Below are 72,089 nucleotides of genomic sequence, written 5' to 3'. Positions count from 1 at the left end.
AGGCGAGTACGCTTATCGGTCACAATCCCCCCTGCTGCGCTGAACGTCCTTTCGGACAGGACACTGGATGAGGGGCAAGCCAACAGTTCGATTGCAAATTGGGCAAGCTCTGGCCAGAGGTCAAGCCTGCCCACCCAGTAGTCTAGGGGTTCATCACTCCTCAGAGCGTCCACATCGGCCGTTAACCCAATGTAGTCGGACACCTGACGGTCTAGGCGTTCCCTGATGCTGGATCCGGATGACACCTGTCGATGGGTCGGCTGAAAGAATGACCTCATATCCGAAGTCACCAACACATCTTCAAACCGGCCTCTTCTTGCAGGCGCTGTTGGATTGGTACCCGCAAATCCTTCTCTGGGAGTGGGAATTGCTCCTCTGCCAGCGCACGCAAAAGCAGAATGCAGCATTTCTCGAAGCAAGGCCTGGAAGTGCTGCATTCTGACAGCCCTCTGCGACGGCGGTAACATTTCCGCCATTTTGTGTTTGTACCGGGGATCTAAGTACGTTGCCACCCAGTACTGGTCCTTGACCCTCATGCTTTTTATACGGGGGTCCCTATTAAAACACTGGAGCATGAAGGCCCCCATTTGCACTCAAGCGGAAGGTATGTGGTGGTGGTGGTGTTGTTGGTGGTAGTGTCTTTGGGGGTGCACATAGCAGAGAGTGAAGAAGAGGGTGCAGATCGAGAGGATGAGGAGGGTGCAGAAGAATAAGGCTGAGTGAGCCACTCAACCAAGTCTGGTGCGTCCTTTAAAGTAATTGAACGCACCTTCTGCAACTTCCCACTTTGGCTCAAGGCTGTTGCTCCTGCCCTACCCCTACCACCCCTGCGGAAGGGCCTGCCTCTTCCTCTGCCTGTCATTTTTTAAATCACCCTGTGACAAAACTCTTAGTCCCTATACCGCTGAAGGACTGCTGCAGTATAGGGCAGCGGTCAGCAGTAGTGCACGTCAACCCTATGTATTGTGGACCGATAGCGGTCCTTACAGAACAGCAGACTGTACTGCACTCAGGCCTATGTACCGTAGCACCCTATACCAAGTTACCAGTCCTTATAAAAACTTTTGTGGACCAAGCAGGTTGTGTGTTAGTGATTAGCAGACTGTACGTCAGTCCCTATACCAATGAAGGACTGCTGCAGTATAGGGCAGCGGTCAGCAGTAGTGCACGGCAACCCTATGTATTGTGGACCGATAGCGGTCCTTACAGAACAGCAGACTGTACTGCACTCAGGCCTATGTACCGTAGCACCCTATACCAAGTTACCAGTCCTTATAAGAACTTTTGTGGACCAAGCAGGTTGTGTGTTAGTGATTAGCAGACTGTACGTCAGTCCCTATACCAATGAAGGACTGCTGCAGTATAGGGCAGCGGTCAGCAGTAGTGCACGTCAACCCTATGTATTGTGGACCGATAGCGGTCCTTACAGAACAGCAGACTGTACTGCACTCAGGCCTATGTACCGTAGCACCCTATACCAAGTTACCAGTCCTTATAAAAACTTTTGTGGACCAAGCAGGTTGTGTGTTAGTGATTAGCAGACTGTACGTCAGTCCCTATACCAATGAAGGACTGCTGCAGTATAGGGCAGCGGTCAGCAGTAGTGCACGGCAACCCTATGTATTGTGGACCGATAGCGGTCCTTACAGAACAGCAGACTGTACTGCACTCAGGCCTATGTACCGTAGCACCCTATACCAAGTTACCAGTCCTTATAAGAACTTTTGTGGACCAAGCAGGTTGTGTGTTAGTGATTAGCAGACTGTACGTCAGTCCCTATACCAATGAAGGACTGCTGCAGTATAGGGCAGCGGTCAGCAGTAGTGCACGTCAACCCTATGTATTGTGGACCGATAGCGGTCCTTACAGAACAGCAGACTGTACTGCACTCAGGCCTATGTACCGTAGCACCCTATACCAAGTTACCAGTCCTTATAAAAACTTTTGTGGACCAAGCAGGTTGTGTGTTAGTGATTAGCAGACTGTACGTCAGTCCCTATACCAATGAAGGACTGCTGCAGTATAGGGCAGCGGTCAGCAGTAGTGCACGGCAACCCTATGTATTGTGGACCGATAGCGGTCCTTACAGAACAGCAGACTGTAACGCACTCAGGCCTATGTACCGTAGCACCCTATACCAAGTTACCAGTCCTTATAAGAACTTTTGTGGACCAAGCAGGTTGTGTGTTAGTGATTAGCAGACTGTACGTCAGTCCCTATACCAATGAAGGACTGCTGCAGTATAGGGCAGCGGTCAGCAGTAGTGCACGGCAACCCTATGTATTGTGGACCGATAGCGGTCCTTACAGAACAGCAGACTGTACTGCACTCAGGCCTATGTACCGTAGCACCCTATACCAAGTTACCAGTCCTTATAAGAACTTTTGTGGACCAAGCAGGTTGTGTGTTAGTGTTTAGCAGACTGTGCGTCAGTCCCTATACCGCTGAAGGACTGCTGCAGTATAGGGCAGCGGTCAGCAGTAGTGCACGGCAACCCTATGTATTGTGGACCGATAGCGGTCCTTACAGAACAGCAGACTGTAACGCACTCAGGCCTATGTACCGTAGCACCCTATACCAAGTTACCAGTCCTTATAAGAACTTTTGTGGACCAAGCAGGTTGTGTGTTAGTGATTAGCAGACTGTACGTCAGTCCCTATACCAATGAAGGACTGCTGCAGTATAGGGCAGCGGTCAGCAGTAGTGCACGGCAACCCTATGTATTGTGGACCGATAGCGGTCCTTACAGAACAGCAGACTGTAACGCACTCAGGCCTATGTACCGTAGCACCCTATACCAAGTTACCAGTCCTTATAAGAACTTTTGTGGACCAAGCAGGTTGTGTGTTAGTGATTAGCAGACTGTACGTCAGTCCCTATACCAATGAAGGACTGCTGCAGTATAGGGCAGCGGTCAGCAGTAGTGCACGGCAACCCTATGTATTGTGGACCGATAGCGGTCCTTACAGAACAGCAGACTGTACTGCACTCAGGCCTATGTACCGTAGCACCCTATACCAAGTTACCAGTCCTTATAAGAACTTTTGTGGACCAAGCAGGTTGTGTGTTAGTGTTTAGCAGACTGTGCGTCAGTCCCTATACCGCTGAAGGACTGCTGCAGTATAGGGCAGCGGTCAGCAGTAGTGCACGGCAACCCTATGTATTGTGGACCGATAGCGGTCCTTACAGAACAGCAGACTGTAACGCACTCAGGCCTATGTACCGTAGCACCCTATACCAAGTTACCAGTCCTTATAAGAACTTTTGTGGACCAAGCAGGTTGTGTGTTAGTGATTAGCAGACTGTACGTCAGTCCCTATACCAATGAAGGACTGCTGCAGTATAGGGCAGCGGTCAGCAGTAGTGCACGGCAACCCTATGTATTGTGGACCGATAGCGGTCCTTACAGAACAGCAGACTGTAACGCACTCAGGCCTATGTACCGTAGCACCCTATACCAAGTTACCAGTCCTTATAAGAACTTTTGTGGACCAAGCAGGTTGTGTGTTAGTGATTAGCAGACTGTACGTCAGTCCCTATACCAATGAAGGACTGCTGCAGTATAGGGCAGCGGTCAGCAGTAGTGCACGGCAACCCTATGTATTGTGGACCGATAGCGGTCCTTACAGAACAGCAGACTGTACTGCACTCAGGCCTATGTACCGTAGCACCCTATACCAAGTTACCAGTCCTTATAAGAACTTTTGTGGACCAAGCAGGTTGTGTGTTAGTGTTTAGCAGACTGTGCGTCAGTCCCTATACCGCTGAAGGACTGCTGCAGTATAGGGCAGCGGTCAGCAGTAGTGCACGGCAACCCTATGTATTGTGGACCGATAGCGGTCCTTACAGAACAGCAGACTGTAACGCACTCAGGCCTATGTACCGTAGCACCCTATACCAAGTTACCAGTCCTTATAAGAACTTTTGTGGACCAAGCAGGTTGTGTGTTAGTGATTAGCAGACTGTACGTCAGTCCCTATACCAATGAAGGACTGCTGCAGTATAGGGCAGCGGTCAGCAGTAGTGCACGGCAACCCTATGTATTGTGGACCGATAGCGGTCCTTACAGAACAGCAGACTGTAACGCACTCAGGCCTATGTACCGTAGCACCCTATACCAAGTTACCAGTCCTTATAAGAACTTTTGTGGACCAAGCAGGTTGTGTGTTAGTGATTAGCAGACTGTACGTCAGTCCCTATACCAATGAAGGACTGCTGCAGTATAGGGCAGCGGTCAGCAGTAGTGCACGGCAACCCTATGTATTGTGGACCGATAGCGGTCCTTACAGAACAGCAGACTGTACTGCACTCAGGCCTATGTACCGTAGCACCCTATACCAAGTTACCAGTCCTTATAAGAACTTTTGTGGACCAAGCAGGTTGTGTGTTAGTGTTTAGCAGACTGTGCGTCAGTCCCTATACCGCTGAAGGACTGCTGCAGTATAGGGCAGCGGTCAGCAGTAGTGCACGTCAACCCTATGTATTGTGGACCGATAGCGGTCCTTACAGAACAGCAGACTGTAACGCACTCAGGCCTATGTACCGTAGCACCCTATACCAAGTTACCAGTCCTTATAAGAACTTTTGTGGACCAAGCAGGTTGTGTGTTAGTGATTAGCAGACTGTACGTCAGTCCCTATACCAATGAAGGACTGCTGCAGTATAGGGCAGCGGTCAGCAGTAGTGCACGGCAACCCTATGTATTGTGGACCGATAGCGGTCCTTACAGAACAGCAGACTGTAACGCACTCAGGCCTATGTACCGTAGCACCCTATACCAAGTTACCAGTCCTTATAAGAACTTTTGTGGACCAAGCAGGTTGTGTGTTAGTGATTAGCAGACTGTACGTCAGTCCCTATACCAATGAAGGACTGCTGCAGTATAGGGCAGCGGTCAGCAGTAGTGCACGGCAACCCTATGTATTGTGGACCGATAGCGGTCCTTACAGAACAGCAGACTGTACTGCACTCAGGCCTATGTACCGTAGCACCCTATACCAAGTTACCAGTCCTTATAAGAACTTTTGTGGACCAAGCAGGTTGTGTGTTAGTGTTTAGCAGACTGTGCGTCAGTCCCTATACCGCTGAAGGACTGCTGCAGTATAGGGCAGCGGTCAGCAGTAGTGCACGGCAACCCTATGTATTGTGGACCGATAGCGGTCCTTACAGAACAGCAGACTGTAACGCACTCAGGCCTATGTACCGTAGCACCCTATACCAAGTTACCAGTCCTTATAAGAACTTTTGTGGACCAAGCAGGTTGTGTGTTAGTGATTAGCAGACTGTACGTCAGTCCCTATACCAATGAAGGACTGCTGCAGTATAGGGCAGCGGTCAGCAGTAGTGCACGGCAACCCTATGTATTGTGGACCGATAGCGGTCCTTACAGAACAGCAGACTGTAACGCACTCAGGCCTATGTACCGTAGCACCCTATACCAAGTTACCAGTCCTTATAAGAACTTTTGTGGACCAAGCAGGTTGTGTGTTAGTGATTAGCAGACTGTACGTCAGTCCCTATACCAATGAAGGACTGCTGCAGTATAGGGCAGCGGTCAGCAGTAGTGCACGGCAACCCTATGTATTGTGGACCGATAGCGGTCCTTACAGAACAGCAGACTGTAACGCACTCAGGCCTATGTACCGTAGCACCCTATACCAAGTTACCAGTCCTTATAAGAACTTTTGTGGACCAAGCAGGTTGTGTGTTAGTGTTTAGCAGACTGTGCGTCAGTCCCTATACCGCTGAAGGACTGCTGCAGTATAGGGCAGCGGTCAGCAGTAGTGCACGGCAACCCTATGTATTGTGGACCGATAGCGGTCCTTACAGAACAGCAGACTGTACTGCACTCAGGCCTATGTACCGTAGCACCCTATACCAAGTTACCAGTCCTTATAAGAACTTTTGTGGACCAAGCAGGTTGTGTGTTAGTGTTTAGCAGACTGTGCGTCAGTCCCTATACCGCTGAAGGACTGCTGCAGTATAGGGCAGCGGTCAGCAGTAGTGCACGGCAACCCTATGTATTGTGGACCGATAGCGGTCCTTACAGAACAGCAGACTGTAACGCACTCAGGCCTATGTACCGTAGCACCCTATACCAAGTTACCAGTCCTTATAAGAACTTTTGTGGACCAAGCAGGTTGTGTGTTAGTGATTAGCAGACTGTACGTCAGTCCCTATACCAATGAAGGACTGCTGCAGTATAGGGCAGCGGTCAGCAGTAGTGCACGGCAACCCTATGTATTGTGGACCGATAGCGGTCCTTACAGAACAGCAGACTGTAACGCACTCAGGCCTATGTACCGTAGCACCCTATACCAAGTTACCAGTCCTTATAAGAACTTTTGTGGACCAAGCAGGTTGTGTGTTAGTGATTAGCAGACTGTACGTCAGTCCCTATACCAATGAAGGACTGCTGCAGTATAGGGCAGCGGTCAGCAGTAGTGCACGGCAACCCTATGTATTGTGGACCGATAGCGGTCCTTACAGAACAGCAGACTGTACTGCACTCAGGCCTATGTACCGTAGCACCCTATACCAAGTTACCAGTCCTTATAAGAACTTTTGTGGACCAAGCAGGTTGTGTGTTAGTGTTTAGCAGACTGTGCGTCAGTCCCTATACCGCTGAAGGACTGCTGCAGTATAGGGCAGCGGTCAGCAGTAGTGCACGGCAACCCTATGTATTGTGGACCGATAGCGGTCCTTACAGAACAGCAGACTGTAACGCACTCAGGCCTATGTACCGTAGCACCCTATACCAAGTTACCAGTCCTTATAAGAACTTTTGTGGACCAAGCAGGTTGTGTGTTAGTGATTAGCAGACTGTACGTCAGTCCCTATACCAATGAAGGACTGCTGCAGTATAGGGCAGCGGTCAGCAGTAGTGCACGGCAACCCTATGTATTGTGGACCGATAGCGGTCCTTACAGAACAGCAGACTGTAACGCACTCAGGCCTATGTACCGTAGCACCCTATACCAAGTTACCAGTCCTTATAAGAACTTTTGTGGACCAAGCAGGTTGTGTGTTAGTGTTTAGCAGACTGTGCGTCAGTCCCTATACCGCTGAAGGACTGCTGCAGTATAGGGCAGCGGTCAGCAGTAGTGCACGTCAACCCTATGTATTGTGGACCGATAGCGGTCCTTACAGAACAGCAGACTGTACTGCACTCAGGCCTATGTACCGTAGCACCCTATACCAAGTTACCAGTCCTTATAAGAACTTTTGTGGACCAAGCAGGTTGTGTATTAGTGTTTAGCAGACTGTGCGTCAGTCCCTATACTGCTGAAGGACTGCTGCAGTATAGGGCAGCGGTCAGCAGTAGTGCACGGCAACCCTATCTATTGTGGACCGATAGCGGTCCTTACAGAACAGCAGACTGTACCGCACCCAAGCCTATGTACCGTAGCACCCTAGACAGACCAAGTTACCAGTCCTTATAAGAACTTTTGTGGAACAAGTGAGTTGTGAATGATTAGCAGACTGCAGCAGAAGGGCAGCAGTCAAGTATAATATTCTTTCTATATTTGGAAGAAAGAATATTATACGTGTACAAGCCTATTACCGTACCACTGATACCAGTCCTGAAAAGAACCTTTGTGGAACTAATAGTAACAGCAAGTCTTTAAAATTATCCTCACTGCCTGACACACTGCTTCCTGCCTGTCCCTATACAAATTGGCAAAAAAGAGTAGGCTGGAACGATTAGCTGGAACAGCTCTTTTGTGGACCTGATAGTAACAGCTAATGATGATGATGATGATGATGATGATGAAGAAAGACTAATCTGGCTGAGCTGTCCCTAAAATAGCAGCATACAGCGCTCTGTCCCTTTATCTAAACTGACAAAAGAAACTCAGGCTGCTGACCTAACACCTATACCAGTCCTGAAAAGAACTTTTGTGTACCAAATAGCTAGCGTTTTCTCTGTCCCTACTCCACACAGGATCCTTTCCCTACAGTGACAGAAGAAAGAATGTAAAATGGCCACCGGATCGGGTGTATTTATAGGTTAGGGGGAATGTCCAAGTGTCCATGAGCTGTCATGTCTCAATTGGTTGTCCTGTAACACATGATAAACGTGTCACGAAAGGTTAAAGTTCTTGTATACATTAAACACGTAAGTCCGCCGGGGCGAACGACGGAAAAAGGCGTTCGAACCCGCGGACGGCGAAAGTCGGAAATTCGCCGCGAAACGACCGCCGGGCGAACCGTTCGGCCATCACTAGTCATGCACATATCTGAGGTGTGTGATAGCGCTGGACCACTGTAAGTAAAAGTTGACTCCAATGGATCTACTTAGAATTTTCCTTCAAAGAACCAGACCCTTGGTTGTGATGGAGTATAGGTAGACCCTATTCTGATCCTAGGCTGCAAACTCTCAACTAAGGAAATTCTCGCCAGATGGTAAATACAAAAGTTCATCTCACTTGATAGCCTATTTGAGACATTTAATTGTTAAGTGCATCAGCTACATAGAACACATTTTTGGGGGGAAAAAAGCAGTTGAGAGTCCACACAGCCAGCTGCCTTTACTGCTGTCCAAAGACATTAGTCTTCATCAAGCCTTAATATACAGTAGGTCCCCTAGTGAATCCTGCTGTGATTTCATAAACATCAACTGCTCAATTTCTGAAAAAAAGGGGGGGTGGTAGCTGTTTTCCTCTGAAATGTGTTGGCTCTTAACCATTAAATGTTTCAGAAAAGGCTTTCAAGTGAGATGGCCTTTTGTGCTAGGTACTCCTCAGCACACACCTAAGACTGTAATGCCGCATACACCCGACCAGACTTTGAGGGTCTAGGTCCGACGGTCTTTCTGGCGGACTTTCAGCGAAGTTCCGACAGACTTTACGAATGAACGGACTTGGCCACACATAATCACACCAAAGTCTGACGGATTTGAATGTAATGACGTATGACCGGACTACAATAAGGAAGTTCATAGCCAGTAGCCAATAGTTGCCCTAGTGTCGGTTTTTGTCCACCGGACTAGCATACACACGCACATTTTTTCTGGTTCCGGTGGGAAAATTTAAAACATGTTCTATTTCTAAAATCCGCTGGATTTTTGACAAGCAAAGGTCCGTTGGAGCCCACACACGATCGAATTGTCCGACGGACTAGTTCCGTCAGACCTTTGCTGTCAAAAAGTCCGGTCGTGTGGACGTGACATAAGACATTGCACATATGGTACAGAACATACACAGCACTAGGGATGAGCTTCGTGTTCGAGTCGAACATACGTTCGACTCGAACATCGGCTGTTCGCCCGTTCGGCGAATTCCGAACACTATGGGCTGTTGGCGCCAAATTCGTGTGGCGCTCACGGCCCACAATGCACTGCGATGCCTGTGGCCAATCATAGCTCAGGCTGTGTAGTACACGCCCCACACTATATAAGGCCGCCAGCGCGGCGGCCTTGTGTAGTGTGTTGTCGTCTGAAGCAGTTAGAAGGTGTTCTGTGTACCTTCAACACAGTATACACCGATCGTTATAGGACGATTTTTCGATCTTGCTCTTCTGTAGTGGTTGTTGTCTGCGTGCCCTGACCGCAGTATACACCGCTATATTCACCTACATAGCTAGCGATATATCTATCTTTTATAATAGAGCTTGCAGTCAGTGTTAGGAGCTTGTGCGTGCTGTCTGCATGCTCTGTACCCAGTACACACCGCTATATCCACCTACATAGCTCTTCTCTATTTGAGCCATCTGCCATCTGCAGGAGTTATTGGAAGTTGTGTGTGCCTCCAGCACAGCACAGTATACATCTGTATTTACCCTTTATTGCTGGTGTTCTATAATAAAGGCATCTGCAGGAGTTAGTGGGTGTTGTGTGCCTCCAGCACAATATACACCTGTATCTACCCTTTATTGCTGTTCTCTAATAGAGCCATCTGCAGGGCTTAGTGGGTGTTGTGTGCCTCCAGTACAGTATACCCCTTTATCTACCCTTTATTGCTGGTGTTCTATAATAAAGGCATCTGCAGGAGTTAGTGGGTGTTGTGTGCCTCCAGCACAATATACACTACCCAACTGCTGTTTTTCCCAACTCCCTTCAGGCCATTACCATGTCTGGAAGGCCAGCAAGGAGAGGCAGACAGGCACGAGACGATAAAAGAGGGCAAGCAGGCTCTGTGTCTAGAGACAACAGTGCTGGTCGTGGAGGCGGTGCATCGTCATCAGCACGTGGCCATAGGACATGCTTGTCCTTCTTTTCAGCAGCTGGACATGTTGAGCCGCAACATGCCAACGACTTGGTAGAGTGGATGACCAAGACCTCTTCATCCTCCTCATCCTCTCTCACCCAGTCTTAGGGTACTAGCAAAGCAGCTGCCAACACATCGTCTTCCCTCGTCTCCATGTCATCATCAGTGACTCCTTCCCTAGACCCACCACATCCTCCTGAGGAGTCTCCTGAACTCTTTGAGCACAGTGTTGGGTACATGCTCCAGGAGGATGCCCAGTGTTTTTTAGGCTCTGATGATGACACTCAGCTAGAGGAAGGCAGTAGCGTGAATGCAGAGAGAGGGGATGCTCAAGAAGGACAGCAATCTGGCAGTCATGTTCCAGAAGCTGCAGCATACTGCCAGGTTTGCTACAGCGAGGAAGAGGGAGGGGATGATGAGGGCACTGACTCCACGTGGGTGCCTGGTAGGAGAGAGGAGGAGGAGGCACATGTCCAACGAGGCAGGATGCCCTCCGGGGGCCAGCTTAGGGGCAGCACACCGACTGAATCACACCGCAGAGCTCCGCCTGTGCAGGGTGCTGCCTCTGCGCGTTATTCCAAAAGTTCTTTGGTGTGGGCCTTTTTTGAGACGAGTGCATCAGATCGCACCGCTGCTATTTGCAACATATGTCTCAAGCGTATCTCGCGTGGCCAAAACATCAGCCACTTGGGCACCACATGCTTGACCAGACATATGTTGACCTGCCATGCAGCTCGTTGGCAAGCGTACCTCAAAGACCCACACCAAAGAACAAAGCGGACCTCTCCTTGCTCCTCATCAGCTGGGATCTCCAACCCCACTAGACCTTCAGTCCTCTATGAAACCTGCTCTGAGAGGAATGAAGGTGTAGAATTAGGTGTGTCACAGCCAAGTGCTTCTGGGCACTCTGCTAGCAGTACACCCACATCCGATTATAGCAGGCAAATGTCCCTGCCCCAGCTGCTGGACCGGCGAAAGAAGTTCACTCCCAGCCATCCACATGCCCAGCGGTTGAATGCTAGCTTGGCTAAATTGCTAGCACTTCAACTGCTGCCTTTTCAGTTGGTAGACTCGGCCCCCTTCCGTGAGTTTGTACAATGTGCGGTTCCTCAGTGGCAGGTCCCCAAACGCCACTTTTTCTCACGGAAGGCGATTCCGGCTCTCTACCGGCATGTGGAAGGCAATGTCCTTGCCTCGCTGGACAGGGCGGTCAGCGGTAAGGTGCATATTACCGCTGACTCATAGTCCAGCAGGCATGGACAGGGACGTTACCTGTCTTTCACGGCCCATTGGATCACTCTTCTGGCAGCTGGGAAGGATGCAGGACAAGGTGCAGTAGTGTTGGAGGTTGTTCCGCCACCACGCCTCCAAAATGCTACTATTGGTTGTGACACACCTCTCTCCTCCACTCCCTCCTCTTCTTCTTCCTCCATGGCCTCTTCCAGTGCTCTGTCCTCAGAACCAGCGGTGCTCCGTAGGCGTTCCAGGGGCTACGCAAGTACGCAGGCAAAACGATGCCATGCCATGCTTGCGCTGGTTTGTTTGGGGGACAGGAGCCACACTGGGGCGGATGTTTTGTCAGCTCTGCAGGGGCAGGCCGAGAGGTGGTTGACGCCATGCCAGCTTAAGCCAGGAATGGTGGTTTGCGACAATGGCACCAACCTCCTCTCCGCCCTCCGACAGGGACAACTGACCCATGTGCCCTGTGTAGCTCACGTCCTTAACCTGGTGGTGCAGCGGTTCTTGGGCAGGTACCCGGGCTTACAGGATGTCCTGAAGCAGGCCAGGAAAGTCTGTGTGCATTTCCGCCGATCATTTAATGCCTGTGCTCGGCTGGCTGAGCTCCAAAAGGAGTTGAACCTGCCCAAGAAGCACCTTATATGTGACATGCCCACCAGGTGGAACTCAACGTTGGCCATGCTGCAGCGGCTGCACACGCAGCAGAGGGCCATCAATGAGTACCTGTGCGACTACGGCACCAGGACAGGGTCAGGGGAGCTCGGTTTTTTTATCACCACGCCAGTGGGGCATGAGCAGTGACAGTGCATGCATCAGTGACACTGTACCCCTTGTCCACCTCTTGGAGCATACGCTGCGTGGAATAATGGACAGGGCACTTGAGGCAGAACAGAGGCAGGAAGAGGAGGACTTCCTTGACCTCTCAAGGCCCTCTTTATCCAGACAGTGTTCCTGCTGTGCCACCCATCACACAGGAAGAGGATGAGGAGGAGGAAGAGGAGGAGGAGGATGATTGTGTCAGCATGGAGGTGGAGGTTGGAACTCAGCATCAGCAGCAGCAGCAGTCTTGTAGGGATGATTTACAGTCCCAAGAAACCCGTGGACTTGTACGTGGCTGGGAGGAGGTAGCTGCGGATCATGTTGTCCTTAGTGACCCAGAGGACTCCGGACCGAATGCCTCAGCTAACCTACGCTGCATGGCCTCCCTGATCCTGCAAAGCCTGCGGAAGGATCCTCGTATTCTTCGGATCAAGGAGAGGGACCATTACTGGCTGGCCCCTCTCCTTGATCCACGGTACAAGGGTAAGGTTGCCGACCTTATCTTGCCATCGCAGAGGGAGCAGAGGATGAGACATCTCCGGGAGGCCTTGCAGAAGGGTCTGTGCAACGCGTTCCTAGAGACTGGGAGGTTACAAACTCCTGGTCCTGGACAACGTGTTGCTGAGGCATCGGTCAGAAGGAGCGGTGGAGAAGGTGGCCGTCTGACTGATGCTTTCAGACAATTTTTTAGTCCGCAGCCCCAAGGTATGATCAGTTCCAGCAACCATCGCCAGCGTCTGATTTACATGGTGCAGGAATACCTAGGGGCAAGGTCAGACTTGGACACCTTTCCCACCGAAAATCCTCTGGCTTACTGGGTCTTGAGGATGGATCACTGGCCAGAGCTTGCACAGTATGCAATTGAGCTACTGGCCTGTCCTGCATCCAGCGTTCTTTCGGAACGCACCTTCAGTGCTGCTGGTGGCTTTGTTACCGATCACAGGGTGCGCCTGTCCACCAAATCAGTTGATCGACTGACCTTCATCAAGATGAATCAGTCTTGGATAACCCACAGCTACCAAGTACCTGAAGCTGATGTAACCGAATAATTTTTTTTTAAATATCACATCCCTTCAAGACTGCCTATGTTGATGCTGAGTGACTGTCCTGTTATGTTGATTGTCTATCCTCTTCCTCCTCCGCTGATATGTTGGAAGAACATTTCTGGTTCTGGGTGATGCCATCAGCCCAATTTTTCTGCCCCTGTTTAACAGGGGCGTTTAATTACAATTTTTGATGCAATGCTTTGCAGCAGGGCTAATTCCTGCAATAAAACTAGAGTATATGGGAGAGGTTGCAGTGTCGTGGCACCAGCACCAGTGCCTAAGGCCCAATTTTTCTGCCCCTGTTTAACGGGGGCATTTCATTAAAATTTTTGATGCAATGCTTTGCACCAGGGCTAATTCCTGCAATAAAACTACAGGAAAATGGGAGAGGTTGCAGTATCGTGGCACCAGCACCAGTGCCTAAGGCCCAATTTTTCTGCCCCTGTTTAACAGGGACATGTAATTACAATTCTTGATATAATATTTCAGAGGAGGGCCCGTTCCTGTGCCCACCCAGAGTAACTGTGAGGACTTATAGTGTTGTGGCACCAGCACCACAACCACCAAAGGTCAATTTTTCTACCACTGTTCAACAATGGCATGTAATTACAATTCTTGATATAATCGTTCACAGCAGGGTGCTCCAGCGCCCACCAAGAGTCACTTTGAGGGCTTACAATGTTGTGGCAAAACCAACACCTTGTTCCGCCATTTCTGCAGAGCATATAGGGCAGGCCCCTACTTTCAAACATCCAACTTACAAACATCTCCTACTTGCAAACGGAAGGAGACAACAGCAAGTGAGATGAAAAAAGATGGACGACAAAACAAATTATACAGGGGTGATAACCCTTCCCTATGTTTTCCAAAAAGCTTAAAAATAGTTTTTTTGACTGGAGCTACACTTTAAAAATGTACCAGTTGAAAATTACAAACAGATTCAACTTAACACAACAAACCTACACAGTCCCTGTCTTGTTTGCACCGCCTGTATACTGCTGTTCTGAGTATATAGGGCCTGGGGGCCACACGCATTTCCTTTTTTTAATATGGGTACGGGGTTCCCCTTAATATGCGTACAAGAGGCTGGTAATGGGCAGGGAGGGCTACCCATGCCATTTTTCTCAATGATTTTCAACCATATTGCAGGAACCAGATATAACATTAAAACCGCAAGCAGTTTTAAATTATGTTATTTCCGTTTAATGCCATTTTGTGCAGGGACTGTTCTAAACACGGGAAACGTGTGGCACTTCACAGGCATACTACAGACACCCCCCAGGCACGATATTTAAAGGAATATTTCACTTTTTTTTCACTATAATCGTCATTAAAATCAGTGCTCCCGCCAAAACGGCCATTTTTAAAAACATTTTAGGCATTGACCCATGTCCCCTGGGGCAGGAGCCAGGTCCCCAAACCCTTTTTAGGACAGTATCTTGCATATTAGCCGTTAAAATTAGCACTTTTAATTTCGAACCTTCGAGTCCCATAGACTTCAATGGGGTACTAAAGTTCGTACGAATTTGGGGTCCGTTCGAAAGTTCTGGTGCGAACCGAACCGGGGGGTGTTCAGCTCATCCCTACACAGCACTAAGTGCGCACAGGATAAAAAGCATGAAGCATACACAGGATACACCACACAGCACTCCTTGTACACAACACAGAGCATATACAAAAGATGACAAACACATGTATCAAATATATAGTAGGTGTTATGCCAATTTGGCTGCCAAAGTGGAAATATAATATAACACCTTCCCACCTGCTCTATAGCCAAAAGATGGCTACAGCACGGTCATCCAGTTCTGGGAGGGTGTCCATGGATGTCCTCCCAGAACCCCGCACACCTCATGCGGCTTGCATAGGGAAAGCTCTATGACCTATGTGTTCTTCGGATGGTAAATGGCCGCTGTGCTTGTTCCTTCCTTTACCATGTGATCAGCTGTGTCCTATTTACAGCTAATCCATGTAAACTGACTTTAAGCCTGTTAGCACAGTACCCTGATGATCAGTGAAGCCCCATCAGTGCAGCCTATCAGTGGCCATCAGTGCCACCTCTCAGTGCTTCCTCATCAGTGGCCATCAGTGGCGCTTATGAATGTAAATTATTGGTGTATATTAGTGCTGCCTATCAGTGCCCTTTAGAGCCGCCTATCAATGCAGCCACATCAACACATCCTCATCAGTGCCGCTTCATCTGTGCCCATCATTGCTGCCTCATCAGTGCCCATCAGTGCAGCCTATCATTACCCATCAGGGCAGCCTCATCGGCAAATATCAATGAAGAAAGAAAATGACGTATTTGAAAATTTTTATAGAAAAACTTTAATTCTTCAAACTTGTTTTTTTTTTTAATCAAAAAAAATAAAAGAAACAGTGGTGATTAAATTATTATTATTATACACGATTTATATAGCACCAAAAGTTTGCGCAGTGCTTTACAATGTATGGGGGGACAACATAATTACAGTACAGTTCAATACAAAAGGTACAGGAGGGCCCTGCTCGTAGAGCTTACATTCTAAAAGGGAAGGGGTAGAGCTCTATCTGTCTTAAACAAAAGTTATAAAAATGTCATATGGGTACATTGTTGCATAACCGAACAATTGTCATTATAAATGTGACAGCGCTGAAAGCTTATAATTTGCTGGGGCAGGAAGGGGGTCAAAGTGCCCTGTATTGAAGTGGTTAAATCATTCAGGATGTAAATCTGTCTTCAAACACAAGGGGTGACCTAGAATGGCGGGTGCCTTCCTGGATGTCCTGGTTACTATTCAAAGCCAGGAATCTCCAATCTAGGGCCCACATGCCAAATCTGTCCCACTGCAAGATTTTATCCGGCCCGCAGCTAGAGTCAGTAGCTGCTCACACAGGTCTTCAGGTCAGCCAATAGTCTCTATTTCTCTCCAACATCCATGAGACCCCCCCCACCACCCCCCCCCCCTCCAGTCTCCAGCACAGGTTCCCCAGGGCACACTCTGTTGTGGACTTTGATGTAAGGGGGGACTCTGATGAGGGCCCTTACGTAAGAGGGGACCCTGATGGTTTCCCTAACATAAGCAGGGAACCTGATAGGTGCCCCACTGAAAATGGGGACTCAGATGGGGCCCTTGATGCAAGGGCAGACTCTGATGTAAAGGAGTAATGTAAGTGTCAACTTTGATAGGGACTCTGGTGTATGAGGGACCCTGATGGGCAGAGGCGGCTCTAGGCTTTGTGAGGCCTTAGGCAAAACTTAGACATGAGGCCCCACTGATGCCCTTGAACTATGCTGCAGGCCTTCCCAGATTGAGATGCTTGTGTGGTGGATGGGAAAAGTGACGTGCGTGGACGCAACATCACTCCTCATTGGCTGGCAGGCAGAACATCAGGAGTCTTAGGTTACAAGAGAGGTGAGTGTAACAGGGCTCTTAATGTTGCCTGCACACAGTGGCATTAATATGTCCTGTCACCTCTAAAATAAAGTGCTGTAGATCAGATGTTTGGCGCACTTAAGTGAGACAAGGCTCTGAGCACAGCAGTGTTAAGGTCCCCTGTCAATCAAAACTAGGGTAATGTGTGTCGTACTACCCCTGAAGGAGCAGCTTGGTAATTTTGGGTTCCCTGTTCTGTGCCTCAACTCCAAGAACACCCTCAGCCCCTCTGACACACCTGGTTGATTGAATCACTACAAACACACATAGCATATAGTACCTTTCACCTTAGGCCGCGTACACACGGGCAGGCTGTATGGCCTACTTAGTCCGTCGAAACACATTTCAGCGGACAGTCCACTCGTGTGTGGGCTTCAGCGGACTTTTTCAGCGTGCAGTCTGGCGTACTAAGTATTTCGGATTTTCCGTAATTCTGTCCGTCATACTTTGGTTTCAGCGGACAATCCGCTCGTCAGTAGGCTAGTTCGACAGACTAAGAATGGCGCATGCTCAGAAAGGATTTACACGGCGGAAGGGTGCATTGCTGTGTATTGGACTTCCTATTTCTAGTCCCATCGTACGTGCTGTACACGTCATCGTGCAAGCTTTCGACGGACTGTTTGTGCATCCGTGTGTGGTCAAGTCCGTTCATTCGAAAGTATGACGGACTGTCCGTCGGATTGTATGACGGACTAAGTAGGCCATACAGTCCGCTCGTGTGTACGCGGCCTTACTGTAGGATATAGACAATAAACAATTACACACGTGCTTAGTGGAAGACACTATTTGTCTAGAATTAGGAACTTGCATAAATGACAAAAAGTGCAGTTCACAAAGCAGAGTAGAACTGCCCTCAGGTAATAAAGGTAAACAAATATTATCTATAAAAGCAGCTCTATATCAATAGCAGAAAAATCAATACGAGAATAAGTAAATCAATATTTAGCAACACAACTGTAACCTAAACGTGTCTAAAGGAATAGCAGTTTCCTAGTGGTTTTCGAGTGCACTCAAAAAAATGAGCCTGTGCAGGGCCGCTGCAAGGATTTTTGTTTACTTATCCCTGGTCCAAGAAGTGATATTATACAGGGGAGGGCTGGCAGCCTGTCCAGTCAAGTGGCCCATTGAACCACTGAATCTTCTCATCCATGCCCACCTGGTTTTTCAATGCAGCCTCATCAGTGCCCATCAAGGCAGCCTCACCAGTGTCCATAAATGCAGGCTCACCAGAGTGGTAGATTCCTCTGCCCTGCTCAGGAGCTTGAGCGTGGACTACAACTCCTGGAATAAAACAGCGGCCGGCTGGGCCGTGGGCCCAACTTCCTACAGAAGAAAAAAAAGCAGCGGGCAGCGGCTGCCAGTTGTTTTTAACATAGGTTAGAGTGGCCTAGGGGGCAATTGTAACTCTGCCCCCCGGCCCAGCCCCTGACATCATACATGACACTTCCCAGTCTGCGTACAGGAGGGTGGCTGAGTGGATGAAGGTCTGCTGAGCTACCGCTGCCCTTCCCAGTGCCACCCAGCATGACAGCACCGAGCCCACAAGTGGGACAGTGGTGCTCAGTAAACGTGATGAAGAGGGTTGCACATCGTGGCAATGGTGGAAGTGATAGGTGGCTTCATAGCTACTTGTAACACTTCCACATGAAAGGTGACAGTCAGCTTTACTAAAGTACACACTCCCAGCTCCTATAGGGGCTGGGAGTCTGTAAAAAAAAAAACACATTCAGCACTGTAAAAATCAGAATCCCCAGCAAGTAGCTGGGGATTAGGATTTTACTGCCCCCCTATCCTGGCGCCTTGAGGTGGCCGCTTAAGTTGCCATATGGTAGTGCCGGCCATAGCCCTGGGGCCATTACAGTTATAGGGCAGTCTTTAGGCTCGGTTCACACCAGTGTGCTGTGCAACCTCACATGTGATTCGCACCACACTACAGTGCAAATCACATGTGAAGTCTGTGCTATGCGATTTCTGCAATACAGATAGTATGGCTGAATTTGCATCGCATTTGGACCCAGGTCATGCAGGACCCTTTTTTGGTCCGCACCAGAATCGGATCACATGGGTGTGAACACCCATGCGATCCGATTCATGTCTGAATTGACAGTTTGTACAGCAATATGTGAACTGACCTGGGGGTGTCATTAACTTTGTATTGACACTCCTAGCTTTTTGTATAAGGCAGTGTGAACCGCCTGCGAGTCAGGTGCGATGTGGGAACCCGCAGTGGATTTGCAGGGTTTTCGCATCGCACCAATGTGAACCAAGCCTAAGTGCACACTGCAGTGATGTGGGAACCCTGCAAATCCACTGCGGGTTCCCGCATCGCATGTCTCCCGGTGGCAGTTCACATTGCCCTATGCGAACTGCTGGGAGTATCAGTTAAAAGTTAATGACACCCCCCAAATCAGTTTGCATATCACAGTGCAAACTGCAAATTCGGACAGGAATCGGATCGTATGGGTGTGAACACCCATGCGTTCCTATTCTGCTGCAGACCAAAAAATGGTCCTGTGTGAGTTTGGTCCGAATGCAATGCGAATTCAGCCATACTATCTGTATGGCTGAAATCGCATCGCACAGAGATTGCATGTGAGTTTAACTGCAGTGTGGTACAAATCACATCTGATGTTGAAAATTGCTGCACGGTGAACCAGCACTAAGTCTTAAATCTTCATCTCTAATTGCTGGTGCACATTGCAGCTGTGAATAGGGCCTGCGGGCCAAAAAATAACAGGGTGGGCAGTTTCTATGGATGGCAGTAGATTATGGCCGACCGGCCCTCTTACCAGACCCGGGGATACAGCAACAATGGTTCCTCCGATCAGAAATTAGCTCATTCTGGGTTGCCTGTGACGACTCTGCTGGATAGTGCCCCGATCTGTATTCTGGAAATAACTTCATGGCTTTCTTCAGAAGGGATGGTGCTGACTGTGCAGCTTTCTCCCTGGTGGTGCAGTGCAGTGGGATTCTCTCTCTCTGATGTAGTCCTGAGTGCACTTCCCCAAAGGCTCTCCTGGGTTCCTGGCTCTCTCTCCCTCCTCTTCAGCTGGGCATGCTGGGGGCTGCAGTTTATCCCCTTAGTACTGCATGTCCAGCCCTCGGGACTACATTTCCCACAATCCTCCTCTCTGCTTCATTTTAGTATTTTTTTGTCCAATAAGAAGGAGGAGGGAAGAAAAAACGAGTACAGTGTTGAGAGGAGGGGGGGGGGAGAGAAAAGCCCGCAGCAGCTTCTCTCTCTCTACACAGACAAGGTCGCTCCGATCTTCTGCTGCTCTGCTCTCTCCTCTGACAGGAGGAAGGAGGGGAATGGGCAGGGAGCATAGAGAGAGAGACATCCAGTCTTTTAGCGGCGGCTCGAGCAGGGGGGATGAAGCAGGTCTCCTTCTCGGACCCGCTCCTGTCATTTGCCGGCGGCGGCCGGTGGGGAGAGCAAGCGGAATGGGTATCCGCGGCACCCGCTTACACATATCGGGCAAATTCGCCGATTGTGGGGCCCCTGTGATCGCGAGGCCTAAGGCGATCGCCTAATTTGCCTAATTGGAGAGCCGCCTCTGCTGATGGGCTTAAGTTTATATGGATGTTTTTTGCTTTCTTTTTCTGAAGTTCTGAACCACATCATGTTCATTGCATAAAAAACTCAAAGAGAATGTCATTGATTCAAATGTTATTCATTCATTAGAACACAAATCTTTGTAAAATATCCGATGTGTCTGCCATACTAAAACGTTTTTAGACCTCTGTAATAAGCTTTTGGTTGGACAATTACCTTGTTTTTCAGTCTCTTTTTGATGCTTACTTTATGTTCTCTATTAAAATGTTTCATAGATTTTACAGGAAAACTACTGTAACATTCACATTCCCATACATATAAATATAACATTGATTGATAATAATAATTATTAATATTTGTCACAATTCTAACATAACACTGATTTATTTTTATTACTGTATATTGTTAACAAGATTTAGGGATCTGACAACACCAGAAGTCCATTGTCAGATTTATTAAGAGGCGTTTGCGGATTTCTCAATGGTGGCTGTCATATCTCCCATCCAAACCACCATATTGCAGAGCTGGCACGCATTATTGTGGATTCGGTAACTTATGCTCCATAGTCTAGTGACTCCTGCCAGTTGGTTGCTAGTGATGGCGCCTGCGATCTTTGCTGCAGCTGAGCCCTTTAAACCAGAGCATAATGAAAGCATCTTTGATGTCCTGAGGCTCTGTACCCGCTTTCCAGCAAATGTACGGGAAGACGTGTCTGCTTTCATGCCATATGGTCACCTTCTGAAATTCTCCATTGGCAAACTCATGAGGATCAGCTGCTACCAATTTTATTCTGCTAAACGAAAAAATTATTTTTACACATCAGGCATTCTTAGTTCTTTTAGAAATGATTAATTACACAATATTCCCCCATTGAACAGTTTGGGATTTTTTGAACAGTTAAAATTATTTGATGGTTGAGACATGTAAAATTACATACATTTTTCCATCAAACACTGTATAAGTACAATTTGCCATCATTTGTAATCAGTGAAAAGAAATGCTAATACTTACTTGCATCTGATCAAATTGTAAAATGAATGGTGTGATCTCATTATTATTATTTTTTATTTTGTGACTCTGAAACCATGTACGGTAATTGTGCAAAAGAAGGATGACCAATTAGAATTGCCATGGAAGAACAATAATGATATATGTGGTAAGGTTACAATTTTAAATTGTATTCAATAGCAAGAAAGAATAAGAAGGAAGGAAGGAACTTGGAAGGAAGAAAGGGGAGGAGTGGGAAAAAGGAAAGAAGAAAAGGAATGTAGGATGAAAGGAAGGAAGGAAGAAGGGGAGGAAAGAGAAAAGAAAGAAGCAAGGAAGCGTGGGATGAAAAGAAGGAAGGAAGAAAGGAAGCGGAGAATGGTAGAAAGGATTAAAGCAGAAGTGTCGCTAGTGTCTGGCACCCAGGGCACATGCCCTGCATCTCCTGCAGGGTGCCTGGGGTCCTTGAAGTCATGATCCTCCATCACTGCTGTAGTGGACATTGCTCTGCATCAGCTGCAACTGCCTGACATATCCTTCAAAACTGAGCAGTGTCGCCAACCTACCAGATTGAAATTTACTGACACGACACCCAAAATTTACAGGCAGAGCCAAGTTTTTATATACAGTTTTAAGTGCAAATTTCTGTATTTAGGCTAAAAACAAGTGCACTACGCAAATAGCAATGTAATTTAAAGTAGATATTAAGGCAAAAAACATATTTCTTATTTTATTTTTTATAAAGTAAGCCATATTTTTTACTGGCAGCCCTTTCCTGTCACTGGCATTTACTGGCAGGAGAAAAATGTCAATTTTTTTACTGGCTGCCATTAAAAATACTGGCGGTTGGCAACACTGGAGCTGAGGGATGCTCCCCCTAGGCTGCTCATTAACTGTGACATGTCACATGACACACATGAGGCGAAGCCTGGGCGGAAGAAAACACCCCATGCTGTGCTGTATCTGAGAGAGGATTTGTGTTGGGGGGGCTTGTGTTGGGTGGGTGGGAAAGTGCTAGGAGATGGAATTTGCAGGGAGAGGATTTGTGATAAAAGGGGGTAATTAGGGGAAGATGATTTGTGTGGTTGTGATTGAATGTGGGCAATTTGTGCTAGGAAGATACTCCTGCCCCCTGCACTCTGCACATTGCACCCACCTGACCAAAGCATTTTGGAATTCTGACACCTGCACTGTGCGTGTTACAGTATGTACTTCTAAACTCGGCATTGACCACTGCTTGAAATTCAACCAGTTCAGCAGTGTCAAATTTCGGTGTGTGGTTGTTCTTGTCAGACAGAAATCAATCATTTGTCAACTTCTGTTGAAGGGACATGTTGGAATTTTTAAAAAATTTTTATTGATCAGCAGCTGATGATCAGTGTGCTCTCCGTGTCTAGTGTTGCTGTCAGCATACAATGTCCCCATTGACTGAACTCCTGCCCTATATACACTATATTGTGTACAGTGTTCATTGTCTCACTTGTACACAAATTTATATGTGATAGTTTCATTATTTTTTTATGATTGTGCTGAGGTTTATGCATGTCTGTAGTAGTCTTGCTTGTGACACAGCAAGCAAAGCAAATTTTGTCTGTACAAGAACTGGTATGTTTTATTTAACCATGCCCATTTAAGCTTGTCCTCTGTTAACACATTTTCACTGTTCACTTTGGCATGCTACTCACACCACATTACTACTCTACATGGAGTGCCCAAAGGTACCCCAGACCTTTTACAATCCTAGCCACACTATGGAATGAAGGAGGGAGGGGAAGAAGAAAGGGAAGAAGAAAGGAGAGAGGGAAGGAGGAAAAAAGTAAGGAATGAAAAAAATAAGGGAGAGAAGAAGAAAGGAGGAAAGGAAGGGAGAGAGGAACAAAACAAGGGAGGAAAAAAAAGGGGGTAAGGAGGGAAGAAGTAGACATGCTATTAATATGTGTCCTGACATTTTTTTTTTTTTTGTCAAAGGATGCTGATTACCTGGCAGTCAGAACTCCAGGGTTGTCTTCTATAAAATCTTGGCAGCTGACAATACTATGCAATCTCAGGAGCTGGGAGACAGCATGTGAGATGTTAGACCACTCGAAGCCCATGCAAAGTAAAATATGCTGTAACTCTTTCATAAGTAAATCTGCAAAGTTATGGTAATTTTAGCCTAAATCTGGTCAGAGATGGATTGAAATTTCAGTCCATGTGTGGCTGCCCCCATTTGACCGAAGTCGGTGGTTAGATCGACTTCTGTCGAACGGATAAATTGGAAAACTTTTGTTGATCAGAAGCTGCAACCAACCAGCTGCAGCCGCTACTGTCCCACTGTCAGAATTCAATATCATGGCAGATGTTGATTCCTCCTTCCCTTTTTTTGGATGGAGCATTCCGATTGTTACTTTCATTACTAGCTCTCTTTATGTTCCTTGTAAAGCGCTGCAGCATTAGGGATGGGCGAACGATTCAGCCCAAGCATAAGTTTGGGCCGAACTTTGGTTGTTTCGTGGGACATTTTTATTTTTATATTTTTTTATAAAGGACTTGTCCCAAGATGTGTCTTGTGGTTTTTTAACATTTTGACACTTCTTTTATGAAATGGTACAGGTACCCGTTACCATTTCAAACAGGGGCGGGGGGGGATCTGGGGGTCCCTTTGTTAAAGCGGGCTTACAGATTCCAATAAGCCCCCCGCCTGCAGATCCCCACAACTACCAGGCAAGGGTTGTGGGGATGAGGCACTTGCCCTCAACATGGGGGCAAGGTGCTTTGGGGGCTACCACAAAGCACCCTGCCCATGTTGAGGGTATGTGGCCTGGTATGGTTCAGGAGGTAGGGCACTCTTTCGCCCCCTATCTTTTCCTGCAGTCTGCAAGGTTGCATGCTCAGATAAGGGTCTGGTATGGATTTTTGGGGGATCCCCACACCATTTTTTTTTTATTGTGGCATGGTGTTCCCCTTAAAATCCATACCAGACCTTAAGGGTCTGGTATGAATTTTGAGGGGGACTCCATGCCACAATAAAAAAAAATGGCGTGGGGATCCCCCAAAAATCCATACCAGACCTGAAGGGCCTGGTATGGATATGGTATTATTCCCTTTAATATTCATACCAGACCCAAAGGGCCTGGTAATGGACTGGGGGGATCCCATGCCGTTTTTTTCAATGACTATTATCTGTATTGCCTGGACCCGACAATGCATTATAGCCGCTAATAGTTTTAAATTACTTTTTGTCCTTTAGAAATTTCATTTTGTTCAGGGACTGTTCTAAACACAGGAAAAATGTGCCACTTTACAGGCATACTGTAGACACCCACCAGGTACGATATTTAAAGGAATATTTCACTTTTATTGTTTCACTTTAAGCATTATTAAAATCACTGCTTCTGTAAAAATATCAGTTTTTAAAACTTTTTTTTGCATTGATACATGTCCCCTGGGACAGGACCCAGGTCCCCAAACACTTTTTCTGATAATAACTTGCATATTAACCCTTAAAATTAGCACTTTTGATTTTTTTCAAGTTCGTGTCCCATAGACTTTAACGGTGTTCATGTGTTCAAACAAATTTTTTGCCTGTTCACCTGTTCTGCTACGAACCGAACCTGGGGGTGTTCAGCTCATCCCTATGCAGCATATGTCTGCAGTGTTTCAATGAACTAAATTAAAAATATATGAATACATAAATACAAAAGCCAACAAAAACAAAAGCACACTGAACATTACCTTACTATGCAAATATTACTTTTTTTATTATTATTATTCAACAATTTACTCAAATGTGAACCAAAAGTTATTCTTCTTTAATTGTTCTTACTTATACAATACCGCCGTTTAGGCATAATGTCTGTTTTTAATAAAAATGCCTAATTACTGTTGCCTCCTATTATTTTTTATGGCTAAATTATTTTGTTTTTTTTTTCTCTCTTTTTTTTTTTTATGTTACCATGATATACATTCTCAAACCTCTTCTAGTAAAGCCGCCTTTTATGATTTTTAGCCCAGAATCTTTTTCCAGTTTTTCCCAGTTCAGAATGTCTTTATTAAAAAGTTGGATTTTATCTACCTATTAGATTTTCCATCAGTGTCAGGACGCAGATGTGAACATTCTGCCTAATTTCATTGGCTCTTGGGGGGTATTCATTTCACCCTGTGCAGCTGATATGGAGAATCTTATTACTCTAGGCTAAATGTACTGTTATAGTCTGCACTGCTAATTTTATTGACTTTTTGAACCCACTTCTCTTTGAGCACCATAAATGCACTTAAGCACTTTATAATGACAGACTCTATAAATGTCCAATTTTGTTTTTCTTCAAAATGTATTGTTACAAGAAGAATATGTAAAATGTAGGATTTTTATCTTTTAGCTATATGGATATAATCAACATAATTTGATGAATGGAATTATATTGACCTAGTGTTAGAGTACACTTTATATGCTAAGCGCTGCATGTTAAGTAATGTGTAAATGTAACACATTGAGGTATTAAAAGCAGACCTTCACCCTCCCGCAGCACTCTCCTCCTCTCCGTCCTGCCATTTCAGTGCATAGATTACAGGTTTCTTAATTTATTTTTTACTTGCTTTTTTTTCTTGATAAAAGCCTTGGCCCACCCCCCATCTTCCAGCGTTCCCATGGCAAATAACACGATGCCCTGGTGCCTCCTGGGATTCATGACGTGCAGTCCCATTCAGTAAGTTGGAGGGGGCAGGCATGGAATGGGATCAGGGGAATGGATGGAGTCAGAATGAGATTGTGGTGGTAGAGGGAGCTGGGATGGGATCGGGGGGATGGGTGGAGCATGGATGGGATTGTGGGAATAGATAGAGTTGGGATGGGAGCACAGTGGTGGATGGAGCTGGGATGGAATCAGGGTGGTGGATAGAACCAGAATGGGATTAGGGGAATAGATGGAGTTGGGATAGTATGGGGTGGTGGATGGAGCAGGAATAAGATTGCGGTGGAGGATGGAGCTGGAATGAGATCAGGGTGGTGGTGCAGCTTTGATAGGATCGGGGGAAATGGATGGAGTTGGTATGGGATCAGAGTGGTGGATGGAGCTGGAATGAGATTGGGGTGGTGGAAGGAGCCGGGTTGGGATCGGGGGATGGGTGGAGCATGGATGGGATTGGGGAAATTGGGATGGGATCCGGGTGGTGGATGGAGCTGGGATGAAATCGGAAGGGTGGATAGAGCCAGAATGGGATTGAGGGAATGGATGGGGTTGGGATGGGATTGGGGTGGTGGATGAAGCAGGAATAGGATTGGGGTGGTGGATGGAGCAGGAATGGGATTGGGGTGGCGGATGGAGCAGGAATGGGATTGTGGTGGCGGGTGGAGCCAGGATGGGATCAGGGGGCTTGGATCGGGGGAATGGATGGAGCTGAGATGAGATTGAGGTGATGGATGGAGCTGGAATAGGATCAGGGTGGTGGTGCAGCCAGAATCAGGGGGGAAGGATGGATCTGGGATGGAATCAGGGAAATGGATGGAGTTGGGATGGGATCAGAGTGGTGGAGGGAGTCACAATGACATTGGGGTGGTGGAGGGAGCCAGGATGGGATCGAGGGGATGGGTAAAGCATGGATCATATCGGGGGAATGGATATAGTTAGGATGGGATCCGGGTGGTGGATGGAGCTGGGATGGAATCGGGGTGGTGGATAGAGCCAGAATGGGATTAGGGGAATGGATGGAGTTGGGATGGGATTGGGGTGGTGGATGGAGCAGGAATAGGATCGGGTGGTGGATGGAGCAGGAATGCGATTGTGGTGGTGGATGGAGCTGGGATGGGATCGGGGGGATGGATAGAGCTGAGATAAGATTGAGGTGATGGATGGAGCTGGAATAGGATCGAGGCGGTGGTGCAGCATGGATAGAATTGGGGAGGATGAATGGAGCTGGGTTGGGATTGCAGAATGGATGGAGTTGAGATGGGATCAGAGTGGTAGATGGAGCCGGAATGAGATCGGGGTGGTGGAGGAAGCCGTGATGAGATCAGGGGGATGGATGGAGCATGGATGGGATTGGGGGAATGAATAGAGTTGGGATGGGATCGGGGTGGTGGATGGAGCCGGGATGGGATCAGGGGGGGGTGGATGGAGCTGGGATGGGATCGGGGTGGTGCATGGAGACTAGCATGCTGTAGAGCAGTTTTCCTCAACTCCAGTCCACAGGACCCACCAACAGGCCAGATTTACCTTGAGGAGATGCAGACTAGAATACTGCAATCACTGAGAAACAAATTATATCACCTATGATACGAGAACCACTGCTGTAGAGACTGCTTTTTTCTTCCAGTGATACCACTAACCCAGGGGCATTTTTCACTTCCAGTGACAGCACAAGTTTTAAGCTTGATATACATTTTAGCAGTGTTAATTTTGACATCAAACTTCGATTTAGTTTTAGTCATAGTCTTTTAACTAAAATGCCATTTTAGTTTTAGTTATATTTTAGTCATCTGAATTGTTTTAAGTCATATTTTAGTAGACTAAAATCTAATGGGTTTAGTTAAATGTTAATGCATTATTTAAAACATTCAGTCATTTTTTTCATCTTTCCATCTATTAAATCTTCTGCCCTTGTTGTTTTAACTTTGGATAGTATAACTTTTTTTCTGCCAGTAAATACCTTATACAGCCCACTTCCTGTTTCTTTTCTAGTAAAAAGTCTACACTTATGACATCATAAACAGCTCTCTCTCACTCCTGTGAGAGTTTCCCATGAAGGAATGAGTCATAAGAGGGCCAATGAGAGCTACAGAGCTAGAGGTGTGCCTCTGTGTGTCTGTGTAAATCCAGGAAGTGAACAGGCAGCAGCTTCAGCTGCCCACAGTTAAAATATATGCAGCTAGACTCAGTGGAGGGAGATTTCTGCAGCATATTTGGCAAGTACAGAATCACAGTATATATAAAATAATATGCAAAGTGGTTGGAGAGACGCTTCAGAACGGGAAATATGTTTATTACAAATTATGTGAGCAGACTGCAGTTCCTCTTTAGGCATTTCTCTGGAATTGCTAAACTCATTATTATACTAGTAAAAAATCGAATAACATATTATTAGTATGAATGTTTGAACGTGCGCTACAGACACAGATTTAGCCACTGCGATATATATAACGTCTTTATAAATCAAACCAAGTTTCATAAACAAACAAATATATTGCTTTTTGACATACAGAAGTGCAACTTTAAAATAAAAATAAATAAATAAATAAAAATCTAAACTCTATTGGCTATAATGCCATTGCATATACAGGTGCTTCTCATAAAATTAGTATATCATCAAAAAGTTCATTTATTTTAGCAATTCAATTCAAAAAGGGAAATATATTTTATATACTGTAGATGCGTACACACAGAGTGATATATTTCAAGCATTGCTTTCTTTTAATTTTGATGATTATGGCTTACGGCTAGTGAAAACCCAAAATTCAGTATCCCAGAAAATTAGAATATTACATAAGACCAATAAAAAAAAATGAATACAGAAATGTTGGCTTACTGAAAAGTATGTCAATGTACAGTATAGTATGCACTCAATACTTGATCGGGGCTCCTTTTACATGAATTACTGCATTAATGTGGCGTGGCACGGAGGCCATCGGCGTGTGGCACTGCTGAGGTGTTAACCCTTGTCATTCTGACAACAAAATCCGTCTGATTTTTTCCAACGTATTTTGTCCGAAACTTGTGTTGCATACACACCGTCGGACAAAGTGGTCTGAAAATCTGATAGTTCGGAAAGTAATGACGTTCATTCATTGTGACAGGACTGCGTTGCGGCTAGTAGCCAATAGCTTTGGTGTCGTAATTTGATCTGAGCATGCGTGGCACTTTGTCCGATCGGAATTCTCTACAAACAATCGGACAAAGTCCGATCGGATCATGTTGTCGGAAAATTTTATATCCAGCTCTCAAACATTGTTGGTCGGACATTCCGACGGAAAAAGTCAGATAAAGCCCACACACGGTCGGATTATCCGACAACATGGTCCGATCGGACCTTTTTCCGCCGGAATTTCCGACCCGTGTATACAGGGGCTTATAGAATCCCAGGTTGCTTAGCGGCCTTCAGCTCATCTGCATTGTTGGGTCTGGTGTCTCTCATCTTCGTCTTGGCAATACCTCACAGATTCTCTATGGGGTTTAGGTCAGGCGACCTAAAGCCCATTGGTTTGCTGGCCAATCAAACACAGTGATACCATGTTCATTATACCAAGTATTGGTACTTTTGGCAGTGTGGGCATGTGCCAAGTCCTGCTGGTAAATGAAATCAGCATCTCCATAAAGCTGGTTAGCAGAGGGAAGCATGAAGTGCTCTAGAATTTCCTGGTAGAGGGCTGCGTTGACTTTGGACTATCTATGAGATATAATGTTCATGCTATGCTTCCCTAAAGAGTGGAGTGTATCTGTTATTTGCCCTACTCCTTTTCTTATCTTAATCAACTCTACTAAAGCCCCGTACATACGGGCCGAATGTTGGGTGGCGTCAGCCAGTTTAATAGAAACCGGTCAACATTCAGCCCGCGTGTACTGCAGCCGGTCCGATAAAAGCCGGCCAGCTTTTTGTCGAAGGGGCATGACTGAAGGGGCTCTCATCAAAGGGGCTCCCGGGCTCACAACCAATAGCTGAGAGCGCTGAACGGGGTGTTCTGATGGGGGGGTGGGGATGCGTCCGCCTGTCAGAACACGATAGCACAGCAGGGGAGACCGCTGTACTAACGGTTGTTAGTACAATGCATCCAACCTGAGCTGTCCGATTTTTCATTCAGCCAGATGAGCTGAACGAAAATAAAATAGCAGTGTTTACTAGGCTTTAGACTCCAGAAAATCTAAACTGTAATTGCTTATCAGGTGTTTTGAACTTCCCAGTGTGACGGCTTATGGGCTTAATAACAAAATACTACACTTCCTTGCGAAAACACCTAAAGATAGGTACCATAAGAGACAACATATTGCATCAAAAAACATATTTATTAAAAAGCAGATTAAAATATATTGTGATACAACATGCATTTTAAAATACCATCCACAATTGTACTCTTTTTCATAGGTATATATGAATACTGAGTAGATATTTGTTCCCAAAGGGAGATACACATTAATACCGATGACCCCTTAATGTAATCGCTCTTTAGCAAATTATCACTCAGGTACAGATAAAGGATTGTGGCCAGTGGCGCAGCGTTCTCCCACTTCTCAGGGTTTTTCACAGAACACACTGCTTCATCTGGATGGAACGATACATTATTGGGTATTATAAAAAATAAAATATTTCATACATACATTTTAAAGTGATTCGAAACCTTGTTTTTTTTTAATAATAAACATGTCATACTTATCTGCTCTGTGTAATGGTTTTGCACAGAGCAGCCCTGAACCTCTTTTTTCTGGGGTCCCCTGCCAGCGCTCCTTGCTTCTCCCCTTTGGTAATTGACCTCCATAGCAAGCCACTTCCCATGAGGCCACTAGAGCAGGCACGGTCCTGAGCCGAGCTGCCTGCATGCATAGACACAGATGGCCCCACCCTCCTGTTTCCTCATCACAGGGTTTGATTGGCAGCACCAGGAGCCAATGTTGCCCACTGTTGTCTCTGTCCTATGAGGAGCGAAAGAGCTGAGCAGAGCGCTGGATTGAGATCGGGCTCAGGTAAGTATTCAAGGGGCTGGGGGGAACCGACATTTGAAAGTTTTTTTTACCTTAATGCCAAGTACCACTAGAAGCACTTTAATTGTTATAATATACTTACCTCATGAGTAAACCTGTGATTTGTTTGAAGATGAGCAAAAACGAGGCAAAGCTAAATTATGGGCAGATACAGGGGTAAAATAAGGGGAACGAAACACATATTCCCTGACATGAAAAGGGGGAAAGTTCACCACAGGTGACTGGAGATCTAGTAAGTAACTATCGTAATATATATATATATATATATATCTCTATATCTATATCTATATCTATATCTATATCTATATCTATATCTATATCTATATCTATATCTATATCTATATCTATATCTATATCTATATCTATATCTATATCTATATCTATATCTATATCTATATCTATATCTATATCTATATCTATATATACATATATACACACACACACACACACACACACACATGTAACACCCTCTACCAATAGGTAGGTGCTAGTAATAGAATTTTTGTTAAATAGACTGTCAGCACAGGTACATTTAGGCAGGCCTATGCTGCAAGCTAGGCCTGTCTGCTTTGATCTGGGGGCTGGGAGTGGTTAGCATAGCAGTAGGTGTGACCACCTGTGCTCTAGTTCTGAGGCACCTCCCCTGTCTCCAGGGAGAATGTTCTGGAAGAGGGGCAGGGCCTGGAACTGGAGTGGCAGGCAGCTCATGTGGGAGCCCTGACCAATCCCCAACTGCTATTGGCAGGGCGCAGGCCTCCTATATAAGCTTAGGTAACATGCCACTGGGGAGAGTTGTCGGCTGAGTGAAGTGGAGGATGGAATACTAGACAGCAGCAGGACTCCACCCCCATTTGTGGGTGGGGGTGGGTGGTGCGCCGATCGCAGGAGGACGCCTAGGGAGAACCGTGAGGGAACTTTGCCTTTACACGCTCATTGGTAATGTCTTTATCATCACACGGTTATTGATAAGGAACTCCTGAAGCAGAGGGGCAGTTGAAGCTGTCAGAATGTATGGTCCAATCAAGTTCTCCATCAAGGACTCGGGGCAGAGAAAGGTCAGTGATAGTACCACAGTGGAGGACTGGATGTGTCAGGAAGTCTGTGAGGGAACTTTGCTTTTACACGGTCATTGGCAAAGTCCTCATCATTACACGGTCAATGATGAGGAGTCCTGGATCAGAGGAGAGACTGTGCCGACGGGGGACCCCATAGGGAGCTGTCTTAACTGGTATATGGGAGCTGTCTTAACTGGTCCGACACAAGTCGGTCCAACTTTGAAAATGCTCCCTGTACTACTTAGGTCTGACTTTGACCCTACTTCAGCCCATTGACTATCACTGAAGTAGGATCAAAGTCGGATCCTTGTCCCAACCATCCGACTTTGGCATATGACATTGTGTTATTTCCTGCCCCCTGCTGTAGCCCCTCCCATTGTGTGTTAGTTTTGATTGGTCAAAGGACAAGTTGTACTATCTGAAAAGTCGGATCAAAGTGGTATCCTGTTCATGAAAGTCGGATGTATGTAGGACCAATGTAGGACCAATGTAGGACTGATGTCGCAGAGCAAAGTAGGATGAAAGTCGTACTACTGTCATGTAATATAGTGTGAACCCAGCCTGAAGGAGGAACCTAACTGTATCTGAGCACCACAAACTGAAAAAGCTATTTAATTCATTTTTAACATTGAAAGCAAACTCACCCATCCATCAATGTCTCCATTTTTTTTTTTTTGTGAAATAATTTTGAAAAACACCCCCCTAGCATTTCTAGCTGCAGCCATTTTGAGTAAGGGTAGATGATTAATGAAGTATTCATTTCCTGGAATTTATCTGCCCTTAGCTTGGGCATGCAGGCAGGAAGGTGAGCTTAGCTGAGAAAGGCCATCCCCCTCCAAGTAAATAAAATGAACCTTCCTATCTATTTATTAATGCTACTATTATCAGAATTAACAATAGTTAATGTTAATATAGTTTAGGTCCATTTCTGGAGTACAGCAGAGTATTTTGTCTCTAAATGATATCACATACAGTATATTGTGTCACTGGAATATAGGGAGACAGAGCTTATTTCTAATTCCTGCTGAACACTGTGGGCTATGCTGGAGACAATGGAAACATATTCAGCAGTAGAATGGGATCTGTGCCTTAATGATTTGGTTCAGTAGTTGATAGCAGTCGATTAAGTGCTGTTCTTGTCCCAGCCTAATCACTGGGCTTCAGTAAAGTGTCAAAACAATGAAGTCCATGAAATGGTTTGCTGATGGTAAAGATTAGTGCTAAATTATTCCCAATATCCTGTGGCTAAATTCAGACACAAGCCGACAATCATTGCAATCTGTGTGTAAAGGATAAAGCTGCATGGGCGGTTTATATGGTTTATCCCTAAACACTTGGGAGCTCTAACATTTAGGTCCCCTTCACGCTATGCATTGCGTTAACACACCTGAGTTATGGCAGTCCATTGATTTTAAATGAGCTGGAAGTGCAAGTTAAAGCTGAACTCCAGGCTGATATAGAAGACACAAAAAAAATCAAGCTCTGTATTCATTAAGACATCATTACATGTTTTTTTTTTGTTTTATGCAAGCAAGTAGGTACCTAAAAGGTTTTAAAAGGATAGTTCACCTTTGCCAAAAAACTGCCTAGACAGGTAAAGGGCACTGTGGGTAAAAACAAACAAAAGCGAAGAAACATCCCAGCTCAACTTACCGACCAGCCTGCAACCAACCAAAATAACCTAACAGTTTGTATTAAAAACATGGGTTTAGTTTGCACAAATTTGCAAATGCATGCATAAGCTACAGAGTCACTTCATGGTACCCCAATATTATCTGCAGCCCTAACTCTAAATTTTGAGAGCCTCCTTTTAGGGCTGGGCTTTTAGCTGCTCTCCTCCCTGTGCTCAAGGCTGTTTAGCTGTCAGTTAATTACCAGCCACTCATTTTTTTACAGAGTGATTTACCTGGTTACCATTACCTGCTTCATTAGTCCAGCCTACAGCCAGCCCCCATTCTTTTCATGCCTTCGCCTGGTCAACATATCCAGCGTGTCTCTGCTGTGTTCCTGTTATGACTTTGCCTGGCTGATGTTTCTTCTGCTTTCTGTTCCTGATCTTTGGCTTCTGACAATGCTGATGCCTGGTTTCCTGATTCTGGCTTGTCTGATTAACTGTTTTGGCTTACCCAACCCTCACTTCTGTTTTTGACTACATTCCTGATTTGGATTATTTTTACTATTACATTAAAGGTGTGATTTTATCTTTATGTTCTGTGTCTGCCTGGTTCATGGTCCCCGATACCTCCATAGTAGAAGCACATGCATTATAATGGATAAGCAGAGGGCGGTGAGCCTGGAGGGAGCCCACCCCTCCTTAAAGGCACAGGGGTGCACTGGATACCCAGCATATAGCACAATGGCAGCAAAGACATCCAGTATGTCCCCTCACCAGTATTCCAACAGTACATAGTTATAGGTGGAGGCAGTGGCCATTTGTTTGTACTGTTGGAATATTGGTGAGGGGACACACTGGACATCTTTGCTGCTATTGTGCTATATGCTGGGTGTCCAGTGTGCCCCCATGCCTTTAAGGAGGGGTGGGCTCCCTCCAGGCTCACCTGCAATCTGCTTAACCATTATAATGCATGTGCTTCTACTATGGAGGCTCTCAAAATTTAGAGTTAGGACTGCAGATAATACTGGGGTGCCGTGGAGTGGCTCTACAGACCCCCAAACTGCAAAATCAGGTCTGTTTTAGTTGATTTAACCAAATTGGAGGAGGATAGGCTATGGAGGGACAGTAAACACTCATACCTGATCTGTAAAAAGCAGAAGCTACAGAGATCTGCTTCTGGATTATGTTAAAGCATATCTAAATGCAATATGTATTAAATATTTTGCATGTGGTGGCTGAATTAATTTTTTTTAGGACACTTTTTCTTATTTTAAATAGGAGATCCTGCCACTAACACATTTCTTGTCCTAGGGTGACAATGCTAACTCATTGTATTGTATAGAGAGGCATTGGACAGGATGTGTTTTAGGACTGCAGGACACCTTACCCTCTCTTCATAACATAGAGGAGAGGGTTTATGTAGTCCTAAGAGATATCTGGGAAGAATACAATCAATAAGAGTATAGCACAGTCATAGAGCACAGAAAATTATCAGCTTGTAAGGTTTTTGGCAGGATCAACTTTTTGTTGTTGTTTTTACTTATCCAACAGATATAGCAAAATGCTTTTAATTATGTATTTAACACAATAAAAGTGACCAGATAAGTTAAAGAGGGATTCCACCTACTATAAATACTACAGCTGCTGACTTTTAATAAATGGACACTCACCTGTCCCAGGATCCAGCGATGTCGGCAGCCGAGACCGATCGATCGCTCGGCTCTCGGCTGCTGCCGCCGCCATTCCAGGTGAGGGAATCAGGAACTGAAGCGTTGCGGCTTCACTTCCCGGTGCCCTACTGCGCATGCGCGAGTCACGCAGCGCAATAGGAATGGTCCGCTCTGTCTCTGGGACCCGTGTGTGTCCCAGCAGACAGCGCGGCGGGACAGGAATCAGCATAGACTCCCGTGGGAGTCTATGCCCAGAAGTGGATGCAAATACCTGTCTTAGACAGGTATCTGCACCCCCCTGAAAGGTGCCAACTGTGACACCGGAGGGGGGAGGGTTTCCGATGAGCGGAAATTCCACTTTAGGGTGGAACCCCGCTTTAAGTTCATTGTTAGGGGTTACATACCTTTTAAATTAAGCTTCCTGGAGCCGTAGTGACCTGTGATGAGATGTGGACACCAGCAGAGTCTTAAGTGGAAGTGATTCAAGACTGTTGAAACTAAAGATATGTTGGTATTGCGCTGCCCCTATATTAAATAACCCTCCGAGGGTGATAAGTATAATGCCTAGTTACATAAATCAATAGTGTAATATAAAAATATATATATAAATGTCTACTGAATAATATCAAAAAGTGCAAAGTGCTACATTAAATAAAATAAAATAAACACACCACAGAGGTGATAGAATCCAAATAAATGAAAATCAAGTGAACAAAGGTAAGTAACTAAAAACAGTCTCTTAAAAAATTACTATTTTGATAAAGTGCAGAGAAAATGCAAAAAAAAAAAAAAAATAAATAATAAAAAAAAAAAAAGTAAACGCACTACAGAGTCAATTGAAAATCTCCACGGAAACACAACTGCTTCAATTGAGTGCAAAGCCAAAAAACAGTGAATTGATCATAAAGTGCCAAGTGCGTCTTATAAATGTGCAAATAAGTAAACACTCTCCAGAGGTGATATAAGTGAACCACCCTAATAATAAACAAATGATATACAAGAAAGTAAGAAAGAGCATACCTAGACCAAAAAGAGGGTACCCTCTCCTGATCACATGGAAATAAACTTTAGAATTAAGGGGATCCCCTGATGAAGTCACGTGATGTGATGTCACGCGTAGGGACGGGAAGGAAGCTGACTGTGGATGCACTTTCTGCTGATTACTAGAAAAAGGCTTTTTTCTATCTATCTATTAATGTGTGAGTACCCTGTGTATGAAAATTTTTAATAAATGCTATTTGTGAAATACTACACTATGGTATTCCCTCTCTATTAATCTATTGGGTCCTATGGAGCAATAAGAATAAAATTTAAAGGAGAAGGTGACCGAATTTACCAGGAGAAAAGACATATAAAGAAATCTATATACCTCTATGCCTTCAACCTGGAACCTGAGCTCAACAGGATTGTGTTTTTACAGCTCTAAGGTACAGTTGGCAACATTTCTGCCCTAACCTACATTTCTCAGGGCTGGGTAATCCATTAAAGTGGATCAAACTCTACAGTTTATGTCTGCTTTAAGTGTCTGATTTTCTGATACCGTGTAAATTTTGCACCATCGCTCAAGGACCCCAAGAGATCTTTGTAGCCTCAATAAATATAATGACCTATATTAGTAAATCTGGCTGCTTTCTAGGCAGTGAAGAAATATGCAGGGTTGATTTGTGTTGAAATATGTGACAAGCAAAACTAAGTTCCGTAAAGGGACGAAAACTATATTGTTGTTTTAGGTGTTCGTCTGGATGGAGCGTACACGCTTTCCTTGTTGGCCGCTTGCCTTGCTGTGATTTCATTGAACAGTATTCTCTTATGGGGAAATATTTATGGGAAATCTTTTCCTCCCGGCCCTTTGTGGTTAGCGTTGGGATTGTATAATATTTGCTAACTAACTCAGCATAGATCATTGTCCGCAGGTCTGGTACTTTCATTGATGCTGTGCAGACAATCAGGCTATTGACCATTGTCTGATTAAAGCATCACAAATTGCATCGCTGGTGACATTTATTATAGTGTGTTCATGTCTCCAGTTCTGGTCCTTGTGAACTCCGATGATCCTTAGCCATCCAGGCCAGCGGAGGGAGCAGTTTGTAGACAGACCACTTTGTGAGAATTGTTGGCCTTAACAGGAACCAGATGCTCTCCATTTATCAGATAATTTATCACTTAGATGATAATAGATAAAAAATGCAATATGAAAAGTGTGTGCTTGTATTAGAGAGTGATCTCTAGGCAAGGTACTAGAATATATATATATATATTTTTTTTTTTGTTAAACAACATTTAGTAGAAAAAGAAAATTCAAAACAGGTGATCAAACCATGCTTTGTGGACCCTGGTGCACATCAGCCTACCATTATGAACAGTGCACTTATATCTGATTGAGAACAACCCCCTATCCTTCCACTGCTTATAAATTTGCAGTCAACCACAGGGAAGTGATTTGTCACCGTAAAGTTGTTCTAAAGTCTATACTTTTTTTCACCTTGATGCATTCTCTACATTAGGGTAAAAACACCCAATTGCCTTTCTTAAATTGCTCCACAAAACCCAGCATTGGATCAAAGCTTACACAGGGCTACGGACCCTTGTCACAGTGCCCTCTGATCCTCCCAGGACTAGTGATGGCCGAACGGTTCGCTCCGGCGGTCGTTTCGCAGTGAATTTCGGCTGTTCGCGGTCCGCCCGTTCGGCGGACTATTGGCGCCGTTCGCCTGGCGGACTTCTGTGTTTACTGTGTAAAAGAACTTTGACCTATGATGACACATCCATCATGGGGTACAGGACAGCCAATTGAAACATTACAGCACATGGACACTTGGACATTCCCCCAACTTATAAATACACCCGATCCGGCGGCCTTTTAAAATATTTTCTTCTGTCACTATAGGGAGAGGTTGCTGTGTGGAGCAGGGAGAGATTACAGTGACCCAAATCGCTAGCTATTTGGTACACAAAAGTTCTTTTCAGGACTGGTATAGGCGTTAGGTGTAGTTCAGGATAGGCAGTGCTGTGCTAGTGATTGTTGCAGCAGCCTGAGTGTCTTTTGTCAGTTTAGAGAAAGGGACAGGACGGTGTGTGCTGCAGGGACAGCCAGTTTAGTCATTAGCTGTTGCTATCAGGTCCACAAAAGTGCTATTTCAATTATTGTTCCAGTAGCCTCTGTTTTGTCAGTTTATATAGGGACAGGCAGGAAGCAGTGTGTGAGGCAGTGAGGGTCAGTTTAATCAGTAGCTGTTACTATTAGTTCCACAAAGGTTCTTTTCAGGACTGGTATCAGTGGTATGGTAATAGGCTTGTACAGGTATAATATTCTTTCTTCCAAATATAGAAAGAATATTATACTTGACTGCTGCCCTTCTGCTGCAGTCTGCTAATCATTCACAACCTACTTGGTCCACAAAAGTCCTTATAAGGACTGGTAACTTGGTCTGCCTAGGGTGCTACAGTACATAGGGTTGAGTGAGGTACAATCTGCCATTCTATAAGGACTGGTATAGGTCCACAATACATAGGGTTGAGGTGCACTACTGCTGACCGCTGCCCTATACGGCAGCAGTCCTTCATCGGTATAGGGACTGACGTACAGTCTGCTAATCACTCACACACAACCTACTTGGTCCACAAAGGTCCTTATAAGGACTGGTAAGGTATAGGGTACTACAGTACATAGGGTTGAGTGAGGTACAGTCTGCCATTCTATAAGGACTGGTATCGGTCCACAATACATAGGGTTGAGATGCACTACTGCTGACCGCTGCCCTATACTGCAGCAGTCCTTCATTGGTATAGGGACTGACGTACAGTCTGCTAATCACTCACACACAACCTACTTGGTCCACAAAGGTCCTTATAAGGACTGGTAAGGTATAGGGTACTACAGTACATAGGGTTGAGTGAGGTACAGTCTGCCATTCTATAAGGACTGGTATCGGTCCACAATACATAGGGTTGAGATGCACTACTGCTGACCGCTGCCCTATACTGCAGCAGTCCTTCATCAATATAGGGACTGATGTACAGTCTGCTAATCACTCACACACAACCTACTTGGTCCACAAAAGTCCTTATAAAGGACTGGTAACTTGGTCTGTCTAGGGTGCTACAGTACATAGGGTTGAGTGAGGTACAATCTGCCATTCTATAAGCACTGGTATCGGTCCACAATACATAGGGTTGAGGTGCACTACTGCTGACCACTGCCCTATACTGCAGCAGTCCTTCATCGGTATAGGGACTGAGAGTTTTTTCACAGGGTCATTTAAAAAATGACAGGCAGAGGAAGAGGCAGGCCCTTCCACAGGGGTGGTAGGGGTAGGGCAGGAGCAACAGGCTTGAGCCAAAGTGGGAAGTTGCAGAAGGTGCGTTCAATTACTTTAAAGGACGCACCAGACTTGGTTGAGTGGCTCGCTCAGCCTTACTCTTCTGCACCCTCCTCATCCTCTCGATCTGCACCCTCTTCTTCACTCTCTGCTATGTGCACCCCCAAAGACACCACCACATACCTTCCGCTTGAGTCACAGGAATTATTTTCCGATCCATATCAAGAAGGCATTTCTGATGCGCAGCCACTCTTGGTATTGGATCAGGAAGAGGAGGCAGCAACAACCGCTACTCAGCAGTCTGACGACAGTACCCAGATCAGCCCAAGGAGGAGGTTGGTCCCCGGTGTTGCTGCCTACTCCGAGATCTCTACTTATAGCGGTGGGGAAGGTGACGTTGATGATGACGTGTCTAGTGATGTCACGTGGGTGCCCACAAGAGAGGAAGAGGAGGGGAGTTCAGAGGGAGATATGGACCAGCAGATAGGGAGGAGAAGCAGGAATAACTTACATTGCACAGGAGGGACAAAGCAGACTGCAAATGTATCAGGAGCGAGTCATCGAGCATGTACGGTCACATCTGGCGCTCCCAGGACACCGGCACATGGCTCCGCAGTGTGGGCTTTTTTTAACGTGTCCGCTGCTGACAATAGCGTTGCCATCTGCAATCTTTGCAGTCAATGCATTAGTCGCGGTAAGCCCAACACTCACCTAGGGACGACCGCCTTAAGAAGGCACATGAGCAGCCATCACCGAGCCGAGTGGGAGCAACGGAACACACAAAGCCACACTGCAGGCTCTCACCGTCCAGCCTCGTCTTCTACTTCTTCTCCTCTCTCCTCACAATTGTCCTCCACTCCACCTTCCACCACGCCAAGCTCACGTTTTTCTGCAAAAAGGCAGGCTTCCGTGGGCCTAATGTTCGAGCGTAAAAAAAAAATGATGACGCCGGATAACCCTCTTGCCCAACGGTTGACGGCTGGCTTGTCAGAACTCATAGCCCGCCAACTACTGCCATATAAACTGGTGGACTCGGAGGCCTTTTGCAAATTTGTGGCCATTGGAACACCACAATGGAAGGTCCCAGGAAGGAAGTATTTCTCAGAGAAGGGCATCCCAGAGCTATATGGCCATGTTCAGCGGCAAGTGAATGTATCTCTGGCACACAGTGTCGGTGCCAAGATACATCTGACCACAGACACGTGGTCTAGCAAACACGGGCAGGGAATGTATATCACTTTTACTGCCCACTGGGTGAACCTTCTGACGGCCGTCAAGCATGTAACCCGTGGCACCCGTGTAGATTTGGTTTTACCGCCACGGATTGCATGCAGGGCTGACTCTTCTCCTCCTCCTCCTACTCCATCCTCCTCCCTCTCCTCCTCAGCTGACTCCTCCTTTTCCGCTGCTAGCGTCTCTTCCGCTGCGCCGCCCAAGCTCCCCAGAACCTATTCGACATGCCAGGTGAGACGTTGCCATGCCGTGCTGCGTCTGTTGTGCCTGGAAGCCAAGAGCCACACTGGCCCGGCACTCCTTTCAGCTTTGCGTTCACAGGCAGATCAGTGGCTAACACCGCTCAATTTGACAGTTGGTAAAGTGGTGTGTGACAACGGTGCCAATCTGCTTAGCGCATTGAAACAGGGCAAAATCACGCACGTGCCATGCATGGCACACGTCTTAAACTTGGTCGTGCAGCGATTCCTTGTCAAATACCCTGGGGTCCAGGACATCTTGCGGCAGGCAAGGAAAATCTCGGCCCATTTCAGAAGATCTTACACGGCCATGGCTCGCCTTGCTGACATTCAGACACAATCTGCCGGTCAGAGTCTTATTTGCGATTGCCCGACGCGATGGAACTCAACCTTTTATATGCTTGATAGGCTACTCCAGCAGAAACGTGCAGTTAACGTCTACCTGTATGAACTCTGCGGCAGAACCGGTTCTGGGGAGCTGGGGTTTTTTTCACCGCGCCAGTGGCTGCTCATGCACGACGCATGCAGACTTCTGCGCCCATTTGAGGAGATCACCAAGCTGGTCAGTCGCAGCCATGGCGCCATCAGTGACATGGTACCTTATGCCTTCTTTATGGAGCGTGCATTGCGTTGTGTCATTGATCAAGCTGTGGAGGAGCAGGAGCGGGAAGATGAGGAAGTCGCAATGCTGGATGAATTCCCAGGGGGGGCTACTCTATCTGAGACAAGTGAACAACAGAAATCTGAAGAGGAGTCAGAGGAGGATGGTGCCGGGGCAGATGAGGAGGAGCAAGAAGAGCATGCTTTAAACCTTTCTGGGATCCCTGTTGTGCGTGGATGAAGAGAGGAGAATGAAGAGGACGACATTATCCTGGATGATGAGCAGGAGCCAGGCCACCACACCGCTTCCACTTTAGTGCAAATGGGGGCCTTCATGCTCCAGTGTTTTAATAGGGACCCCCGTATAAAAAGCATAAGGGTCAAGGACCAGTACTGGGTGGCAACGTACTTAGACCCCCGGTACAAACACAAAATGGCGGAAATGTTACCGCTGTCACAGAGGGCTGTCAGAATGCAGCACTTCCAGGCCTTGCTTCGAGAAATGCTGCATTCTGCTTTTGCGAGCGCTGGCAGAGGAGCAATTCCCACTCCCAGAGAAGGAGTTGCGGGTACCAATCCAACAGCGCCTGCAAGAAGAGGCCGGTTTGAAGACGTGTTGGTGACTTCGGATATGAGGTAATTCTTTCAGCCGACCCATTGACAGGTGTCATCCGGATCCAGCATCAGGGAACGCCTAGACCGTCAGGTGTCCGGCTACATCGGGTTAACGGCCGATGTGGACGCTCTGAGGAGTGATGAACCCCTGGACTACTGGGTGGGCAGGCTTGACCTCTGGCCAGAGCTTGCCCAATTTGCAATCAAACTGTTGGCTTGCCCCTCATCCAGTGTCCTGTCTGAAAGGACGTTCAGCGCAGCAGGGGGGATCGTGACCGATAAGCGTACTCGCCTAGCTCACGACAGTGTTAACTACCTCACATTTCTAAAAACGAATGAGGCATGGATCTCAGAGGAATTCAACACATGTGACCAGTAGACCATGTATATGTCTATAAACAATTTTTTTTAATCGAGCACAGAGAACTTCTTTCTTCATTTGGCTCACTTCCTTGTCCACAAAAAGCACACCGTACTATATGCCCGTACCCTCCTCTTTGAAGAGGTTGAGCGGTGTCACATTTCTACTGGGGCTGCTTATTATGAGGGGCTCCCACCATCCCTGTGCTGTGCTGAAATCCTCCTGGGGCTGTACCTCTGCTGTGCATATTATGAGGGGCTCCCACCATCCTTGTGCTGTGCTGACTTCCTCCTGGGGCTGTACCTCTGCTGTGCATATTTTGAGGTGCTCCCACCATCCCTGTGCTGTGCTGACTTACTCCTCGGGCTGCTTATTATGAGGGGCTCCCACCATCCCTGTGCTATGCTGACATCCTCCTGGGGCTGCTTATTATGAGGGGCTCCCACCATCCCTGTGCTATGCTGACATCCTCCTGGGGCTGCTTATTATGAGGGGCTCCCACCATCCCTGTGCTATGCTGACATCCTCCTGGGGCTGCTTATTATGAGGGGCTCCCACCATCCCTGTGCTATGCTCATTATGAGGGGCTCCCACCATCCCTGTGCTGTGCTGACTTACTCCTGGGGCTGCTTATTATGAGGGGCTCCCACCATCCCTGTGCTATGCTGACATCCTCCTGGGGCTGCTTATTATGAGGGGCTCCCACCATCCCTGTGCTATGCTGACATCCTCCTGGGGCTGTTTATTATGAGGGGCTCCCACCATCCCTGTGCTATGCTGACATCCTCCTGGGGCTGCTTATTATGAGGGGCTCCCACCACCCCTGTGCTATGCTCATTATGAGGGGCTCCCACCATCCCTGTGCTATGCTGACTTCCTCCTGGGGCTGCTTACGGTGCAGGTGTCAGTGCTGTATATCACGGTGCTGATGTCAGTGCTCTCTGTCACGGTGCTGCTGTCAGTGCTGTATATCACGGTGCTGGTGTGAGTGATTTATGTCACGCTGCTGATGTCAGTGCTCTCTATCACGGTGTTGCTGTCAGTGCTGTATATCACGGTGCTGGTGTGAGTGCTTTATGTCTTGCTGCTGATGTCAGTGCTCTCTGTCACAGTGCTGCTGTCAGTGCTGTATATCACGGTGCTGGTGTGAGTGCTTTATGTCACGCTGCTGATGTCAGTGCTCTCTATCACGGTGCTGCGGTCAGTGCTGTATATCACGGTGCTGGTGTGAGTGATTTATGTCACGCTGCTGATGTCAGTGCTCTCTATCACGGTGCTGCTGTCAGTGCTGTATATCACGGTGCTGGTGTAAGTGCTTTATGTCACGCTGCTGATGTCAGTGCTCTCTATCACGGTGCTGCGGTCAGTGCTGTATATCACCGTGCTGATGTGAGTGCTTTATGTCACGCTGCTGATGTCAGTGCTCTCTACCACGGTGCTGCTGTCAGTGCTGTATATCACGGTGCTGGTGTGAGTGCTTTATGTCACGCTGCTGATGTCAGTGCTCTCTATCACGGTGCTGCTGTCAGTGCTGTATATCACGGTGCTGGTGTGAGTGCTTTATGTCACGCTGCTGATGTCAGTGCTCTCTGTCACGGTGCTGCTGTCAGTGCTGTATATCACGGTGCTGGTGTGAGTGCTTTATGTCACGCTGCTGATGTCAGTGCTCTCTATCACGGTGCTGCTGTCAGTGCTGTATATCACGGTGCTGGTGTGAGTGCTTTATGTCACGCTGCTGATGTCAGTGCTCTCTATCACGGTGCTGCTGTCAGTGCTGTATATCACGGTGCTGGTGTGAGTGCTTTATGTCACGCTGCTGATGTCAGTGCTCTCTATCACGGTGCTGTTGTCAGATCACTCTATCACGGTGCAGGTGTCATTGCTGTATGTCACGCTGCTGGTGATCATCTCCTGCACCCTCTTCTTTGCCTACCCTGGTCCCTGACCTTCCCTCTCCTCCATTGCTTTCATGCGCTCCACAGTCCTGAATTGTCACAACAATTTCCCATATAAAAAAAGAATGCTTGTATTTGTCGATCCCAGATACACCTCATACATGTGTTATGTCATTGGCCATGTGGTGGGACTATGTTTGCACAGCTATTAATTATTTTGTGGCTGCAAATTTGACCTGTAGGTTTGCGAAGTTCGCCTCCTATTGAAGTCCCGGTTCGCGAACTATCGGCCGCGTTCGCAGTCCGCGTTCGCGAAACGTCCCGTCGGAAGTTCGTCCATCACTACCCAGGACCTCCTGCTCTCTAGCTTCCTTGTTACCTCCTCCCATGCTCGCCTTCAGGACTTCTCCACAGCCTCTCCCATCCTCTGGAACTCCTTGCCCCAGTCTGTCCGATCAGCCCCTACCCTGTCCACCTTTAGGAGATCCCTGAAAACTCAGGGAAGCCTATCCCACACCCACCTAACAACAACTGTCCCCGAGCCACTCCCATCAAATCATTCTCTGCAGCTATTACCATTTATACCACCACCCCCTCCCTTTAGAATATAAGCTCAACGAGCAGGGCCCCCCTGTACCTTTTGTATTGAACTGTACTATAATTGCGTTGCCCCCCCCCCCCCCATACACTGTAAAGCGCTGCATAAACTGTTGGCGCCATATAAATATATGGACACACAATGCTCTATATGGACACACAATTCAGTAATGGGTTCAGTGTTGGACTAGAACAAGGCATCTTGTGTTCAAAAGCACAAAACTGTCCAATGGCTGTGGAAGAAAACACAGGGACCTGCATCATACATAAATAAATGTCCTTTCAAAAGCCTTATATATATACATCTTTTCTTCAGAAACCATATATATGGTCCTCTAGGAACTTGTACCTGGTTCTTCTGAGAAGAATGTGGGATGAAGTATCGAACATGGCAATGTACATGTGCTGGTGAATGTAGACTAGTTGGTTCCCTGTTAGTGATACCCATGAATCATACATTATGCCACATTTGGATGGCCCTGCCAATATGCCTGTCCCATATTGGCACTACATGTCCAATAAAGTGTTTGAAAAGGATGAAGGTTTTATACCTTTGTGTATTTTATGCATGAAGGTGAAAAAACCTCCAGCGTGCAGCATCACCCCAGCCCCCCATACTTTCCTGAGCCCGATCTTCCTCCATGTGCACAAGAGCCTTGACCCTCTGGGGACTCTCTGTCCTGATTGGCTAAGACAACGGCGGGAAACATTGGCTCCCACTGCTGTCAATCACGGCAAGTAAGCCAATGAAGTGAGAGAGGGGACGGGGCTGAGCCACGACTGTGTGTGAGTGGACACCCAGAAACACAGCTCGGGAGCTAGCCTGTTCAGGTGAGACCATTGGAAGCTGCTTGCTCTGGGAGCACTTGGCAGGAGGGAGGGGCCAAGTGCACCAGCGGGGAACCTAACAAGAGGAGGATCGGGGCTGCACTGTGTAAAACCACTGCACAGAGCAGGTAAGTATGACATGGTTATTTATTAAAAAAATAAAAATAACATCCCTTTAAAATCTGCTATAAGACAGTAGGTATTTAGCACTTTGCACCATATATTAGGGACTATCCAGAGAGAAAAATCACGGTGATGCAATTGGCCAGCTTGAACATGAATTGCAATATATGTAAAACCAAGAATCCTTGATTTTGATGCAAGAGGCTTCATTAGGAATTAGCAATGTAGACCAGTGCCATTGTAATAGCATCTGGGCCCCTGGGCAAAATAATGCACTGGGGCCCCTACTAGGGAAATGGATTCCTGCAGCATGCTACACGCATCATGGCAAAAAGTAAGTGTGGCTAAATTATACTACATGCTGGGCATGGCTTTTTGTCTGTTTGAAACAACAAATAAACCCAACTAGAGAATTATCACAAATGAACCCCTTGTACACACTGTCCCACCCTCTCTACACACTGCACCCCCGTATACACTCACCCTCTTTTCCCCTGTACACGCTGTGATGACATCACAGTATAGGGGGGCAGGAGGTCTCAGTACAGGGGGCCAGGAGAGTACAATACAGGGCTGGCAGGAGAGTACAGTGCAGGGGGCCAGGAGAGCACCCTACAGGTTAGGCAGGAGGACCCAGTATGGGTGGCAGGAGTGCACAGTACAGGTGGAAGGAGGGCACAGTACGGGTGGGCAGGAGGGCACATTATGGGTGTAAAGAGGGCATAGTATGAGGGGAAGGAGGGCACAGTACAGGGTGAGCAGGAGGGCACAGCACAGGGAGCAGGAGGGCATAGTTTAGGATGGGCAGGAGGGCGCAGTACAGGGTTAGGAGGAGGGCACAGTATGGCAGACAGAAGAGCACAGTACGATGGGCAGGAGGGTGCAGTGCAGTGGGCAGGAGGGCACTGTGCGGGGGCATGAGGGCACAGTACAGGGAGCAGTAGGGATCAGTACGAGGGGCAGGAGGGCACAGTACAGGGGGCAAGAGGGTACAGTAAAGCATGGGCAGGAGGGCACAGTATGAAAGGCAGGAGAGCACAGTATGCGTGTCACTGCAGACAGTGCACTGGGCAGAGCTCTGTCTCCCCTCCAAATGTATACCATGCTTATATATGCAGTGCTTCCCCACTCCTCTATACCATTTTAAACACAAGCCAGGTCTGTCCCCTCTTCTTCTGCTCAGGCATTGCTTAGCAGAATGCATGATTTACAGTAAAGTCCTGCATGAATTATTATAAAGCTGTATTATTTTTGAGCTGACCTGTGACATTCATTGCTGTTAATACTATGCATTTAAAGATACAGAGCAGCTGATGTGTGGGATAATGTTCCTTTAAATGCTATTGGAGGCTGACAGGCCTGTATAAATGTGGGGCCCACATGTAGCTTGCAGATGTAAACCACATGGACACACATTTTGGCAATAGATCCTGCTCACTGTAACATTTGAATTATTCCAGGTTTTCAGCCGGCAATTTATCTGCTGTAAGGTACATTTCATCACTTGCTCTAATTAGGTCTCACGGAGGAAAAATATTCGGGAAGCGAATCTCTGAGGCAATGGCTAAATTTAATTCTTAGTTATATTTGATTTGAATACTTGAATATATATATGTTTATCATAAATACATAGATAGATTCACAGAACTATAGATTTAGAGATCATAAATTGAATAAATAATTGACATTCATATAAACACAAATTCACTAAAAAGATCTGAGCAGTAATTTTTTTTTTTTCCTACCATGTGCACCCAATCAAAAATAATGTCTTATTTTTTAGGCCTTGTTTGCACGGCCGTCCATAGGAGACTTTAGGTCAAGCTTTGAAGCTGAGCTCCAGGGAGATATTAAAGAACACCAATGAATACAGGAAAAAAAATTAATAATTTTTTTTATTGCACTTTTATTAAGGAATAAAGAGTTCCTGTCTCACTGTACAGCTAATACACATATGTGGTCCTCCGACTCCTCTGAGATTCCAGTGAACAGCAGATTTAATGAATAAGACAACACTATTATTCAATGTATCACACTTAAAGTGTTACTAAACCCCAAATCGGTAAAATCAGTCTGTATATACAGTAAAGCATGCTTGTAATACTGAACCAAAGGGGTTAATCTCCCTGGCGGGATGATTATGGCAGATTTTTGCGTCTCAAAGCGGTACAATTGTTTTGCATAGAATTTTTTTTTTGTAATTACGTTTTTATAAATTTTTCACATTTCCATCGAAACAGACTTCGTATCACAAATATTCACATGGTTATGCAAGCGAAGCCGCACTTATGGGATGGGTCTCGATCAGCAGGAATATGTATGGATATTTGTGTATACCCAGAGCCTTATACTCTATATAATTTTTTGTTAATTTAAATTCTTTTACTTATTTTTAACCCTATCAGTTTAGAAAGTTTTATAGGAATTGGTTTTATGAGGTTGCTGCCTCCCTAAGGTACACAGGCTGCATTCAACAACCTGCGTTGATGGAATGGATATTGATTGTGGGTTATTGGCGCTACCTCCGACTATTTATTTTCACAATATTAGATTTTAAACTTATATCAGTCACCTTAACCTGTCCCTAGGGACTGCATAGATTAAAACCGTGTTTCATGTTATATCCCAGCTATTATAATTAGACTAAACCTATTTTTCCAACACCTTAAATTCAACCAAATGTGATTATGCAACACTTTGTATCACCTACCATAGGTGAACTGGCAACCCTTATCGTTTGTTTACACAAAGAAATTACTTAAAAGCCAAAAAGCCCTGATCAAAAATAAATAAATAAAACCTCAAAAAACAAAAACAAAAAAACACACACAAACCTCCGTGATACCTTAAACTAATTTGTAGTGTTAAGGCCTCTCCCTAAATTGGGAAGAGAAAGTGCCTACAATTTACATACACATCCCTTGTGCTAATTACTATTTTACGCTATGACCCCCCTAAGTTGATTTGCGTAAAAAGTATATATAAAAAATTTCTTTTTTTTTTATACAATTATATCCAATATGAGAATTAAAGCTATAAGCAAAAACCAAAAAAAGTATACAATTTCATCCAGTGAAATATGAACCAATCCTTAAAAAAATGTGAAAAAACTGTGAAAAAAATCAGTGAGAAAAATATAAAAAATAGAAAATAAAAATATTTTAGTCCACAATAAATTTTCTATCAAATATCTCAATGTGCAATTGTGCTGCTTCAAAATACAGGAAGGTGACTTTCGTGAGAGTGCCTGCGCTTATTGGTGACTTTCGTGCTTGTTCCCCCTCAAGGGTCCCCACTCACCAGATCCACTCACCCCCTAGGGGGTTATACGCCTATAATCTGTATCCCGCTTGTTCGGAGATTCCACCATCCAGTTCTGTCTTCAACAGGTCCTCCTCAGGATTTTTTTTAGAAGATGCAGGTAAGTTCTTATATCCGCTAGTGGTTCCTCAAAGGAAAGAAAATCCCCTCATGGTGTAGTATTTCTGATTATAATTGGGGGGAGGGGGGAACAGTCTGATATTCTTCTTTAATTTAAAAAGGTATTTCTAGTTGTGCAATCTGTTTTATTTTTATTTTTGTTTTTTATTTTTTCATTATTTTTGGTTTTAAACAAAAAAATTTTTTTACTGAAAAGGTTTTTGGTATATTTTCTTTGAGCCGTATAACCAAAATATATATACAGTGCTGTATTTGGTGTATGGTTTATAGACTGCATTTTTGGTGAAAACCCTTTTTTCTGTACAGAGCGCTGTGAAAAAGTATTTTGTATAAAAAAATCTTTTCTTTTTGTAATAAAGTATCTTTGAAGTGGCCAGTAGTCTCCCACTATTCTTACACAACTAAAAATACCTTTTTAAATTAAAGAAGAATATCAGACTGTTCCCCCCTCCCCCAATTATAATCAGAAATACTACACCATGAGGGGATTTTCTTTCCTTTGAGGAACCACTAGCGGATATAAGAACTTACCTGCATCTTCTAAAAAAATCCTGAGCAGGACCTGTTGAAGACAGAACTGGATGGTGGAATCTCCGAACAAGCGGAATACAGATTATAGGCGTATAACCCCCTAGGGGGTGAGTGGATCTGGTGAGTGGGGACCCTTGAGGGGGAACAAGCACGAAAGTCACCAATAAGCGCAGGCACTCTCACGAAAGTCACCTTCCTGTATTTTGAAGCAGCACAATTGCACATTGAGATATTTGATAGAAAATTTATTGTGGACTAAAATATTTTTATTTTCTATTTTTTATATTTTTCTCACCGATTTTTTTCACTATTTTTTTCACAGTTTTTTCACATTTTTTTAAGGATTGGTTCATATTTCACTGGATGAAATTGTATACTTTTTTTTGGTTTTTGCTTATAGCTTTAATTCTCATATTGGATATAATTGTATAAAAAAAAAAAAAAATGTTATATATACTTTTTACGCAAATCAACTTAGGGGGGTCATAGCGTAAAATAGTAATTAGCACAAGGAATGTGTATGTAAATTGTAAGCACTTTCTCTTCCCAATTTAGGGAGAGGCCTTAACACTACAAATTAGTTTAAGGTATCACGGAGGTTTGTGTGTGTTTTTTTGTTTTTTGTTTTTGTTTTTTGAGGTTTTATTTATTTATTTTTGATCAGGGCTTTTTGGCTTTTAAGTAATTTCTTTGTGTAAACAAACAATAAGGGTTGCCAGTTCACCTATGGTAGGTGATACAAAGTGTTGCATAATCACATTTGGTTGAATTTAAGGTGTTGGAAAAATAGGTTTAGTCTAATTATAATAGCTGGGATATAACATGAAACACGGTTTTAATCTATGCAGTCCCTAGGGACAGGTTAAGGTGACTGATATAAGTTTAAAATCTAATATTGTGAAAATAAATAGTCGGAGGTAGCGCCAATAACCCACAATCAATATCCACAAATATTCACATATTCATCAAAAAAAGATACATCTTTATCCATAACTCCTATCTCCCCCTTTCCAAAAGAAAACAGAAAAAAAACACCAGAAAATGAACACACAGTTGGACCCTCCATCCCTCCCCTCTCTCCTTTTCCTCTAAGTATAATGTGTTCATTGTGCTTAACATCCCTCCACCAAAAACCCAACTTATCATGTTCCCTTTCAAAAATTAAAAATGATAAAGATATAATAAATTAAGAGGCTTCTCTGAGCCAAACTCACTCTTATACACCAAACCCCCCCAAAAAAATGTACAAGGCTTCTTAGGAGCCATACTCTCTTCTAATCAACCTAATGTGAGTGACTACCCCATCTTCCCTTTATCATAACTATTCAAGCTACCCCCCTTCCTCAATATCCACTTTCACTAGAAGTGTTTTCTTTCCACTTTCCTTAAACCCCTTTCAATACCCGTTTCGATTGTACAAAAAATTATTTATACCACTCTATACATCTGGAAGAAGAGATATAGAGGGGTACTCGAGGAGAGAAGGGAACACACAAAGAAAAAAAGAAAAACATATATATATATTCCCCCGCCCGGGACACCTGTTTCTGAACCCAAAGACTGTGTGGCATCCTACATCATTACTCTATCTAATCTTCTCCAAGCTATGCTCCTATCCTGCCCCTATTTCTCTGAATTTATCCATCCTATCATTCACTGCATGGACCCATCTTTCAACCTCCATTATCAAACTAATCTCTTTCTTCCAGTTAAACAAGGTTGAACATCTAGTTTGTTTCCATAGCCTAGGTTTTAATAGTTTAGCGGCATTTAGTAAGTGTGGGGTGATACTTTTCTTATAGGATCTGATAGACATTGGGGATTCGTGGAACAGAAAATTCAGGGGCAGACAACCTCCCGACCCATGGAGCAATTGCTTCCCAAAACACCCTAATCCTGAGGCATGACCACCATAGAAGGAGAAAGGTGCCTCTCTGCCCACACCCTCTCCAACATCTGGCGCTTGCCGTCGGGTACATCTGCGCCAGCCTAACTGGAGTCTGGTACCACTTGGTCAAGAATTTATAGGACATCACTTGGACCCGTGAACTTATAGATGTAGAGTGCGTAAATTCAATTAGCTTCCTAATTTGTGCAGCATTAAAACAAATTCTCCTTCCCACTCTCTGATAAAATATGGAACCATTTTATTTTGTGTTGCGAGAACTAAACTATACATCTGCGGTAACAGGTGTCTGGCACTATATATCTTTACACACATAGATTTGAATATAGTAAGTGAATTTGTCTCATCAGTGGTTTCAGCCTATTGAAAAAACACACCTATTGATGGTATCTCCCCACTTCTCCATAGGTACCTTCCCCATTTTCGATGTCAGATCTCGCAAGGGAGCTAACATTCCATATGGGGCAAATTTACCACATGTCATATCCCCATCCCTCCCCCAAGCTCCCAAAGATCCTATCTCCTCTCCCGGAGGAAACCACGGGATATCCGCGAAGCGTACTCCCATAGTTGGTTTGTACCATATCAATAAAGTACTCTGGGTTAATGGTGACGTCCATTTTGAGAGGCCCCTATCTGCATTCGGAATCCACGGAATTCCTGCCAGCTTTCTACCTGCCACCGTCTGTTCCAAAGGGTTGTGACACCAGTTCAGGATCCGCACCGCAAGTTTTGCATAGAAATTTGGCATTTTATATTGTAGGCCTGTAAAGCCCCGTACACACGAGCGGACTTTTCAACATCCAAAGTCCGACGGAATGATTCCGTCAGACTATTCGATTGTGTGTGGGCTGCAACGGACTTTTGATTCGCAAAAGTCTGACGGACTTTAGAAAATGGAACATGCTTCAAATTTTTCCGACGGAACTCCGCCGGACCCAGTTCCTCCGAAAAATTTGCTTGTGTGTATGCTGAACTTCCTTATTCGAGTCCAGTCGTACGTCATCACGTTCGAATCCGTCGGAGTTTGGTGTGATTGTGTGTGGCCAAGTCCGCTCAGTCGAAAAGTCCGTCAGAACTCTGTCGGAACTCCGGCAGAACTCCTTCGGATGTCTGTCGAACATAAGTCCTCTCGTGTGTACGGGGCTTAATTCTTAGCAATAACACACTTAAATCTGTCCAAACAAGAATCTAGTAGACATCCCGGGTATGATAAAGTTTGAAACACAAAATCATAAATTATAATATAATAAATAACTATAAATAATTATAAAAAATAATAATATAATAAAAATGAATTTCCCCACGGTTCCCTATTGCTCAATTCTGCAAGTGTTCTAATTTACTATCGCTGTTTTCTAGCTGGTCTAAAACCACTTTAGACGTGAAGGGACACTTTTTTGGTTGCTATGGACAATCTCCAGTTTCCAGGCAGAAAGAACAGTATATATAATATAAAACTGCATGCAGGGCATTGGAGAAAGCACTAGGGACAAAAGGGATGTGAAATAATTTCATACAGTAATGTAATCTGTAAGATTACAGTGTGCTGTATGTATTATGAATTAAAAAAAAATTGAATTTGCTATCGGGCTCCGCCCCCATGCTTTGCGACGCTTCCAGGGAACGGAGCACGGCACACAGAGGCATCAGGGGGAGGACAGAGTCCACAGACACAGCCGGGGGACATCGCAGGATCCTGGGGGCAAGGTAAGTAGACTGCACTAGGATCCTGCAATGCAATCCCAAGTGTGGCTCGGGGTTACCGCTAATGGTACTTAAATTTAACCCCGAGCCTTACTCTGGAAAACCGCCAGGGAGGTTAATTATCCACACTGTGTAAAAAGGCTGTTTGAGCCTGTATGCACAGATACTCCCCTTCTTGCATTGCCCCAAAAACATGTCCAGATAAGACAGAGTTATTGGAGTCAGTCTGCACATTCTCAGTTTGGTGTGTATTGCTAGAGAGTTTTCTTTTCTTGGGAGAGTGCATGTTATCAGCCCAGGGCCAATCAGCACTGTCCAGACAGAGGGTCAGGGGTCCTGCATCCTGATAGGACAGCCAGTGCAGTATGAAAATCCCTCCTACAAGCTTTACCCAGACACTAATAGAAGTCACAAGACCGCTATATACTGCTGATGAGAAAATTTATTTAGCAGTTTATATTTACTAAAATCATTGCATTTCCATGTTCTGTGTACTCTGGGAGACCAGATATAGTGAACGTAGGTCCTGAGTTTAGTAACACTTTAACTCAAAGCACGATTCTAAAGGTATCAATTGGTAATGCCCTTGGATTCAGCCCCGTCCCTATCAGAGTTTTATACATCAGGACAGCAAACGCTGAGGTCTCGGTATGAACTTAGTATTCAACATATGGTCAAGTAGCGATGAACTGGCCGCACACTCATGCCATCACCGATGTAAAACCAACTTTAACATAATAGGTAGACAATTCACAACATATAGTCTTGCCTGTCCACCTCTTGCCCAATGCATTTCCCCCCACAATGGACTTAACCTCCCTGGCGGTATGATTATGTTGGATTTTAGGTATTGAAAGTGGTACAATTATTTTGCATGGAAATTTGGCGTTTTTTTATATTGTAGGCCTGTAATTCTTAGGAATAACTCACTTAAATCTGTCCAAACTAGAGTCTAGTAGACATCCCGGGTATGATAAAGTTTGAAACACAAAATCATAAAGTATAATATAATAAATAACTATAAATAATAACAATATAATAATACATTTTATTCAATACATTTTAGTCAATAATATAATCAAATCAAAAACACTGCTTTTTTTTTGGGCCAAACAAGGGTGCAGTATTACTTGTCATATTGCTTCAGTAAATATCCTGGGTATGGTAAATTTTGAAACATGGGACTGCACAAAGTCCAATGTCACAATTAGGACAAAAGAACTTGGTTTCCTTTCGGATTTTCCTTCCAGTGTCATCACGCTTTGAGCAACAAACTACGCACATCCTTGTGGGTGCTGCCTTTTTTTTCAGTTTGTGGGATGTGGTCCATAAAGTAACGACCAGTCAGCTATTCCAGGTTGACAACACCACCAGCACGACGTCCAGCTCTGTTTGCAGCCGTTGGTGTTTGGTGGTTCAGAAAGATACGTTCTGCAACTTTCCAAACAATGTCAGTATGAACCACAAGCTTGTCACTCTTTTTCTCAGTAGAATGAAGGCATTCCATAGGCATTGCTTATAATACATTTTTTTGTAGTTTTCTTATGGCTGGATAAAATGTAAATGCCTGGCCGGCTCTGTCAACACCTCCCATGGTGTTGTTGTAGTCTATAACCACTTGTGGTTTCATGACGTCTTTCCCACCTTTTGTGTGTACCATGACAGCTGAGGTGTTATGGATTGTACTCATTAGGCACACATCTTTTTTGTCACACCATCGCAGTGCCACCATTTTGCCTTTCTGCCAGGCAACCATTTCTCCCGTCTTGAGCTTCTTATTGCCAAAGGTTGGTGGCATGTCACATCGGTTAGCCCTAAGGGTTCTATAGGCATATCCGTTTTGTTCTGTAGAAGGAACTCATAGAGTTGAGGAGATGTTTAAAAATTGTCTGTAGTTACACAATAGCCCTGATTCAGAAATGGCTAAATCAATGAAAGAACTGAAGATGTTGCCATTCCATAATGACTGTATTTTTGGTTGAATTTGGTTCCTTTACTGGTATATAGGACAGAATTCCAAATGGAGCCAGTGCTCGATTGGCACATGGCATGAAAAATTTTATGCCAAATCGTCTCCTCTTTGACGCTATATATTGTATCCAGCTGAGCCTTCCTTTGTAGGCCATTAGACTTTTGTCTATGCTGATGTCTCTATCTGGCACATAGCTCTGTTGGAAATTTTTCAGAATCATCGCTATACCTCCCAAATCTTCTTGAGTTTGGGTGCTGGATGAGTTGTTTCGTCAAATGCTTCATTATTTTCAAAGTGCAAATATTTAATTATCAGGGAAAATTTGTACTCCGGCATGACTGTGCCAAAAAATGGAGTGGCTAATAATCTATTGGTTGTCCAATACCACTTCTGCAGAGGTTTTCCCACCACTCCCTGAAGAATTATTAGGCCCATAAATTTCCAGATGTCCTCTTTGGTCACTGGTTCCCACTTTCTGCTCCTTGAAAACCTCTGATGTGTAGGAGCTTCTTGCTCCTGGTATCTGTTTATCTCCGTAGCTATTTTTTCAATAACTTCATTGGTCAAAAATAGTTGGAGGTATGCCAAGGGGATGTCATCTTCAACATCCACTTTGATACAAACATCAAGCTGAGAGGATCAAACACAATGATACCACGTCCCAAATATAATGTATACAGAAATCCCAAAACAAAAAGGGAAAAAAGGGGGGCCAATAGGGGCTGGGGGGTAACCAACCCCGGGACTTTAACCACTTCCCGACCAGCGCACGACGATGTACGTCGACAGCATGGCACGGGCAGGCATATTGGCGTACATGTACGTCCAATATTCGTTGCCGCCGTGCCATCGGGAGCGCGCCGCCGGCGGCGCGCTCCCGCGCTGGTCGGGACCCCCGTGAGTCCGGTCGCGGGACCCGCGGACTCAATCGCCGCGGGCATCCCCGCGATCGTCTCACGGAGCGGCCGAATGGAGGAAATGCTGTATAAATAACATTTTCCCATTCTGCCTAGCAACTAGTGACGCTGATCTCTGCTCCATGTGATTGGAGCAGAGATCAGTGTACACTAAATGAAAGCCCAACCCCCCCACAGTTAGTAACACACCCCTAGGAACACTTAACCCCTACACTGCCACCAACTGGTTAACCCTTTCACTGCCAGTGTCATTTACACAGGAATCACTGCATTTATATAGCAGTGATTACTGTATAAATGACAATGGTCCCAAAAATGTGTCAAAAATGTCCGATGGGTCCCCGACAATGTCGCAGTCACAATAAAAATCGCAGATCGCCGCCATTACTAGTAAAAAAAAAAATAATAAAAAATTATTAATAAAAATGCTATAAAACTATCCCTATTTTGTAAACGCTATAACTTTTGCGCAAACCAAACAATAATCGCTTATTGCGATTTTTTTTACCAAAAATATGTAGAAGAATATGTATCGGCCTAAATTGAGGGAAAAAAATGTTTTTTTATATATTTTTGGGGGATATTTATTATAACAAAAAGTATAAAATAATGCGTTTTTTTCAAAATTGTCGCTCTATTTTTGTTTATAGCGCAAAAAATAAAAACCGCAGGGGTGATCAAATACCACCAAAAGAAAGCTCTATTTGTGGGAAAAAAAGGACGTCAATTTTGTTTGGGAGCCACGTTGCACGACCGCGCAATTGTCAGTTAAAGCGACGCAGTGCCGAATCGCAAAAAGTGGTCTGGTCTTTGACCAGCAAATTGGTCCGGTCTGAAAGTGGTTAAATGGTATCAAATTAAATAAATCAAAAAACGTATATTATAAAATAATTTATTATTTTAATTTAATCCATAAAAATAAAAATAATTCACAACATCAGTATTAGAATACACAACCATGAGCATGGGCATGCATGGTACATAGCGTGAATACATAGAAAGTTACCAATCCTATATATAAAAACAAAGATAAGCTGCGACTCTCAACATGTTTCAGCTAAATAAATTCCCGGGGTTGGTTACCCCCCAGCCCCTATTGGCCCCCCTTGTTTTCCCTTTTTCTTTTGGTATTTCTGTATCCACTTTGATACCAGGTGCTCCAGGAAATGGCAATCTTAGGGACGCTACGTAATCCGTACCGCAGTCAATAGAGCACCAAGTCCGCACATCACTGAGGTCAGTCGCAGGATTGTCGCAGAAATCACTTTCTGTGTCTGATGACGAACTTCCCCACGAATCACTTCCCCACGAATCACTATCACCCAATTCTGCATTCTGTATCGCTATCGCTGCTTTCCAGCACATCATAAACCGATTTTGAGGTAGAGGCACGCTTTTGGATGCCATGGTCGTTCTCTAGTTTCCAGGCAGAAATTACAGTAAAACTGCAGGCAAGGGCACTGTATAAAGCACTGGGGGGAAAACTGAGGTCAATTTATTAGATACAGTAATGTAATCCAATAAGATTGCAATGTATGGTGTGTGTTGTGATTTACACTTTTTGAATGTGCCACAGGTTCCACCCCCCTGCACCTCAACGCTCGCAGGGAAGGGAAGCCGGAACACACAGAGGATCGAGCAGAGGATCCGACCACCGTACATAGCAGGAGTACATTGCGAGATCCCAGGGACAAGGTAAGTAACCTCTTCCAGGATCCAGTGAAGCAATCCCGAGTGTGGCTCAGGGTTACCGCTAATGGTACTGAAATCTCACTCCGAGGCACACTCAGGAATACTGCCAAGGAGGTTAATGATGGAGAATAATCTAAATTAGTGCAGAGTAAGAGTTAGACAAACACCAAACAAATTAACCAAGACTGCAAGCTCAGACCACCAAAGCACTACAATAATCAGTTATTTCTTGCTCCCTCTTTAACCACTTCAGCCCCGGAAGGATTTGCCTCCTTAATGACCAGGCCATTTTTTGCGATACAGCACTGCATTATTTTAATTGTCCATTGTGTTGGCGTGCAACTCTATACCCAAACAAAATTTATATCCTTTTTTTCCCCACAAATAGAGCTTTCTTTTGGTGGTATTTGATCACCTTTGCATTTTTTATTTTTTGCCCTATAAACAAAAAAAGACAATTTGAAAAAAAAAATTTTTTTTTACTTTCTGTTATAATACATATCCAAAAATATATATATAAAAAAACGAATGTATTCATCAGTTTAGGCCAATATGTATTCTGCTACATATTTTTGGTAAAAAAAAAAAATCACAATAAGCGTATATTGATTGATTTGCCCAAAAGTTATAGCGTCTACAAAATAGGGGAAAGATTTAGGGATTTTTTTATTTTTTTATTGCTTTTACTAATAATGGTGGTGATCAGCGATTTTTAGCGGGACTACGACATTGCGGCAGACAAATCTGAAACTAAATGACACTTTTTGGTGACCAGTGGCATCAATACAGTGATCAGTGCTATAAAAAATGCACAGATTACTGTATAAATAGCACTGGCAGGCAAGGGGTTAAAGTGGGTGTAAACTCTCCCCCACAACTTTGTACCATGTAAATCAGCATAAAAAACCCTAATGAACACTGCTTGTAGATATCTCCTTACTTGCTTAGTATTGTTGTAATCCTTTTTGTTCTTTAGAATGACATCATTGAGCATGCCCAGATCTCCTCTGATTTACGGCACACTCTCTATGTGTTTGTCTATCTGTTATCAGGACTTCCTATGGCACACCACTGATATCCCAGGAGGCTGCAGAATCATTCAGAGCTTCCTCCTACACACCATGTGACCATGTGACCTCACATGCAGTGAAAACATGGCCATTACTGCAGTCTTATCAGTTGAAGCTGATAAGACTGACAAAGGCAAACATTAGACAATCGGCACAAATAAATACTATAAAATAAAACAAGTCAGCTATGAGCTGGGAAGCAGGGTTGCCATAGAAACGTTGGATTGAGAAGGAGGCTTGGTTAACAGTAGAGGTAGTGCTCAATGTAAGAGCGGAGATACACTCCACTGTGGACTCAGAAAACAATACATAAAATGGCGCTGCCTAACCCCTGGAAACAAGTTTTTTTTAATTTATTTAAACAGTAAGTAATATGCGATTTAGGCTGGATTACAGTTGCTATAGTCTCATAATTAGTTATTGTAATGGACTAAATGAAAAGAAGCATCAGAGTGGGAGAGTTTACTTACTCTTTAACTCTAGTGGTGATCAAAGAGTTAAGTGTTCTCTAGAGAGGTGCTTTCTAACTGTCAAGGGGATGGGCTCACTTGGAGTAGAGAGAGATCGCTGTTCCTGATCACTAGGAACAGCTGATCTCTCTCTCTCTCCGCCCCTGCCTCTCTTTACGGCGATCGTGGGTGGCCGGTGGACATCGAATCCTCAGTAGTGGGCGCACACCCGCTGTATCCAATGCACGGACCGATGTAAAGGTACGTCGGTTCACACAGCCGGGCTGCCCTGCCACAGTTTATGTGCAGTGGGCAGTCCGGAAGTGGTTAATAAATCCATTTCTTACATAGGTGGAGCTACACTATACCTACTGGGTGGCCAAGAAGAGTCTGTTAAATGTTTGGCAAACACTGAAAAAGCTACTTGCACTAAAATTTTTGTCAAAACACATACTGCCAGTACTAGCATTTGGAAAAAGCTTGACAACGTTCATATTTTTAATGCCTGGGCAACTATCTTAAAGTATTTCCCAATGTTTTATCCCTTTAAAGACCCTGCAAGTACAGCAAAATACCTGTTGATCTGCCAGAAATGCTCTAGCTTCTAATTTCCTGTTGTGGACTGAATCCACGTGTCTTTTTGTGGGCTTAAAAAACAAGAATTGGTGTCAGTTGTCTGTTGCTAAACTACAGAATACCTCCAATTCTCCTCATCTCCACAACATAGAGACTAATTGTTCTGCACTGAAAGGTAATAACTAGGAGGAACTCTTGAGATGACAGAGGTAGTGTGCCCAGGACACAGAATAGCTCTAAATTTCTAGCAATATCAACAAGTATTTGTTTGCCCCTACCAAACAGATATAACAAAATGCTTTTGATTGTATATTTAACAGACCAATCAGGAGCAAATAATAGAAGTTCATTGTTACGTACGTTTTAACCACTTCAATACCAGGTACTTAAACACCTTCCTGCCCAGACCAATTTTGAGCTTTCAGCGCTGTCGCACTTTGAGTGACAATTGCGTGGTCATGCTACACTGTACCCAAATGAAATTTTATCATTTTTTTCCCCACAAATAGAGCTTTCTTTTGGTGGTATTTGATCACCTCTGCAGTTTTTATCTTTTGCTAAACAAATAAAAAAAGACCGAAAGTTTTGAAAAAAAATATGTTTTCTCCTTCACTGATGGGCACTGATGGGCTGCACTGACGGGCACTGATAAGACGGCACTGATGGGCACCGACGAGGTGGCACCAATGAAGTGGCATTGATGGGCACTGATATGTGGCAGCACTGATAGGTGGCACTAATGGGCGACGTGGATGGGCACTGATATGTGGCACAAATTGGCACTTATATCTGGCATGGATTGGCATGGATAGGTGGCATGGATGGGCATGGATAGGCAGCACAGATGGGCATGGATAGGCGGCAGGGATGATCATGGATGGGCACTGATAGGCAGCACGGATGGGCACTGATAAGCGGCACGGATAGGTGGCATTGTATTTTATTATATTGTGCTGATGGATGCCAATCGGTGCCAAACAATAATGCATGCCAATCAGTGATGCCCATTGTGGGCACTGATTGGCATCCATTGTGGGCACTGACTGGCATCCCCGGTGGTCTAGGGTGGCATACCTGGTGCTGGGCATCCCTGGTGGTCTGGTGGCGTCCTTGGTGGTCCAGTGTGGGTATCCTTGGGAGGCTGCACTGATAATTGATCAGCACAGACCCCCCCTGTCAGAGGAGCAGCCGATCGGCTCTCCTCTACTCGCATCTGACAGACGCGAGTAAGGAAAAGTCAATCACCGGCTCTTCCTATTTACACTGTGATCAGCCGTGATTGGACACGGCTGATCACATGGTAAAAAGTCTCCGTCAGACTCTTTACCGAGATTGTAGTTGCGGGGTGTCAGACTGACACACTCGCCCACGGGGACGCGCATCGGCTTAATATCTTGATCACGTCATATAACGTCCGGTCAGGATATTAAAACCACTTTGTCACTGTCATTTTGCTATATGGCGGGCGGCAAGTGGTTAAAGTAAACGTAAACCCTATGTAATGATATTTATTTATTTATACATATTTTTATTTCTTTTATGCATCACAGTGCTGTTGGTTTTCTTTAGCTGCTTCCTGTCTATATGCATTCACTCCAGCATTGGCTGCATTGCTGTGGACAGGCATCCATCCTGAGTCCTGACTATAGGTGTGAGCAGCCTATTGCATTAGGGTGCGCACCCGAAAAACACACATGTTTTTCTCTGCAGCCTCAGCTGCACTGGATAGTGAATGAATGGGAAGTGCTCTGTGCTGAGCGGCTTCCTGTTCATTCACAAACTGAAGCATAGTAAACATAGTTTACTATGGAAACACAGGAATCAGCAGTGCACATAGAAATTATGGTGTGCCTACGCACACCTGGCACACCCCTTGCACACGCCTATGTTCCTGACATTGACAATTCTGGATAATTGTGTATCGGTAAAGCAGCTTGTAGCTTCCACTAGGGGCTCATGTGATAGGGTGACAGTGCTACTGCTCAAATAGGAGACAGATGTTGCACATAACAGAAATTACACGAACAAGGACCTTCATGATAGAATTTTAATAAAAACCGGCGACTGAAAAAATATTGAGGACAACATTTGAAATAACAAGCAAGCACAGTTGATCCTTTCATTTAAACCATCTAATTATAATCCTGGGGCATCAACACAGAACGTAAGCAAACTTCAAGAAGAAAAGCCTATCTCTGCTGGCATAATGTAATGAAGGACCCTTGCTCTTTGTGTGGAAGCAGTGATCTCTCTGCAGAGGTCTGACATGACCCCCCTCCCCACTGAGTCAGATTAATAGCTCAGCAAGCTAATGCTCCCTGTTGCATGGAGAGCTCCCTCCTGACTGCAACTGCAGTCCTGAAATTGTTTGCCCTGGGACTTGAAACTACTGCTTACTGGTTCCTTGGTGACCAGCCACATGACCAGATGCCTCAGTGTTTGGCATTCATAAGTAAGTATGGGAACAGAGGGGCGCCAGACTGAGTGCAGTATAAATCATATATTTAATAAAAACAAGTAGTAACTCACAGGTTAAATTAGATGAGTTCAGTATGCAGTGAAAATCGCCAGTCCTGGAGTCTCATAAATGTCTTCCCTTTGCAGCCTGGGGCACTGGTGTGATCTTACAGGGATCCAGAAAATGCTGGGAACCAGGAGGCAGGAAACAAGAAGCAGCTGGTCGTGACTTCACAGGAACAGGAAGTGTGATTATTCACAGTGGCAAGGAATGGTAATGCATTTCAAAGCTACAGCTTCTTCATCAGACCATGATTGGCTGGCAAACCTGGCAGTCTTATATTGCAGAGGAAATAGAAACAGAGAGATCTGATGGGCTGGCCAGCCCGTCAATCAAATACACAGATTCAAAGAGGTAGATGGCTGGAGACCGAAGAGAATGTAAATATGAGTAAGAAGCTTGCTGATTAATAGTGGAAGATAAGTTTATAACGTTTGCAGAAATCGATCAATTCACTAATTTATTAAATACATAAATATAAAATGTATAAATATACCTCAAATTTAAAATGAATACATTTTTATAAGTAAATTAACTAAAAAATGAATTAAGAAAATTATTAGCAATTTGGAAATCAATTGATTATTATAAATTATAATGAATTAATAAAATGGTGAGAATGGAGGAAGGAGAGGACTCTATGCTAGGTATAATATTAAGGTTCTAAGTTATATCATGACCAAAACATCATGTACATGTTTACAACATGCAGTTGTAAACATGTACATGTGCAACAAACGCATGTATATACGTGAGTATATACAAACATCTTTCTGTCCCAATACTCTCTAGAGGGAACATAATATTGTATAAAAAAGGGGAAGGGGAAGAGAAAAAAAAAAAAGGGGGGGGAAGGGGGTGGTAAAAACAAAAACAAAAAGGGGGGTGGTAAAAAAAAAAGTGGTGCCAAATTTGTGTCTGTTGCGCAAATGAGCTATTTAGTGGATAAAACTGGGTATCCATTCACCAGTAACCGGGCAACCCACTGAGGCATGACCAGGGGAAAATCACACCAGCACCTGATTAAATAACAGTGCTGATTTCGATCTCCTCGTCCATTCCTCTAGGCGACATAATATCCAAAGTGAAAATCCAATACGTTTCCTGACGACACAGTCTTTTGAAACGTTCTGCTGGGGGAAATTTATCTGGAATTGATTCAAGGACCCAAACTTTTAGATCCTTGGATGATTGTTTATGATATTCTAGAAAGTGGCGGGGGACACTGTGTTTAGGGAGACCAGCATCGACAAATCTGCGATGTTCCCCAAATCTGGCTCTAAGGGCTCTGATTGTACGGCCCACATATAGCATGCCACAAGGGCAAGCTAGACAGTAAACCACAAACATGGAACAACAGTTATGGAAGGTGTTGAATGTGTATGTCTTACCCTTATGAGCAAAGGATTTTTGACCATGTTCAATATGAGCACAAGTCAGGCACAGGGATTTTTTACACTGAAACATGCCCACCAGAGGAATGAGTGTTAGTTGAATGTTATTGGATATAGATTGGGCAGATTTAATTTTGCTAGGAGCGATTTTCCCTTTTATATTTGGAGCCTTCCTATAGGCAAATTGTGGCACTGTAGGAATAGTGGTTTTTAAGTGTGGGTCTTGCTGTAGTATAGACCAGTGTTTTTTGAAAACGCTCTCCATTTTCCAGTGTTTGTTGTGATATTGGGTTATGAATCTTGTTCCTACATTTTCTTGTGATCGCTGTTTTGATTTTGAAATGTCATTGGTATTGTAAACCATATGAGCCTGATCGATGAGGTCTGGGGGGTAGCCTTTCTCTATAAATTTCTGTTTGAGGTGAACACTTTGTGCATTATAGTCCTCAACCTAGTGCAATTGTGCCGTAACCGGCAAAATTGACTTTTGGGGACATTTTTAACCCACCTCGGATGGTGACAACTGGTGAAATGTAAAAAAGAGTTCCCTGATGTGGGCTTGGTGTAACCTTTAGCTATAATTGTGGACTCTTGGTGACTGAGTTCCAGGTCCAAAAAACAAAGAGAAGTGGCATTTATTTCTGAGGTAAAGGAAAGACCAAAATTGTTAGAGTTGCAGTGTGATAGAAATTCCTGTACAGTATGAAGAGGACCATCCCAGATGATAATAATGTCATCGATGTAGCGCCCATAGAAGACCAGGTGCGCTGCGAATGGGTTATGTGCCCATATGTACCTGGTCTCCCATAGGCCCATCGTGAGATTTGCATAACTGGGGGCAAAATTTGCCCCCATAGCAGTCCCAGTATTCTGAAGGTAATAATCATCCTCAAAGTTGAAGTAATTATGTTCCAGGCAGAATCTGGTCGCTTTCAGAATAAACTGTGACTGTCTGGAATTGATGTCACTGTCCTCGGATAAAAAATGCAAAACCGCCTGTAGTCCAACCTCATGCGGGATCGAGGTGTACAATGAACACACATCCAACGATACCCACAGGTATGTTGGTTCCCAAGTATATGGTTGTAATAACTCTAGGAGATGGGTACCATCCCGGATATATGAGGGGAGAGCTTGGGCCAGAGGTTGGAGGAATTGATCGATGTAGAGAGAATAACTGGTGGTAATACTCTCCATGGATGCCACAATGGGACGTCCAGGAGGATTCTCAAGGTTCTTGTGTATCTTTGGAAGATGGTAGAAGTACGGTACATTGTAATATTCTCTATGGAAGAAAGAGGCTTCAGCTTTAGAAAGGACACCCTCAGATGAAGCTATGGTAATCAAATTCTTGGATTCCTTGATGAAATCTGGTAAAGGGTCTGTTTTTAGTTTTGTATATGTGCTACGATCAGAAAGTAGGCGGTGTGATTCATCAAGATAGGTGGCTCGGCGATTTGATGGAACTATGGGAGGATTGTGATAATATGGAGCAAATTCTTGAATTCCAACAACTAGCCCATTCTCCACCTATTAAACATACCTCTTTTAAACCAAAGTCTATCTTTAACCCCACACATAACAAAGGCCCCTACATAGAATCATTTTATCAGGTGGTATATTCAGAACTTCTGGAAATATGTAAACAATCCAAATCCATACATAATAAAGCCAATCTCACCTCTCAAGAACGTCTAGCTATAAACAACTTAAGTAAGAACGAACAAATAATTATCAAAATGGCAGACAAAGGCGGTGGTATAGTCATTCAAGACTAGTGATGGACGAACTTCCGACGGGACGTTTCGCGAACGCGAAACGCGAACGGACACAAACGTTCGCGAAAACGACCGTTCGCCGCGGGCTCCATTGACTTCAATGGGAGGCGAATTTCGCAAACCTTTAGGTCGAATTTGCGGCCACGGGGTAATTATTAGGGGGTAGCACGTAGTCCCACCACCTGGACAATAGCATAATACATGTATGAGGTGAATTTGGGATCGATAACTACAAGCATTTTTTTTTTATTTGGGAAATTGTTCTGACAATTCAGGACTATGGAGCTAATGAAGGCAATGGAGGAGAGGGAAGGTCAGGGACCAGGGTAGGCAAACAAGAGGGTGCAGGAGATACAGAGCACTGACAGCAGCACCGTAATACAGAGCACTGACATCAGCACCGTGACATACAGCGCTGACAGCAGCTCCGTGACATACAGCGCTGACAGCAGCTCCGTGACATACAGCGCTGACAGCAGCTCCGTGACATACAGCGCTGACAGCAGCTCCGTGACATACAGCGCTGACAGCAGCTCCGTGACATACAGCGCTGACAGCAGCACCGTGACATACAGCGCTGACAGCAGCTCCGTGACATACAGCGCTGACAGCAGCTCCGTGACATACAGCGCTGACAGCAGCTCCGTGACATACAGCACTGACAGCAGCTCCGTGACATACAGCGCTGACAGCAGCTCCGTGACATACAGCGCTGACAGCAGCACCGTGACATACAGCGCTGACAGCAGCTCCGTGACATACAGCGCTGACAGCAGCTCCGTGACATACAGCGCTGACAGCAGCTCCGTGACATACAGCGCTGACAGCAGCTCCGTGACATACAGCGCTGACAGCAGCTCCGTGACATACAGCGCTGACAGCAGCTCCGTGACATACAGCGCTGACAGCAGCTCCGTGACATACAGCGCTGACAGCAGCTCCGTGACATACAGCGCTGACAGCAGCTCCGTGACATACAGCGCTGACAGCAGCTCCGTGACATACAGCGCTGACAGCAGCACCGTAAGCAGCCCCAGGAGGAAGTCAGCACAGCACAGGGATGGTGTGATCCCCTCATAATAAGAACCCCCAGGAGGAAGTCAGCACAGCACAGGGATGGTGGGAGCCCCTCATAATAAGAACACCCAGGAGGAAGTCAGCACAGCACAGGGATGGTGGGAACCCCTCATAATAAGCAGCCCCAGTAGAAATATGACACCGCTCAACCTCTTCAAAGAGGAGGGTAGGGGCATATAGTACGGTGTGCTTTTTTGGGTCAGGGAAGTGAGCCAAATGAATTAAGAAGGTCTGTGTGCTTGATTCCAAAAATTGTTTATAGACATATACATGGTCTACTGATCACATGTGTTGAATTCCTCCGAGATCCATGCCTCATTCATTTTTAGAAATGTGAGGTAGTTAACACTGTGGTGAGCTAGGCGAGTACGCTTATCGGTCACAATCCCCCCTGCTGCGCTGAACGTCCTTTCGGACAGGACACTGGATGAGGGGCAAGCCAACAGTTCGATTGCAAATTGGGCAAGCTCTGGCCAGAGGTCAAGCCTGCCCACCCAGTAGTCTAGGGGTTCATCACTCCTCAGAGCGTCCACATCGGCCGTTAACCCAATGTAGTCGGACACCTGACGGTCTAGGCGTTCCCTGATGCTGGATCCGGATGACACCTGTCGATGGGTCGGCTGAAAGAATGACCTCATATCCGAAGTCACCAACACATCTTCAAACCGGCCTCTTCTTGCAGGCGCTGTTGGATTGGTACCCGCAAATCCTTCTCTGGGAGTGGGAATTGCTCCTCTGCCAGCGCACGCAAAAGCAGAATGCAGCATTTCTCGAAGCAAGGCCTGGAAGTGCTGCATTCTGACAGCCCTCTGCGACGGCGGTAACATTTCCGCCATTTTGTGTTTGTACCGGGGGTCTAAGTACGTTGCCACCCAGTACTGGTCCTTGACCCTCATGCTTTTTATACGGGGGTCCCTATTAAAACACTGGAGCATGAAGGCCCCCATTTGCACTAAAGTGGAAGCGGTGTGGTGGCCTGGCTCCTGCTCATCATCCAGGATAATGTCGTCCTCTTCATTCTCCTCTCCCCATCCTCGCACAACAGGGATCCCAGAAAGGTTTAAAGCATGCTCTTCTTGCTCCTGCTCATCCGCCCCGGCACCATCCTCCTCTGACTCCTCATCAGACTCCTGTTGTTGACTTGTCTCAGATAGAGTAGCCCCCCCTGGGAATTCATCCAGCATTGCGACTTCCTCATCTTCCCGCTCCTGCTCCTCCACAGCCTGATCAATGACACGACGCAATGCACGCTCCAGAAAGAAGGCATAAGGTACCATGTCACTGATGGCGCCATGGCTGCGACTGACCAGTTTGGTGATCTCCTCAAATGGCCGCAGAAGTCTGCATGTGTCGCGCATGAGCAGCCACTGGCGCGGTGAAAAAAAACCCAGCTCCCCAGAACCGTTTCTTTCGCAGAGTTCATACAGGTAGACGTTAACTGCACGTTTCTGCTGGAGCAGCCTATCAAGCATATAGAAGGTTGAGTTCCATCGCGTCGGGCAATCGCAAATAAGACGTCTGACCGGCAGATGGTGTCGCCGCTGAATGTCAGCAAGGCGAGCCATGGCCGTGTAAGATCTTCTGAAATGGGCCGAGATTTTCCTTGCCTGCCGCAAGATGTCCTGGACCCCAGGGTATTTGACAAGGAATCGCTGCACGACCAAGTTTAAGACGTGTGCCATGCACGGCACGTGCGTGATTTTGCCCTGTTTCAATGCGCTAAGCAGATTGGCACCGTTGTCACACACCACTTTACCAACTGTCAAATTGAGCGGTGTTAGCCACTCATCTGCCTGTGAACGCAAAGCTGAAAGGAGTGCCGGGCCAGTGTGGCTCTTTGCTTCCAGGCACAACAGACGCAGCACGGCATGGCAACGTCTCACCTGGCATGTGGAATAGGTTCTGGGGAGCTTGGGCGGTGCAGTGGAAGAGACGCTAGCAGCGGAAAAGGAGGAGGCAGCTGAGGAGGAGAGGGAGGAGGATGGAGTAGGAGGAGGAGAAGAAGAGTCAGGCCTGCATGCAATCCGTGGCGGTAAAACCAAATCTACACGGGTGCCACGGGTTACATGCTTGACGGCCGTCAGAAGGTTCACCCAGTGGGCAGTAAAACTGATATACCTTCCCTGCCCGTGTTTGCTAGACCACGTGTCTGTGGTCAGATGTATCTTGGCACCGACACTGTGTGCCAGAGATACATTCACTTGCCGCTGAACATGGCCATATAGCTCTGGGATGCCCTTCTCTGAGAAATACTTCCTTCCTGGGACCTTCCATTGTGGTGTTCCAATGGCCACAAATTTGCGAAAGGCCTCCGAGTCCACCAGTTTATATGGCAGTAGTTGGCGGGCTATGAGTTCTGACAAGCCAGCCGCCAACCGTTGGGCAAGAGGGTTATCCGGCGTCATCATTTTTTTACGCTCAAACATTAGGCCCACGGAAGCCTGCCTTTTTGCAGAAAAATGTGAGCTTGGCGTGATGGAAGGTGGAGTGGAGGACAATTGTGAGGAGAGAGGAGAAGGAGAAGTAGAAGACGAGGCTGGACGGTGAGAGCCTGCAGTGTGGCTTTGTGTGTTCCGTTGCTCCCACTGGGCTCGGTGATGGCTGCTCATGTGCCTTCTTAAGGCGGTCGTCCCTAGGTGAGTATTGGGCTTACCGCGACTAACGCGTTGACTGCAAAGATTGCAGATGGCAACGCTATTGTCAGCAGCGGACACGTTAAAAAAAGCCCACACTGCGGAGCCATGTGCCGGTGTCCTGGGAGCGCCAGATGTGACCGTACATGGTCGATGACTCGCTCCTGATACATTTGCAGTCTGCTTTGTCCCTGCTGTGCAATGTAAGTCATTGCTGCTTCTCCTCCCTATCTGCTGGTCCATATCTCCCTCTGAACTCCCCTCCTCTTCCTCTCTTGTGGGCACCCACGTGACATCACTAGACACGTCATCATCAACGTCACCTTCCCCACCGCTATAAGTAGAGTAGGCAGCAACACCGGGGACCAACCTCCTCCTTGGGCTGATCTGGGTACTGGCGTCAGACTGCTGAGTAGCGCTTGTTGCTACCTCCTCTTCCTGATCCAATACCAAGAGTGGCTGCGCATCAGAAATGTCCTCTTGATATGGATCGGAAAATAATTCCAGTGACTCAAGCGGAAGGTATGTGGTGGTGGTGGTGGTGGTCGTGTTGTTGGTGGTAGTGTCTTTGGGGGTGCACATAGCAGAGAGTGAAGAAGAGGGTGCAGATCGAGAGGATGAGGAGGGTGCAGAAGAGTAAGGCTGAGCGAGCCACTCAACCAAGTCTGGTGCATCCTTTAAAGTAATTGAACGCACCTTCTGCAACTTCCCACTTTGGCTCAAGCCTGTTGCTCCTGCCCTACCCCTACCACCCCTGCGGAAGGGCCTGCCTCTTCCTCTGCATGTCATTTTTTAAATGACCCTGTGACAAAACTCTTAGTCCCTATACCGCTGAAGGACTGCTGCAGTATAGGTGAGCGGTCAGCAGTGGTGCACGTCAACCCTATCTATTGTGGACCTATAGCGGTCCTTACAGAACAGCAGACTGTACCGCACTCAAGCCTATGTACCGTAGCACCCTATACCAAGTTACCAGTCCTTATAAGAACTTTTGTGGACCAAGCAGGTTGTGTATTAGTGTTTAGCAGACTGTACGTCAGTCCCTATACCGCTGAAGGACTGCTGCAGTATAGGGCAGCGGTCAGCAGTGGTGCACGTCAACCCTATCTATTGTGGACCGATAGCGGTCCTTACAGAACAGCAGACTGTACCGCACTCAAGCCTATGTACCGTAGCACCCTATACCAAGTTACCAGTCCTTATAAGAACTTTTGTGGACCAAGCAGGTTGTGTGTTAGTGTTTAGCAGACTGTGCGTCAGTCCCTATACCGCTGAAGGACTGCTGCAGTATAGGGCAGCGGTCAGCAGTAGTGCACGGCAACCCTATGTATTGTGGACCGATAGCGGTCCTTACAGAACAGCAGACTGTAACGCACTCAGGCCTATGTACCGTAGCACCCTATACCAAGTTACCAGTCCTTATAAGAACTTTTGTGGACCAAGCAGGTTGTGTGTTAGTGATTAGCAGACTGTACGTCAGTCCCTATACCAATGAAGGACTGCTGCAGTATAGGGCAGCGGTCAGCAGTAGTGCACGGCAACCCTATGTATTGTGGACCGATAGCGGTCCTTACAGAACAGCAGACTGTAACGCACTCAGGCCTATGTACCGTAGCACCCTATACCAAGTTACCAGTCCTTATAAAAACTTTTGTGGACCAAGCAGGTTGTGTGTTAGTGTTTAGCAGACTGTGCGTCAGTCCCTATACCGCTGAAGGACTGCTGCAGTATAGGGCAGCGGTCAGCAGTGGTGCACGTCAACCCTATCTATTGTGGACCGATAGCGGTCCTTACAGAACAGCAGACTGTACCGCACTCAAGCCTATGTACCGTAGCACCCTATACCAAGTTACCAGTCCTTATAAGAACTTTTGTGGAACAAGCAGGTTGTGTGTTAGTGATTAGCAGACTGTACGTCAGTCCCTATACCAATGAAGGACTGCTGCAGTATAGGGCAGCGGTCAGCAGTAGTGCACGGCAACCCTATGTATTGTGGACCGATAGCGGTCCTTACAGAACAGCAGACTGTACTGCACTCAGGCCTATGTACCGTAGCACCCTATACCAAGTTACCAGTCCTTATAAAAACTTTTGTGGACCAAGCAGGTTGTGTGTTAGTGTTTAGCAGACTGTGCGTCAGTCCCTATACCGCTGAAGGACTGCTGCAGTATAGGGCAGCGGTCAGCAGTAGTGCACGGCAACCCTATGTATTGTGGACCGATAGCGGTCCTTACAGAACAGCAGACTGTAACGCACTCAGGCCTATGTACCGTAGCACCCTATACCAAGTTACCAGTCCTTATAAGAACTTTTGTGGACCAAGCAGGTTGTGTGTTAGTGAT

Source organism: Lithobates pipiens, unplaced genomic scaffold (genome assembly GCF_037356315.1).
Source record: "Lithobates pipiens isolate NorthernLeopardFrog02 unplaced genomic scaffold, aLitPip1_a1.2 Scaffold_18, whole genome shotgun sequence".
Taxonomy (NCBI): Eukaryota; Metazoa; Chordata; class Amphibia; order Anura; family Ranidae; genus Lithobates; species Lithobates pipiens.
The sequence above is the reverse complement of the archived record's forward strand: the minus strand, read 5'-3'. Positions refer to the sequence as shown.